We start from the raw sequence: 66596 nt of genomic DNA on the forward strand, positions 1-66596 counted from the left end.
AACTGGTAGATCCAAGTTACAACATACTTTTCTTGATCAAAACAGACAAAATTTTTTTTTTTCCCGATTTTTACTCCGATTTGAGTAAACTCGCGGTGGAGCTCTGCCGCTGACCGATTAATCGGTGCCTAAGCAGCCGCGGCGGCCGCGTTTTAAAACAGAGGTATTAGTTAACTAAGAGTAAAAAGGTACTTTACCTCTGTGTTATAACTTTTAACAAACAAAAAAAAGAGACATACTCAGTGCCGTGCACACACTTATGGAGGCCTAGGGCAATATTTTTTTTTTTGACTTTTGTTTTTTGTATATTTATTAGTAAATTATTTTAATATTAAATAAAAATAAAATGTTAATAACAAAACCAATAATATGAAAATAAAAATAAAAATCATTTTCTTAACTCACAATGTTCTATAGTAATTATCCACATGTATTACGTTTAGTTATTTTTGTTTAAATACTTTTTTTTACTTATGTTGTATTGGAATGTTTTGTTTGCTCTAGCTATATGGTGGGTTTGGAAGTGGCGTTGTGGAAATGTGTTTGGGGAAAACAGAGTATGGCGGGATCGAGTGAAGTTCATTAAGGAGACTGCAAAAGAGGTTGTTGCAGCTCGTCGGGTGAGTGTGGGAGCTCGTCGGGAGCGAAGGGAGATTCTAGTCAAATTGGTAGCTCCGCCAGAGCGGTGGTTTAAACTCAACACTGATGGTGCCTCTCGTGGGAATCCGGGTGTTGCAGCTGCAGGTGGAGTACTAAGGGATGCATATGGGGAGTGGTGTGACGGTTTTGCTTTACACATTGGACAGTGTTCAGCTCCCTTGGCAGAGTTATGGGGCGTCTACTACGGGTTTCTTATGGCTTGGGGACGAAGGACCATGAGAGTTGAATTGGAGGTTGACTCAGAAATGGTGGTGGTTTTTCTAATGACAGGGATCGGGGAGACTCATCCGCTGTCCTTCCTAGTGCGGTTGTGCCATGGCTTGTTATCAAGGGACTGGGTAGTCCGTGTGAAACATGTGTATAGGGAAGTTAATTGTCTTGCCGATGGATTAGCGAACTATGTTTTTACTTTGCGTTTAGGCTTTCATTCTTTTTGTACGATTCCGAGTGCTGTTGCGTTTCTTTTGCATAATGATGCTTTGGGACCTGCGTGTCCTCGTAATGTTCATATTGTAAACGATTGAAACTTGTTTTTTGAATTTGAATAATACTCTCGGAGAGATTTCTCCCCGCTGATTTACCAAAAAGAAGTAAGGAATTTATTGAAAATCTCAATACAACTTAAACTACATTTTAATATATACTATTTCTAATAAAAAGTTTCCATTATTAAAAACACATTATATTATGTTAACTAAATATAAGCTTCTTACTTTTTATATAAAATGTGGCCTAAAATTTTAGTGTTTTTTTTTGGTGGCCTAGGGTATTTGCCCTTTTTGTCCAAGGGTAAGCACGGCTGTGGACATACTAAAATTTAACCATTATAAAAACTTTTTGTATATCTAATAGATTGATGTTTTAATATTTTTACACATATTAAAAATTATAATTTTATTTATAAATTAATTTATAATTAAGTTTTGATAGAAAGAGAAAATATAAATCTTTTGGGATGTGGAAAGTGAACTGAAAAAAAAGTTTGCACGTAATTTAAGTATGACTCTATTCATATCATCCATATTTTATACACTAAATATATTAAACTTATATAAGAATTTGTCGTCACCATTCGTTTTATCTAGCATTTATACAGGCTTAACATTTTAAACTAGTGAAAGAATGATATAACGGGATAGAGTGACCGGAGCTTGATTGATGATATCATATTATTATTGGTTATAAAGGACACGTATGGAGAAGAGAGAAATGGTCAGGCCAGGGCTGTGAGTCTGTGACACTGTCCATCTTCTTTATTGCTCCCATCTGCCTCTCTTCTTTACCTGTTACCTCTTTTTATATAATCCTCACTTTTCCACATCTTCTTAAATATACGCGGTCATGTCAATTAATGTCTAATATCTCGTTTAATGCCTACAAGCTTGAACGAGGTCGGTTGGTAAGATATTTTTTTTTTTGCAAATCCGTTACAGGTAAAACATAATGCCAAAGTCTATTATATATTGTTACGGCGTGTGTTTTGATTAAAAAGGAATTATAGTGACGGTTTGTATACGATGCGCGATAGCCAAGTTTCGGGCTTGTATTGTTAGAGAACTAATTCAACAACTGTCTCAAGAATATGGCTAGACAATATCGGCCGAAAAAATAAAGATGAAAACATAGCGGAAACTAGATTTTGGAACACCAGGTTTGTTTTGTCAACCAAGGAAGACTCAACCACGATAGTAACTCCTAGGGAATAGTGTAACTAGATTTAAATATCTGTGCACTACTTCTTGCTAGTATTAAACAGGGACTAATGTATTACCACGACATATAACGGTCTTAATTATGATGCACCTTTTTTAGCACTCCCAAAGATTCTCTAGCTATAAGTATCGGTAGAAAATATATCATTAATGCAACAATTTGTTTGACCTAAGGTTAGATTCATTTCATAAGAATGTGTGTTCTTTATTAATTTTCAGCACTCACTAGTTATTTTCTTATTTGGGCATAGGATAGCATTTAGCTTTTTCGTACATAGAAAGTAGAAACTAGTTAATGTTAATAAATGGTGTTTGATCATTAATGACTTAGCAATAATTTGCTTTTATAACCAAAATTTGTTAACTTGTAAGTTGTAATGTATCTGTTTTTATCTCATGTACTAATTGTTTTATGTCTACTTGTATCTTTTTTGTTTTTTAATTTGATTCTCACATTTTATTGAGTAAATATTTCTTTTTAATTAAATTTGATTGTCTAAGACCTCATTACTAGTGGTTCTTTCCCCTCCAAATTCTCTTATTAAAAATTAATAAAAAAATATAAAAAGGAGAGAAATGTAAGAGAAAGTTGCTCAAAGTACTAGGAAAACAAGCCTTTTTTCAATTTTTTTTACACATGTCGATTTCTTATTAGTTAATATTAAAATATTATTATTTTTTTTTTGAGCAACAGTGAACCATTCTCCCGCTAATGATGCTCTAACTTATTTGTTGGGGCCTATTTTATAGGTACTTAATAAGTTATCAACATTCATGGTAAATTCAATTATTTTTTTGTTTTGTTTTATGTATATGAAGGGAACATTAATGTAGATCAAGACATAGCACAATGAAATGACGAAGACATATACGATACACACACCCGAACATAAATGTAGATGAAGACTTATGCTAGTATAGTTGAAGTGTAACCATTTAGACTTTTAACTCTGAAAGATAAGTGACCTATATCAAAAGGATACCGCACCACCACCAATATTATTTAGAGTTACCAAAGTTCTCTGTCATTTCAAAAAATCTTTAAACATAATTGTCATTAAATTAGACCGAATTAGTGACAAAAAGACAAGAGTAATTAAGCCCGTAGGGTAGCAACATTGGGCTCAAACCATATTCAGCCCATATAAGTAGAGAAGAAACAGAACCGGATTAAACCAGAAGATTCGTGAGTGACTCATCATCATCTCTGTCTCTGTCGCTGTGTTTCCTTTTCTTCTTCTCCTTTTCCAAAACTCTTTAATATCTTTGTTACTTCCATTATTATATTTTTTCTTTATCTTCATCGCTTAAGGTTCAACTCCGATCTCTTTGTGTAGTTACCATCACAACATCACAAGGTTAGTAGTTCTCTACTAAAATCTCGTATATTCATAGTGCTTATCTCACTGTCTGTATTTACGATTTCAAATCGAGTCTTTTGATTCTCCGGGTTAGCTTAATTCGTTTTAAAACGTAACGATTATAAGATTGAATTTGAGAATCTATAGCTGCACCTGCATGCTTGCGAGATCAATTTTGGATGAATTGGATTCACAGTTAGTGTTAAACCCTATGAATTTGATTTTGAAACTGAACAATTTCTGGGTTGTTTTTTTTCACAGTGAAGCAAAATCTAAGTTTAGGTTAACAGAATCTTCAAACGACTTGTACCTAACTAATTTTTCAATCTGGCAACCAAAAAAAAAAAAAAACTTAGATTTTTTAGATTTATTGGTTGAATTGATTAATGTTTATTTCTCAATGTCCCTTATGATTTATGTTCTGGTGGTTAGAGTAGCAGCTGAAGAAAACAGAACCAAAGCCAGGCTAGACCAGCAAGTAAATTATTGCTGGCTAGCAAAAGAAGATTTTTTTGGTCTGGTGGGTCTTTGATATATTGAATCACTCCCTTATGAGCCCTCAAAGCGTATCGAAGACGAGCAAAGCCCTTGAGGGTATCCATGGGGTTCGTGTTGTGTCTCATTCTCCTTTTGGATTTGAGAGTATTGGTCAAGTCTCTGGCTTTGAGTCCGCTGATGCACGAACTAAGCAGAGACTATTCATTGAGTAAGTTCAATGGTTCTTTTATATAGCTTTTTGATCATTGTATCTGGAAATTAAAAGGTGTTTGATTCAGTGTTCTTCTTTTATCTTTCTGTAGACGTGTCTGGCAACAAAGACCTCCGTGCTTAAGACCCATACATTGTTGCATCCACGGTAAATTCTGAGAAACGTTACTCAATTCCTTACATCTTGTTTTCGTCTTTTATCTCTTTGCATCTCTGTGTGTTGTATCTTGATCCTTTGGTTATTCATTATGATATCCGACTTTGTTGACAGGTGATCGGAGTATCTTAGAAACAGCTGCTAATGTGATCACATCGATCCCTTTCATTTTCCTCGGTATGCAGACACCGAGGTAATCATCCTTTCTTGTGTCTATCTGTATACAGTTTTATGTTCTTTGAAACGATAACTGAATATGCAAGGTATATGTGACTGTATAGGAAAAACCTGAACATGAAAGTGTATGCAAACTCCTTAATCGGAGTTGGAATCGCATCGAGTTTGTATCATTCTTCAAGAGGGAAGTTGAGGAAGTACCTTAGATGGGCTGATTACACAATGATAGCTACAGCCACAGTAGTAAGTCTTTAAATTTTTGCCTATACCAATATTGGTACTAGTAATGGTACCTCAAATCTTGGGGATGTTCTATTCTACTTACTATTTGTTGTATATTTGACAGTGTCTAACGAGGGCTCTTAGAGAAGAGAATCCAAAGTTCTTGATGGCTGCATCAGCTTTGGCTTTACCGTTCCAGCCTCTCGTGGTATCAGCTGTTCACACTGGAATGATGGAGGTGCTAAGAAATCTCAACTTTTTCACTCCATGTAACTAAAAATCTCAGTTGATGCAAATTATAACCAAATCTCTCTCAACTTTTGTTTGACTCAGGTAGCATTTGCGAAACGAGCCTTAGAGGATCCAGATTTGAAAATGGCTTATGATGTACACAAGATGTCCTCGTTGTTGGGCGGAGCATTGTTCATAGCTGATGATCTTTTCCCTGACACACCATTCATTCACGCTGGTTGGCATCTCGCTGCAGCCATTGGCGTTGGAACTTGCAACAAGCTTCTTCAGTAGTCCACATGTAGCAAATATATTATTGAGTGATTGTGGAACTGCCACATTCTTGGTTCAGAGACGCCACTCTAAATATGTGGTTTCACTGAGCTCTTAAATCAGCCGACATAACTAGTAATTATTGTAGTCATCTCTATCTTTAATCAGTTGTAACGAACCGAAACAAGTCACCTGTTGTAATATTAGGACAAAACAGTTTTTTTTTTTTTTTTTTCCCTCTCTCGAGCTTCAATCCTGGCACTTCAGATCACAGATGAGGATACAGCTCAAAAAAGACCTGAGCAACATTAGAAATCAAATGATGAACACTCTCTCAAACTCATTAACTCAATCTCCAAATTATTTATTTAGTTAATATATTAGTTAACGAGTTAAATCGAGTGGTAGCATAAATAATTTGGGTTCATATTTTCTCAACAGCTTTAAATAAACAGGAAACTATTATTTTCCAAAAAAGAAAGGAAATTTGAAATTAAGCAAAAAGAAAAACAAAAATGCGCATGAAAAGTTTATTATTATGTTAAGGAAAAAAGAAATATTAAACTTCAATTCCTTTTTTGTTTAGGTTTCTCTAAACACGTTTTCGTTTGCATACCCTAATATATATATATATAGACGAGACACTGAATCTGAATCCAGAGTTTTTTTTTGTTTGTCTTTGTATTCTCCACTAATTTCAAATAATGAGTGAGATTGAAGAACTCGTGTGTATTGATGCAAGGTTATCCGCAAATCTACATCGAACACGGTAGAGATCAGAGTAACGCGTAGAAACGTGATCACTTTAGGGTCAGACACTACTCCTCCTCGTCCGTTCCCAACTCCTCACCTCCTTTTGACCAACGTCGTTAGCTTTGATGAAGACTACATGAATCTTCTCCTCTATCCAACCCTCCCAGATCGCAACTTATGCAGTAATCTCTCCTTCGAGATTGCTTCCGAAGCCAAACGAGTTCCAGGGCCATTATACATCTCCTTTGACATCACGTTAAGGCCAGAGATATTCGAGGAACCCGACATGGAAACATGCGATATTTGTTTCGAGGAGTCACAAGACTTAGAAAATATGCCAAATTGTTCGCATGTGTTTCATGATTATTGTATGCATGAGTGGTTATGTAGGACTAACCATTGCCCTCTCTGCCGTGCTGTAATTATGGAAGACTAGCATCCCTACACTACTCCAAAACAACGTCACGAAGAAACGATATAGGGTTTATATATTACTAGATTATGCCCGCGTATTAACACAGATATAAGAAATATATAAACCCTATATCGTTTCATAATTATGCCCGCGTATTAACACCAGATACGTGAACTATTGTAATATATACAAAGAAATTGTATTGCAAAATGGAGTGTGGGTTTAAAAAATAAAATAAAATAAAATAAAATTAATGTCTTTATGTGATGACAATAGTTCATGTAGTTAACAAGACATTTATATTGTTTGTATGTGTGGCTATGTGTTGGCGTCTACTTCAAGTAGCTGGCAAATTATTTATATATATATATATATATATATATATGAATTATCTTTAATATTTCTTAATTTTAATTTTTTTTTAATTTCTTATCATTTAAAAATATGTTAAAATAAAGTTTTTGTATAACACATGACAAAATATTTAATTGTTAAAATTGACACTGTCACGATCACATGAGTTACTAACTTTGAAAACCAAGGTTTATATGATAACTAGATAAATACCCGCCCGATGTACGGGTTTTAAATTTTATAACTTAAATTAAATTTAACAAAATATACTAAAATTAGTTGTATGTTATTTATAATTTTTTTTATAATGCACTGATTTATATTCATTTATTAAATATTTTATGTATGTTACTATTAAAAATTTATTTTTAACACTTAAATATACTCTATGTTACAAATATATTCTTTATCACCACCTAAAAAATGTCAATATGAACACATTAAGCCAACTATTTTACTTTTACTTATGCATAATTTTTTTATTACAAAAATTGTGGCTCAAAAAACATTTTGAATAAAAAATATATTACATAATATACTAATCAATGATGTATCACCACAATAATGTATGACCACCATGGAGAAAATCTCGGCTCCGCCCTCATCCCTTATTGAGAGAACCTTGGATCCAACCTCCTCCACCATGGAGAGAACATTGGCTCCACCTTCCTCCCTTGGGGAGATAACCTTGCGTCCAACCTCCTCCACCTTCCTCTCTTGGGGAGATAACCTTGTATCCAACCTTCTCCACCATAGAGAGAACCTCGGCTCTGCCCTCCTCCTATGTGGAGAAAACATGTTCACATCTTTTTGCTATCTCAAAATGGATTGCTCCGACAACCTATGAAAGTAAAAACCTTTTTCTAAGGTCACAATATCTTTTGATAGTAACTAATGTTAAATTTCCCAATGTATTCGTGGAAGTGTCTTTGACACACCATGATGTAGCTTCTGTCTTTGTAACGCCTAAACCGCCACCTTGCTTAGTGAGCCGATGTTCACTCTCATTCTATGTGCCCACCTTTCTAAGTGGGCTCTACATCTATTCCAGGCATATGGATCCATCCATATTCGATGGCCAGTTTGTTACGTCTACCCTACAAATCAACAAATGATCTTTTCCGTTTTTTTTGTTAACCATTGGGCCATAACAGGCCAGCCCATTAGCCAAATCCCTACATTCGTAGGGAGCAGGACTCGATCTATGGTGTGATGGTGCCATGTGCATTAAGGACTTATCATTGGCCACTGCACTGAGGTCACTTCACAAAAAAAAACAAAAAAGTACATTTGTGTGACATATGTGGCGGAATCAATTCTTTTAAACCTTTGCACAAACCAGGGTGTCAGAGTCTTTGAGGTCCTATGGATCTATCAACAACGATTTATGTTTTTCCAATCTATCTATCTATGTTTGTTGTAATCTTGTGTTTGATTAGCCTATTTTATCCATCCATTAGGTTTATGACCAATCAATCAAGGTTGAGAAATTAGAAAAAAAATAATTTGGCATAATTAAAGAAACAACAGAAAATTATAAGCAAGGTAATATATGAATCACAAATAATTCATAGATGAAAATATATATTAAATAAAATAATCTAAAATTACTACAATAATTTTAAGATACAGTATTAGGAAAAGAAGACGCATATAATAATATTTTTTGTTGGGTCAACATATTATTCTTACCTATTCCCAACTGAAAAAGAATAAAGTAGGAGAAAATTTGGTTTAAAAAAATAAGAAAAATTTACCTTACCATTAAAAATAATTTCCCAATTAAACAAAGTTGTAAGCAATATTTTGTTTGAATAAAATATTTAAATATGAGACGATCTATGTTTATATAGAAGTGAGTATTTACACAATTTAGAATTAATAGTTAACTGTATATTTTCCATAATAATTTTTTCTATATTTTTTTGTAGAATTAATAACTTAAAATTAAAAATAAGTAAATAATATTATAATTTTGAATTTTATGAAATATATATATATAATCTCCTTATATCTTATTTTAAAAAATGTATTTTTTAAAAAATTCTGCAAGTTTTGATAATTATCTTTTTACATTATTAATATTTTAAAACAAAATATTTTATTTTTGCTGTAATCAAATTCCTTATATTAAATATTAAATTTTACACATGTCAAAATCTGAGATTGATAATTGTACACATGTCAAAATCTTGTTAATGACTAACTTTTAAAATCCAACTTTATATAATAAGACTAGATAAAGGCCCGCACGATGTGAGAGTTTAAAGATTGTTGAAGAAAATAAATCCTAAACCTTCAACAATTTTTTGAAAATATATAAAAAAAATTTATTTCCTAAAATAAATATGTAAATAATTTAACTTAGAGAATATTTGTATCTACCTTCATACATTTATTTATATTTATATTTTTTTATATATTATAACAATTATTACAATAATCTAAAGCCAAATTATGTCCCATTAAAACTTTTGCCAAATACTCATCATTAAAATTTTATTATTGTTCAAATTTCAAAAAAGTTTCACAACTTATTCACAAAATATTTTACATGCAAAAAATTCATCAAAGCAACATCTAATAAGTAACCACGTACAATTTACTCTATATTTTACCATTAAAAATGTTCTTACACCCAAAATTATTTTATTGTTAAAGTATGCTCTTTATCATCACCTATAAAATGTCTTTTAAACAAATCAAACAAATTTTATGTTGTTTTACTTTCATTTGGCATAATTATAGCTCTTATAATTACTAAAATTGTTACGTGACATAATTTCTTTAACCATGAAGTTTTTTTTACTCCAAAAATATTTTAGATGAACAACTCGTGAAAGTTATCTACTCGAATACAATTATTTTATGACTAACCCAATAAAAGTTGAGAAACTGAAAGAAAGTTAATATAATATAATAAAAATAAAAATTTGAAAATTATAATCAGGATGGTATATATAAAGTCTTAGATAATTCAGATATACAAAATAGAAACTTTATATACAATCCGAAACATGACATATATCATAATCACGTTAAGGATCAACGACCTATTTACTCTTCAGAATTATCCAATTGTACCAAAACAACTTGATACTAAGATTTTTGTGTATCCTAGCAAGTTCAATTAACATTATGCGTTGTAGTACTTAAGGTGTCAATCCAAATGGGATGTTGCTAGCAATCAGGATGCAATCAAGATTTCACAAGTTAAGCCAATTCAAAAGAGTATTTTTATCTAACATTCCTAGAATGATCAGAATGCAAAACGGAAATGTGTTCTAGAACTAGAAGCGAGAATGTATGACAAGAAGCGAAAATGAATGAAAACAAAAACGAGTCTAAGCATGAACTAAAAAGCAAGAAACGAAACAGTCTCAAAAATGTAATAAAAATCAGAAAGAAAGAGGTCCTAAGGATAGGAGTAATTGATGTCGGTGGAGTATCCTAGTCTATAGAGTGTTTAACATGTCACAAGCAAACAATCCCTAAACAATGAACATCTCTTCTTAGGTAATCCAATCTCTTGACAGAAGCTACTCAAACTCAACCACTTCCAAACCTAGCTCTCGCTAGAGAAACATGATCAAGCATGGCATGACAAACAAGTTCATTCACGTCAACAAACATCCTAGACAACTAATCTCTTAGGCTAGGAACGTAAGTCTCTGGCACTAGTTGGTCAGACATTTCATCAAACACCTTTTGGGTGTGGAAATGTCTCGAACCTAGTTCCAATTGATCAGAGAGAAACTAACAATTCTAACTCTAGTCTAGAAGGGAATCATACAATCAAAGCTTATACACTTTACATCCTAAGATCCTCCACCTAATCTATCCCATCCTCAAGAACTACTACACTACTCAGATCCGAAAATCATCATCAACAATACAAATCCAGAAAACATTGAACAAAGCATAGTAGATAAATAGAAATGAGAAGAACAAGTTTGTACAAGAAATTAAATGAAAATACTAAATAAACTCCAAGGTGTCGGATTACAAGTCTTAGAACGTATATGGTGGCTAGGTAAAACCTCTAGGAAAAGAACAAAACGAAAACGAGATAAAAGATAGGATGTCTCAGCAAAGACTTAACAAAATGTATATATAGTAGTCCAACATGGAAAACCCTAAAACTGAAAACGACAAGGTAAAGCGTCGGTTCGGTAATCTCCTGAAGCATGTGAAACCAAACGTCTTTCTTCCCGACATGTCTGATCGAGTCCGTGCGCGTCGAATGGAATGCAATGTCATCATGGCTCGGATGGACGCGCTGGGGAGCGTGGCGGGGGAGAATGGCTCGATCAGACAAGATGGAGTGCATGGCGGGAGAGCATGGCTCGATCAGAAAAGCTGGAGTGTGTGGCGGGGGAGCATGGCTCGATCAGACAAGCTGGAGTGCGTGGCGGGGGAGCATGTATCGATCAGACAAGCTGGAGTACGTCGCGGGGGAGAGTGGCTCGGACGAGAATGGCTTCCAAAGTCTCCTAAACACCTGAAATACTCCAAAATGCACAATGTATGCAAGGATGATGCAAGAACTACATAGACATGCAAAATGCAAAGAAAAGACTAGAAAATGATGCAAACCAATGAGATATCTTAACTAAATGAATGATAAATATATGGTAAGGAGAGACAAAATATAGACATATCAACTCCCCCAAACTTATTATGTGTTTGCCCTCAAGCAAACAATCAAGAATAGAGTATGGAAGAGAGGTGTGAAGATGGGGTCTCAGAACCTAAAACATGCTAAATAAAATAGTTAGAGTCAAAGTCCTTGTTTTTAGTTCTATGATCTACACATGCAATCCTATCAACCACTCCCTAGCATTGTGAAGGAACTTTATTTCTCTGATCTACACATGCAATCCTATCAACCACTCCCTTTAACATTCATTAACAAAGAACCGTGAATCAAGCTAAGCAACGTCATTGAACTCATTTGGCTAGGGTAAAAGGTCAGAGGCAAAGATGGTCTCCCTCTCAAAAGGTTTTATCAATACAGAACAAGGTTCTCTCACGAAAGGGAGTTGAGCTTAGGAGAAGGCTAAAGGTTGAAACCAACTGATACCCAAAGAACATTCCAAACCGAAGTTGGTCCTATCTCTACCCTTCATCAGAAACTTCATCTCAAACCCATTCTTTCATTCTTTACACTTGGTCTTACGAGGAGTCCACTTCTTATCATTCTAGCGGATTGGGAAATCTTTATTATCAGTAAGGTTCTTTTTCTTTTCTTCTAAGGACTCTAGACATCTTAAACATTTTACATTCTTTTCTTTGTCTAATCTTTTCATTTTATGCCCAGAACCAATAACTCATTATTTTGCTCAATCCAAATCCTTTACTAGACTTGTAAACCTTAAAAACGCATCCCCTCCTAAAGAATTTCTACCCTTTACTTTCTTTTTACTCTTCACTTTTCTGCACAAATCCATACCCAAGACCCAAAATCGAGTTCTCACCTAGTCCTACTAGTCCGGATAACGCGAACTAGAACTACACAAGATCCTACTCTTGTCGGTTAGAACCTAACACTTTCGAACAAGCTCAACTCGGAAAAGGCCTGACACTCAAGAATACAATTGGCTTGAAAGAACGGTTGGTTAATGGTGCGGGGAACTGTTCCAAGTATGTATATGGTATCCATGAGTTCAACTTCAATGCATAACAAGATAATTGCAAGTCAGGATCAGGTTCAGATAGATAGGGAATGACGTCAATTCAAAACATGCTTCAATCTTACATTTTCAAATTCAATCAACATGCATTAAAGAACTAATAACAAGGGCTTTGATCTTATCCTATTGAATCCAGCATGCTACCAATGTTACAATCATCATCAACCCCTATGCTAAATGTAACAATCCTATATAAATAACACTAGACTCAATCCTAATATGCAAGTGTAAACTACATGAACACTCTGTTTTTTTGTGGAAATGGAAAATTTCGAAATTTTTCAAATTTTTATGGTTTTTCTATGCAAATATATGGATGCATACTCAAACATGATATGATGCAAAAATTTGAAATAAGAATCACAAGACACAACATTAGATACATCATCTGAAACCCTCCCCAAACTTAAATTACACAGTCTCCTGTGTAAGAAAAAATTGCAGGAGGATTTAAGAAACACAACAGAAACAATGCAGGAATGAAATGGTATATACAAGGGAAGGTAGGAGTACCTCAATAGTATAAAAAAGAGTCGGTGCTCGCCTAAGGAGGAGCGTTATATTGACTTTGTCCTTCACCTTGTTCCGGATCCGCAGGAGTGGCCTCAGCTGGTTGGTCGATGTGCTGCTCAACCACTTGCGTGTTCTGATACATGTTCGGCTGCTCGTCACACTGCATGTCATTGACTATGGACTCACCATGGTCCGATACCAACAAAACCACCTCGGTAGGCTGATAATCACCTTGATGTTCGATCTGCTGCTCAACCCCGGGCATGCTCTGATAATCACCCTGAGCTTCATCTCGCTGCTCAACCTCAACCTCATGCTCATCTCGAGCTGCAGAACGACGCACTGATCGACGACTTGAGGAGGCTCTGGAACCTCGCGAACCGTGTCTCTGTCTCTCCCTAGACTCGTGTGACGAGTGGTGTGAAGGAGCAGGTGAAGGCTGACACTCCTATGACACATATGAAGATTGACGTGCTGAGGAGGTAACTGGAGAGAGTGTTCTCTGACGAGTTGGCTCGATGGAGACTTCGTGTGTGGCTCGAGAGAGAGGCTTGATCGGGTGTTGGCGTGAGTGGCTCGAGCGTGGTAGTTGGAGCATGTGCGGAGTGAGATTGGCTCGAGCGTGACAGCGAAGGCGTGGCTCGAACGAGTGCAGAGTGATGAAACTCTCAGGATGGTTCGAGTCTGATTCCACGCTGTCGGTTGAACCTTGCTCGAGTCGACGATGGTTGAGAACGCACGGTGGTGGTTGAACTCTCTAGGTTGCGTCGCAGCGTCTTCTTTTGACTTATAATTTCACCTTCTTTTTTTTTTGCCCATACTCCATTCTGCAGATTCCTGAACACCAGAAAACTAAAAACAAAAATCAAAAACACAAAGATCCTAACAAATATTTACAGTGATAACTTTGGGACTTCCTCCCAAGTGAGCTTTTTTAAAGTCCCTAGCTTGACTTTTCAGCTTTTTATGCTTGTGGAGGTTTCTTGACTCTCTGGCCATTTACAGTGAATTCGCTACCATCCTTGTTCAGAAGAGTGATGACTCTGAATGGCAGAACTTCCTTGACGTCAAAAGGTCCAGACCACCTAGAGTTAAGTTTTCCAGGAAATAACTTAAGTTTGGAGTTGAAAAGCAAAACTTGATCCTCAGCCTTGAGCTCCTTGACAATAATCTTCTTGTCATGAAAATTCTTTGTCCTTTCCTTGTAGATCCTTGAACTCTCACAAGCATCAAGTCTTATTTCTTCCAACTCATGGATGTCAAGAGTTCTTTTAGCCTGAGCTGTGTCAATATCCAAGTTCAGCAACTTAATAGCCAGAGCGCCTTGTACTCAACCTCAACAGGGAGGTGACATGCTTTACCATAGACCAACTGAAATGGTGTTCTTCCTATCGGCATTTTGTAAGTTGTTCTGTACGCCCAGAGAGTCTCGTCCAGCTTGACAAACCAATCTTCCTTCAAAACCCCAACAATCCTTGACAAGATACCTTTGATCTGCTTATTTGAGACTTCAACCTGTCTGCTGGTCTGAGGGTGATACGCAGTAGATACCTTGTGCTTGACCCCATACTTTCTCAGCATACTCTCAAACACTTTGTTGATGAAATGAGTTCCACCATCGCTGATCACTGCTCTAGGTATCCTATACCTTGGAAATATTATGCTCTTGAATAGCTTCAGAACTACCTTGTGATCATCGGTAGGATTGACAATGGCTTCAACCCACTTAGAAATGTAATCAACTGCCATCGGAATATAGACATTCCCATTAGATGGGGGTTGAATGGTCCCATGAAGTCTATCCCCCAAACATCAAATATCTTCACTTCCAGGATCGGATTCTGGGGCATCTCGTTTCTCCTTGTGATGTTGCCCATCCTCTGACAAGCGTCACACTTGGTGATGAAGTTGTGAGCGTCTTTGAACAAGGTTGGCCACCAAAGACCTGCTTGAAGAACTTTCTGAGCTGTCTTGAATGTGGCGAAGTGACCTCCATAGACGGAACCGTGACAATGCTCAAGCACTCCCTGCACTTCCCATTCTGCTATGCATCTTCTAAATAGACCGTCAGAACCTCTTTTGTACAGATAGGGCTCATCCCAGAAGTAGTGATTGACCTCTCTGAAAAGCTTCTTCTTCCTGTAGGGATCCATGTCATCAGGAACCTCTCCACAAATCTTGTAATTCACGACATCTGCATACCATGGTGTAGTCTCAGAAGTGATCGCCATGCATCTGATTCTGAGGTTGTCAAGCTCTGTGTCATGCATCTGCTCACAAACCTGGGCGACCAGAAGTTGTTCCTCAGGCATTGAATCATCTATGGGAATCGCATCTTCAATCCTCATTCTTGACAGGTGGTCCGCGACTCCATTTTCTATACCTTTCTTGTCAACAATCTCCATGTCAAACTCCTAAAGTAGCAGAATCCACCTCAAAAGTCTCGACTTGGTATCCTTCTTCGAATAGATATGTCTCAGAGCAGCATGATCGGTATACACAATGACCTTCGAACCCACAAGATAACCCCTGAATTTTTCGAATGCAAACACAACTGCTAAGAGTTTCTTCTCTGTGGTCGCATACCTTCCTTGGGTCTCGTCTAAGGTGCGACTTGCATAGTTGATGACATGAAGCTTCTTGTCAGTACGCTGTCCCAGAACTGCTACAACTGCGAAGTCTGAAGCATCACACATAATCTCACACGGATGATCCTTGTTCGGAGCTTGTACTATGGGTGCGGAAACCAAGGCCTCCTTGATCTTGCTGAAAGCTTCCAAACATGCTGCATCAAATTCGAACTCAACCTCCTTGCACAGCAACCTTGTCAATGGTCTTGCAATTTTTGAGAAGTTTTTGATGAATCTCCTGTAAAACCCAGCATGTCCCAGAAAGCTTCTGATGTCCTTCAATGTCTTAGGTGGTTGAAGCTTAACCATGAACTCAATCTTAGCTTTGTCAACCTCAATTCCTTTCTCAGAAAACTTGTGTCCCAGAACGATCCCTTCTTCTACCATGAAGTGGCATTTCTCCCAGTTCAGCACTAGGTTCGTCTCCTCACATCACGTCAATACCCTGCAAAGATTTAACAAACAAGAGGAGAAAGTGGAACCGTATACAGAGAAATCATCTATAAACACTTCCACTGACTCCTCAATCAAATATGAGAAAATCGAAGTCATACACCTCTGAAAGGTGGCTGGAGCATTGCACAAACCAAATGGCATGCGTCTGTAGGCAAAAGTGCCATAAAGACAAGTAAAGATTGTCTTTTCCTGATCATTTGGGTGGATAGGGATTTGGAAGAATCCACTATACCCATCAAGGAAACAGTAGTAGGGATGACTGGCTAATCTTTCTAACATTTGATCAATGAAAGGCAAAGGGAAATGATCTTTCCTAGAAACAACATTCAACTTCCTATAATCAATGCACATCCTATGTCCTGTGATGGTCCTAGTTGGGATTAGCTCATTTTTTTCATTTTTGATGACAGTGATTCCTCCCTTTTTAGGTACACAGTCCACTGGAGATACCCATGTACTATCAGAGATAGGATAGATAACTCCAGCATTAAGCAGTTTTAGAATTTCTTTCTTTACTACTTCCTTCAGGTTAGCATTCAATCTCCTTTGGGGTTCAATGCTAGCATAAGACTCATTTTCAAGATTGATCCTATGTGTGGAAAGACTAGGTGAGATTCCCTTGATATCATCTAAAGAATAACCTATAGCCTTTCTATATTTCTTAAGCTCAGTTACTAGCATCCTCAATTCATCATCACTCAACCTAGCATTCACTTTGACAGGATAAGTAGAATTGGTTCCCAGAAAAACGTACCTGAGTCCGGAAGGGAGAGTTTTGAGTTCTACCTTCGGAGCTTTCAGTTCCGACCAGTCGTCAGCATGGGCGTCAGGAGCGGTCACGGTCGAGTGCGGTTTGACCGGTGGTGCGAGTCGGGTCTTGACGTCGGTCGAGTGGAAGGTTTCACGTTCTAAACTCTCTGTCTCAACTACACATACCTCCTCTGCGTCAGATATGTCTGATTCGTCTGATTCGACCGAACTCCTCTGATTCGTCTGTCTCTCTGTGGGAGTATAGCATATTCTTGTAACAAGTGGTCTCCCCATGCAGGAACCCTTCTTCTCCATCCTTGGTTAGAGTAGTTTTGAGATGGTCCTCTTCAGCTAGTTCCTCCAACAACTCAACAGCCAACTTATCCATCTCTTCAATGTAGAAGACTTGTCCTCCTATTGTCGGCTTCTTCAAAGTATCCTTGATGTCAAACTTCATGGTGAAGTCGTCGCCCATATTAAGATCAATCTTGCCATTTCTGACATCAATGATGGCTCCAGCAGTCGCCAGGAACGGTCTTCCTAAGATCAGCGGATCTTTTGGTTCTTCATCCATCTCCAGAACCACAAAGTCGGTTGGTACTTCCACGTCTCGGATCCTAACGGGTAAGTCTTCTAAAATACCATTTAGAAGTCTCATTGATCTGTCTGCAAGGATGAGAGAGATGTCGCAAACCTTGAACTTTGTAAAACCCAACCTCGTAGCAACAGAGAGTGGCATCAGATTAACTGAAGCGCCAATATCACATAGGCACCTGTCAAAAGAAATAGGTCCAAGGGAGCAAGGTAGAGTGAATGATCCAGGATCTTTGAGCTTCTTGGGTACAATCTTTTTCTGGATGATTGCACTGCACTCAAGACTTAGTACCACCATGCCTTGAACCTCTTGTGATCTCTCCATCACTAAGTCCTTAAGGAATTTCTGGTAGTGAGGAACAAGTGCGAATGTATCCAGCAATGACATCCTCAACTCAATCTCCTTGACTTGTTTTTCGAAAAAGGCTTTGTACTTCTCAGTAAGCTGCTTCTTGAACCTCACTGGGAATGGTAGAGGAGGCTTGTATAGTGGAGGGATGAATCTCACAGGTTTGTCTTCAGAAACAACCTGTTCCTTAACAACTTCAGGTTCGGACTGCTTCACTGGCTCGATTGGATCTTTGACTGCTTCAACTGGGTTCTCCATCTGAGCGTCTTTCTGAACAAAATCCTCCCCATCTAATTCTTCATTGTCCTCAATCACGTCTGGAACTCCTTGTCTGGGAGGCAATGTTTTCCCACTTCTCAGCGTAATTGCATTTGCAAACTCCTTGGGGTTCTGAACAGCTTTCCTTGGGAATTGGCCAGACTTTGGTGCAGAAGTAGAGGCAGATTGGCCTTCCATATAGCTTATCTTCGAGTTCAGAGCTTCAAATTTGACGTTCAGGTCATTGTAAGAACATTCCATTCTCTGACTAAGGTCAGCAAAATTCTTAGCAGTATCCATAGAACTGCTAGCTTGACCCTGAAGAAGTTGTTGCATCATTTGCTTCATTTCTTGATCTGGGGCTGGAGTAGGCTAAACTGGTTGAGGGCGGAATCCTAGCGGTGGTCCTGAGAGAGTTTGGTAACCCTGTTGGAACCATTGCTTGGGCGCGAATCCCTGATTGTAAGGCACGAAAGGCTTTTGTTGACCTTGCTGTTGTTGTTGAGGCGGGTACACCTGATCTTTTGGATTAGCAACATTCTTACTTTGGTAAGACAAATTGGGGTTTGCCTTGTATTGGTTGTAACCTTTATTGTACCCACCCTGATTCTGGACATAGCTGATCTCCTCAGTCTGCTCACCCTCCCCATCTGGAACCTTGAAATGGTCATCCTCAGATACAAAGTGGACACTCCTCTGCTGACTTAGCAGGATACGGTCGAGCTTCTCATTGACGTTGTTGAGGTCTTTCTTGTACTTCTCCTCAGAACTGGCGTCACCTCTAACTGTGCGGTCATAATCTTTGTTGTAGTTGCATTCAGACTGGACGAGATTCTCAACCAGTTGCCAACCTTCATCTACGTCCTTGTTCAGGAAGTTACCGTAAGAAGCAGTGTCAAGCAGCATGCGTATCTTTGGAAGGACACCACGGTAAAGAGTGCTCAGCAGTGACTCGTTGCTGAATCCATGGTGCGGACACTGGCTGTGGTAACCCTTGAAGCGCTCCCAAGCTTCGCATAATGATTCTGAGCTCTTCTGAATAAAGCTAGAAATCTCATTCCTGAGACGGGCTGTTCTGGAGTTGGAGAAGAACTTGGCCAAGAATGCTTTCTTGCAACCTTCCCAGGTGGTGATTGATCCTTTGGGAAGGTTTTTCTCCCATTGATGAGCTTTGTCTCCCAACAAGAATGGGAAGAGGCGCAACTTGTAACCATCCTCACTCACGCCGTTGATCTTGGTGAGACTGCACAGACGGTCGAACTCGTCTAAGTGGTCGAGTGGATCCTCCATAGGCAACCCGTGAAATTTGTTTCCTTGGATCATGGAGATCAGACCACTCTTGATTTCGAAGTTGTTGTTCTGCATGGCGGGAGGGACGATTCCAGCACGCTGAGTATGAGTGTTCGATGCATCCCCAACACCAATGTTTTGCGGTCCCAGATGTTTTCCATTCGGCTGTTCCATTGTGACGGGTAAGGGATGATCAGTAAGTTGACGAGTTTGTCGTGGTCTTTGTAACCGGTTGATGTCGTCGATAACAGGAAGGAGATTCTGATGCTCTCTTGATCTGGTGTGCATGCAACAATCAACAGGTTCCTGAGATGCAAAACAAACAAGCAGACAACCAAAACAAGTCAGTACTCAGAATGATGAGTGTAAAAGACCTTAATCTTGCAAAACTTGAAATCATAAATGTAGCAAAACGAATCCCAAATGGCAACGACGCCAAATTGATAATAAGATTTTTGTGTATCCTAGCAGGTTCAATTAACCTTATGTGTTGTAGTACTTAAGGTGTCAATCCAAATGGGATGTTGCTAGCAATCAAGATGCAATCAAGATTTCACAAGTCAAGCCAATTCAAAAGAGTGTTTTTATCTAACAATCCTAGAATGATCAGAATGCAAAACGGAAATGTGTTCTAGAACTAGAAGCGAAAATGTATGACAAGAAGCGAAAATGAATGAAAACAAAAACGAGTCTAAGCATGAACTAAAAAGCAAGAAACGAAACAGTCTCAGGAATGTAATAAAAATCAGAAAGAAAGAGGTCCTAAGGATGGGAGTAATTGATGTCGGTGGAGTATCCTAGTCTATAGGGTGTTTAACATGTCACAAGCAAACAATCCCTAAACAATGAACATCTCTTCTTAGCTAATCCAATCTCTTGACAAAAGCTACTCAAACTCAACCACTTCGAAACCTAGCTCTCGCTAGAGAAACATGATCAAGCATGGCATGACAAACAAGTTCATTCACGTCAATAAACATCCTAGACAACTAATCTCTTAGGCTAGGAACGTAAGTCTCTGGCACTAGTTGCTCAGACGTTTCATCGAACACCTTTTGGGTGCGGAAATGTCTAAAACCTAGTTCCAATTGATCAGAGAAAAATTAGTAATTCTAACACTAGTCCAGAAGGGAATCATACAAATCAAAGCTTAAACACCCTACATCCTAAGATCCTCCACCTAATCTATCCCATCCTCAAGAACTACTACCCTACTCAGATCCGAAAATCATCATCAACAATACAAATCCAGAAAACATTGAACAAAGCATAGTAGATAGATAGAAATGAGAAGAACAAGTTTGTACAAGAAATCAAATGAAAATACTGAATAAACTCCAAGGTGTCGGATTACAAGTCTCAGAACGTATATGGTGGCTAGGTAAAACCTGTAGGAAAAGAAGAAAACGAAAACGAGATAAAAGATAGGATGTCTCAGCAAAGACTTAACAAAATGTATATATAGTAGTCCAACATGGAAAGCCATAAAACTTAAAACGACAAGGTAAGCGTCGGTTCGGTAATCTCCTGAAGCGTGTGAAACCAAACGTCTTTCTTCCCGACATGTCTGATCGAGTCCGTGCGCGTCGAATGGAATGCAATGTCATCATGGCTCGGATGGACGCGCTGGGGAGCGTGGCTCGATCAGACAAGCTGGAGTGTGTGGCGGGGGAGCATGGCTCGATCAGACAAGCTGGAGTGCGTGGCGGGGGAGCATGGCTCGATCAGACAAGCTGGAGTGCGTGGCGGGGGAGCATGGCTCGATCAAACAAGTTGGAGTGCGTGGCGGGGGAGAGTGGCTCATACGAGAATGGCTTCCAACGTCTCCTAAATAACTGAAATACTCCAAAATGCACAATGTATGCAAGGATGATGCAAGATCTACCTTGACATGCAAAATGCAAAGAAAAGACTAGAAAATGATGCAAACCAATGAGTTATCCTAGCTAAATGAATGATAAAAAAATATATGCTAAGGAGAGACAAAATATAGACATATCACAACTGAAAGCTATGACCTCATCTCAAATATTCTCGAATCATAAGTTTTCAACTTATTTTTACCTGAATCAAATCAAAAGTTCTTATATATTTTTCCATATACCTAGTTTAAACGGTTTACAAACCTAATCCGATCGAAAACTACATAAATCCAGTTTGAAACCAATTTTAAAATGGTATATCGTTCCAACTTCCCAAATTTGAAACCGCTTCTCAATTAATCGATCAAACAGCTCTTGTTTCATTACCAGAATCATCAACATTATTTAGAAAAGACAACTCTAAAGTTTGACCAGAAACATCTACCACCGACTTATCTTCCAAACTAACTATAGAATCAGTTTTGGAACCTCCATCAGTGTCTCCATCCTCGATTAAATTAGCGGGCATTATATACTTCAATTTCATTTCATTGCATCTGATAGCTTCCATTGAAAAACCTGCACAAATTAAAGACCCACACAATAGATCGGCAAAATTATATATATAAAAAAAAAAATCAAAGATCAAAGCTTTTGATATAAACATGTAATGTTATGTAAATATAATGTTACTTTCTTAATTAGCTGTCCTATTATGTTTCAAAAAAAAAAAAAATTTGACATAACTTATGTTGTTCTTTTTAAATTTGTTATTCACTATTTATTTATTAATAATAATATACATGCTTAGTGAATTACTTTTTTGTTTGTACATGTCAAAATTTTATTGAAAAAACACGTATAATATAAGTAACATACAATGGAAAATAAATTAGTTTTGTTAATTTTCCTTTTTGATTTAGAAATTTTGTTTAGATATAAAGATGTAAATTTTATCTAGATTTAATGTTATTTTCTTAATTAATTGTTTTGAGAAATAATCATTTTTGACACGTGTCAACATCTCATCAATGTATTTGACACGTGTCATGATCATGTTAATGACTAATTTGAAAATCTAACTTTATATAATAAGATTTTTGATATAATAAAAATATTAGTTCAAACTTCAATTAAAGCTTTTTTCCTAAGACTGCCTTCACAAATCTTGATGCAATACTCAGTGTCCGAAATTGGTTAACCATAGAGACATATATTTTTTTTTTTTGTGCAAACAAAGACATAAAATTTAATGTTTTAGGTTATATAGTATAATTATACGACCATATATGGATGACACATAGTATATTTATCTTAGTGTTTTTTTTAAATATAATAAGATTACAATTATCTTTTGCTTTGTTTTCCCAAACTTGAAAACTATAATTTCTGATCGTTAAAATTGACATGTGTCACGATCTAATGAGTTACTAACTAATTGTTAAAATTGACATGTGTCACGATCTGGTGAGTTTTTAACTTTGATTTGTAATCGTTAAAACTAACACGTGTCACGATCAGGTGAGTTACTAACTTTGATAACCAAGGTTTATATAATAAGATATACTATTGAATATGTTATCAAATCATTCACCGATTGAAAAACTTAAGGAAATTACATTATTTTATGATTTTGATTATCTTATTTTTCTTATATTATGTTAATAACTAATTTTAACACTTTTTTTCAGCATTACTAATTTTACCACACTAAACCTTTTTATACTTTAATCACTTTTCTGTATAAATTTCTTTTTACTACATGAGTATAATAAATAATAATTGCAATTAAGTTGCAAATATTTTCCTTATGAATTGCACATATGTTTCTTATTAATTGCATATATTTTTCTATTGAAATTAGTAATTTAATAGATAACTTTCCTATTAAAATTAGTGATATAATAGATTACTTTTGCTTTTATATAATTATATACTTTTGGTTTTATAATTTAATTCTAATCCTTTTACTTTTAGGATTTTTTAATATTTCTAATAATTATTAAATAAAAATTCTTTTTACACATGTCAAAATATAATCGATATACTTGACACATGTTGCGACTATATAAATAACTAACTTTCAAAACTAAGGTTTATATAATAAAATATGTCAAGCCTAACGTTTATATAATAAGATATGCCAAGCCTTTGTTTTTTAGCCGAATTACAATACTGTATAATCAAGTTGAGATTCATCGCCGATCTCTTTTCTTTTGTACAATTATGGAATTTGAATTTTCATTTATACTAAAATTTCAAATATCTCGATTTAAATTAGCTCGGTTTAAGTTTGCTATAGCCTCTTGTGCGTACCTTTTACGAATCAACAACACACAACTCTAAAGAAGGTGATCGCTTTAGGATCACTAGCTTAGAGTCACAAGACTTAGACGAGATGCCAAATTGTTCGCATGTGTTTCATGATTATTGTATCAGTGAGTAGTTATGTTGGAGTAATCATTGCCCTCTCTGCCGTGCTGAAATTATGGAAGACGAGTGACGACCATCCCCCTACAAGACTCCGAAACACAGTAAGGATAGGTTTCTTAGCCGACTTATAATATAACAAGTTGAGATTCAATTGCCAATCTCTTTTCTTATGTACAATTACAGAATTGGAATTTTCATATATAGAGATCATCTAATAATGTAGTCTGGTTGATGATTTCATTGGAATTGTTATAGAAGCATGCCATCCTCTACACTAAAAAAATAATAAATCTGGTTTTAACGTTATGAAGAAATATAGTTTCAGCTGAAGAAATCGATTCTCTTAAAGATTGATGAGTATTTTAATTTGAATGTGTGGAACAAATCGATTCTATCTATAAGATTGAGTATCTTGACATCATAAACCTATATAAGCTTTTATTAGACTACATTTTTTTTTTGACAGCAGGTACAAATGAGCCAATTGATAGGAAAAAACGTTTACAAAGGTAATTTGATGTGGCTCGGTTCTATCACGCCGTGCCAGCTTGTCTGCATTACTATTCTGTGTTCGGGGGACTTGGGTTAGTGCAAAGGATAGGAACTCCTCCTTGTCTGCCTCAATCTCGTCCAAATATGTCTTGAAAGCAGGCCACTCGGATAGCGAAGACACCATCTTCACCAAATCAGAACAGTCTGTGAAAAAAAACAACATTTTCAATGTTCGCACCAATCATACAGCGCATTGCCCAGATTAGAGCTTCCGCTTCTGCATGGAGGGGCGACAAGCTACAGCGAAGGTTAGATGCACCCATAGTGGGAGATTCCCCCTAAGGGGAAATGCAATACCATCCTCGACCTGTATACTGGTCAGTCACCTTCCAAGACCCGTCCACATAGCATCGGGAACTGTTCCCGTATCTGTTGGCTGGAGCCATTTCCGTAAGCATAGGACCAGTAGTGGGATGAGACCCATTCTGATGAGAGATTTCTACTGTATCCGCTTGTGCCGAGAACCAAAGTTTTGCTTCCTCTTCAGCTAGCGGTAAAATTGCTAGCGGGTTGGAGTCCAAATTGCTAAAAAAATTATCATTCCTGGCCTTCCAAATATACCATAGAATCCATGGGAAGATATCCGCTGAAGGATTCTGCTGGGATCTCCAAAATAAATAGTCCATGTTTGCATAGACATATTATGAAGGAAAGCAGTCTGGGGATGTCGGGAAGGAGAACAGAGCCCAGACCTGCCAAACTGGAGGGCATAAAAATAGAGCATGATTGATTGTTTCCTCAGATCCACCACAACGGCCACAGTCAAGATCACAGGTCATGCCGCGTCGCCGCAGATTAGCTGTAGTCGCCATACAACCTGTAATTGCTTGCCATAAAAAAATGTCTAATTTTTGGTGGACACCGAATCTGCCAGACAAACGCCTGTAAAGGAATAATGTTAGGGCCAAAAGCAGATGCAGAGACTGCCTGGTTCTGACGTAAAGCATTATACCCAGATTTAACTGTGTATAGACCAGTCTTTTTCAAATGCCAACCCAACCTATCCGGTGAATCTGGTTTGCCAATAGGTAAAGCAGACATAATGGCAAATCTTCCGGCTTGAAAGTGGACAATAAAGTCAGATTCCATTAATGTGAACTCCTGTCAATAAAGTTTACAACTCTAAGCATGGGATCAATGGGCAATCCCGAACGTAATGCTGGTCTCGGGGGTTGAGCAGGGATCCAGGGATCTAACCATACTAAAATGGAGTCACCGGATCCTACTCGTTTAATGAGTCCTTTGTTTACCAGAGAGCAAGCAGACACCATACTTAGCCATCCATAAGATGGCGAATAAGATTTGATTAGATCCAAAGGGTTGGAATGCCTATAGTACCGACCTTTTAAAACCTGAGAAAATAATGAATCTGGAGCTGTGATCAACCGCCAAAGTTGTTTAGCTAACAAAGCGGTGTTAAAATAATCCAAACACCGGAAACCCAAACCTCCACCCAGCTTATCAGCACATAACTTATCCCAGGCTAACCAGTGTAGCCCTCGTGTGTCTCCGGAAGCACTCCATCAAAAATTGGAAACCGCGCTAGTGAGTTTCCGTGTGACCGTTTTTGGGAGACGAAAGCATGACATGACAAAGGTAGGGACGGCAGTCTCTACTGATTTGATCATTACCTCTTTTCCCCCCCTAGACAACAACCGGGCAGGCCATCCACCTGTTCGTTTTTGCAATCGATCCTGGACAAATGAAAAAACTTTTGTTTTTGAGCCTCCTAGGCTCTCAGGGATGCCCAAATAAGAGCTCATACCACCCAAATTGGTGATCCCTAGTATTCATTTTAGTTCCTCTCGTAAGTCCACATCAACTGTATGCCCAAATTGAACCGAAGATTTCTGAAAGTTTATTCGAGGGCAAGCTTCTACATATGGAGAAACAGAGAGAAAACAGGATTGGTACAGTCCCTGGAGTTGAAGTTGGGGATGCATTCAAATACAAATTAGAGCTCAAAATGATAGGTCTCCACTTCAACGTCTCAGGAGGGATTGATTTTATGATTGTCGATGGTTTATACATGGCTACAAGTGTGGTTATTTCAGATGGTGCTCCCTTCAAGGATTCATTTAGTTCTGATCTTGTTGTTACTTACTGTGGTCAAGGTGATTACTTGAAATAAAAATATTTGCAAGCAAGAGACCAGAAAATGGAAAGAGGCAACCTTGCCTTAGCTAACAGTATGAGAGAACAACAACCTGTCAGACTGATCATTGGTTCCAAGATTCAAGGAGAAAAGGAATATTCATACAGAGGCTTATATAGAGTTCAGAAGTATTGGCCCGAGAAAGGACCCCTAGGTAATAAGGTTTTCAAGTTTGAGCTTCATAAACTTCCGGGTTAACCTTCTATCCATTAGGCTTTTATAAACAAAGTTACATACTCTAGGAAATAAGGTCTTTTATGATTTTATGATTGGTTTTCATATAAATATGGACACACTCTCATCGTTTATTATTATCTTTAGGTCTATCACGTTTTCTTTTTGTACTCTCCACAAATTCCAAAAAAAAAAAATGAGTGAGATTTAAGAACTCGTGTGTATTGATGAATGTGTTACACGCAAATCTTCATCTAACACTGTGGAGATCAGAGTAATGCGTAAAAACATGGTCACTTTAGATTCAAGCACTCCTCTGCCTCCGTTCCCAACCCCTCACCTCCTTTTGAACAACATCCTTAGCTTTGATCACCACAAACTGTATCCTCTCCTCTATCCAACCCTCCCAGATCCCGACTTATGCAGAATTCTCTTACGAGATTGCTTCCTAAGCAGAGAAAGTTCCAGGACCATTGTACATCTCCCTTGACGTCACATTATCCCCAAAAATATTCGAGGAACAGAGATGGAAACATGCGCTATTTGCTTGGAGGAGGCACAAAACTTATTCTTAATGCCAAATTATGACGACACCATCCTTATGCTACTCCGAAACAAAGTCATGAAAAACGATAGGGTTTATCTTGTCACACCTTTTTTATTTTTCTTGGCTGACTTGTAGTAATATAACCAATCTATTTGCTTATAGTACTACTGTTGAATTGGAATTTTCATATACACTAGATTTTCAGAATTCATGATCGTTCCTGACTAGCTCTGTTTAAGTTTTCCCTAGCTCCGGTTGAGTTAATTACTCGGTTTTCTTGGATTATTTTTTGTTTAAAAAAGTTTTTTTTCTTCTTTATCACATTTCACAATTGTTGAATCTAGGATTCACACAATGAATTTGTTTGAAAAGGGAAACAAATTCTCTTAACATTCTCTCTTGAAAACTTGATCAAAGCTCAAATTACAATAGGAGATTAGGATCTCTCGAGGAACAAGTTAGGTTTCTCTTGTATTAATTGCTCGTTGTTTTATATGGAGGAGGAATTCCTCTATTTATATGAATGTCTAATTTACAAGATAAGTATATTTTCTTTAAATCTCGTACTAAATATAAGTTAAATTTCCCTTTTTGATGATCAGATCAGACTCGGATACGGTTTCAGAGGTTGGTCGGTTGGCTTCTTCGGGCTTCCGCTTATAAACCCGTTTAACTGGCCCAAAAGAAAAATCCCTAATTTAATTGTTCTTCAGAATTAATCAGTTTATTTTTGGTTTAGGTTGATTTGTGGGTGCTAAATCCTCCACCAACAACAATTATTCTTGCATCACCGTATCTCTTACACAACTAACTCTAAAGTTGGTTGATAGATTATCAGGTTTGGTCCTGGGGTAAAGTTAAGGCTCACGTGGCAATCAGTGTCTAGAATTATCTATATTAGGATTAGAAATGATTTGATACAATTTCACATATTATCTAGATGATTACCACGTGATTCATTAAATTTTAAAATTTATAAATGTATTTTGGTTGATTATTTCGGTGGAATTGTAATAAAAGCATGACATTATCTACAATGAAAATTAAATAATATGGTTTTAACATTATGAGCTAATATTTCTCTCAAAGATTAGTATTTTCTATTAGTTTAATTATATGTAGAACTTCTACAGTAGAAGATGTGGAACAAATCGATTCCCTTTATAAGATTGAGCATCTTGACATCAGAAAACCTATAAGCTTTTTATTATACTATATACATACATATATTGTATGCTGTTAACGGGAGAGCTAGGAAATTCTACAAAGAGTATTTTATTAGTTAACTAATTTCAAAAAATTGTGTTGTATTTTTCCGATCCATTTGCCTGAATAACTATGTTGAGAAGAGAAACTCTTAACTCACTATAATTGCCAAGATTTTAATCTCGCTGTGGTCAAAGTTACATATGAATATTGAAAATTTGCCATGGCACTAGTCTGTCATCGATGCCCACATAAGTACAACTTCGTTCTGTAGTCTTTGCAAGGGATTTGAAACTTCTAGGGCAGATGATGTATGTCAGATCTGAAACATGCATGGTTCAATAATTTCATATTCATAAACGCTTTACTGTCTAGCTCTCAGTCTCTTTGTGTACCTCTCGCTCGCACTGACTCGTTTGTTTAAAAGAAGCATAGCGTAAGCGACAAAATGTTTTTTTAATCCGGTTCAACCCTGAGAAACAAGAGAAATAAAATTATGATCGATCTAACTCTCGTACTCCAACAAGCTAGAAAGAAGCAGCTACGTTCTTATACTTGTGCAGCACGTAACCTTTCTCCATATAAAGAAGATTTAAAATTCAGCTAAAAATAGAATATAATAAAAAGCGAAAAAAAAATGTCGCATGGATAATTATTATCAAAATAACAGAAAAGAAGTATAAAACTTCTATGTGCACAACAAAATAAAAGGAAATATAAAATTTCCTCTCTGCTTTAGGTTTTGTTTTTCTTAACACGTTTTTGGTTTTGGTATAAATATGGACACACTCTCATCGTTTATTATTATTAAATCCTTCTTATTTCCTTTAGGTCTATCAAGTTTTCTTTTTGTACTCTCCACAAATTCCAAAAAAAAAAAATGAGTGAGATTGAAGAACTCGTGTGTATTGATGAATGTGTTACACGTAAATCTTCATCTAACACTGTGGAGATCAGAGTAATGCGTAAAAACATGGTCACTTTAGATTCAAGCACTCCTCTGCCTCCGTTCCCAACCCCTCACCTCCTTTTGAACAATATCCTTAGCTTTGATGACCATAAAATTTATCCTCTCCTCTTTCCAACCCTTCCAGATCCCGACTTATGCAGATTTCTCTCTTACAAGATTGCTTCCGAAGCCGAGAAAGTTCCAGGGCCATTGTACATCTCCCTTGACGTCACATTATCCCCACAAATAGTCGAGGAACCAGAGATGGAAACATGCGCTATTTGCTTGGAGGAGGAACAATACTTATTCTTAATGCCAAATTGTTCGCATGTGTTTCATAGTCATTGCATCAATGAGTGGTTATGTTGGAGTAATCAGTGCCCTCTTTGCCGTGCTGAACTTATGGAAGACGAAGACTGGTAGACGTTTGACGCTACTCCAAAACAAAAAGTCATGGAAAAACGATGGGGTTTTTAATTGCCTTTGTTTTGTTTTTTTTTTCTAGGCCGAGTTGTAATATAAGCCTATCTATTTTCTTTTAGTACAATTGAACTGAAATTTTTATATATACTAGATATTCAGATCTCTTGATTGTTCCTATTGATTGTGATTGAGGTTGAATTGATTACTCGTTTCTTGGATGATTGCATCAATGAGTGGTTATGTTGGAGTAATAATTGCCCTCTCTGCCGTGCTGAAATTTTGGAAGACGAGACAAGTGACGATTGACACAATCATGAAATCCGATAGGGTTTATTTCTGTCACGCCTTTTTTATTTTTCTTGGCTGACTTGTACTAACATAACCATGCTGTAAAACGAGAGGATTCAAAGTGTAGAATCTCTTCTTATTCTTATTCATGAATGACTTGAGGTTACATATATATAGTGTAGGGTACAAAACCGACTAGGAAAAAGAATAGGGCCAATGGGCCTATGGCCGATGGGCCGTAAACACTAAACGCATATGGACCATACATGGCCGGTTATGGAGTCTACTATCCAGTGCTTTATAACACTCCCCCTTGGATATCATAACTGTGCCGATGCTAAGGGATCGATGCAATACGCTTGGGGGTGCTGCCTCATTAAAACCTTACCAGGAAAACCCAATGGGACAAAACCACGGTGAAGGAAAAAGAGTACAGCACGCATTGCTCCCCCTGTTCCAAGCATCACTCTAAGTCCTTAAGCCTCCGCATTCCAATCTGGTGCATGAGCTTCTTGAACGTTGTTGTCGGTAATGCCTTAGTGAAGAGATTGGCTGAGTTGTCGCATGATTGCACTTGCACCACTCGAACTTCTCTGGCCTTTTGTAGTTCGTGTGTGAAGAAGAACTTCGGTATGATGTGCTTCGTCCGATCTCCCTTGATGTAACCTTCCTTGAGCTGTGCGATGCAGGCCGTATTGTCTTCATAGATTACGGTTGGTTCCTTGTCCTCGACCATACCGCAATTCGCCATGATGTGTTGAGTCATCAACCTCAACCATACACTCTCTCTTCCGGCTTCATGAATTGCTAGGATTTCCGCGTGGTTAGACGAAGTGGCCACAATACTTTGCTTCACAGAACGCCACGAGATCGCCGTACCACCGTGTGTAAATACGTAACCTGTTTGAGACTTACCATTATGTGGATCGGATAGATAACCTGCATCAGCAAAACCAACTAAACCTTCTTTGTTATAGTTAGTATAATATAAACCAAAATCTACCGTCCCTTGTAGGTAACGCAACACATGTTTAATACCGTTCCAGTGCCTTTTAGTTGGACAAGAACTAAATATTGCTAGGAGGTTCACGGCAAAACATATGTCCGGTCTAGTGTGGCTAGCTAAGAACATTAACGCTCCTATAGCACTGAGGTATGGCACTTCAGGTCCGAGAACTTCTTCATCGGCCTTCTTTGGACCAAATGGATCTTTATCCAAGTCTAAGCTTCTAACAACCATTGGGCTGGTCAATGGGTGAGCTTGGTCCATTTTAAACCTCTTGAGTACCTTTTCTGTGTATGCCTTTTGATGCACAAGAATTCCATTACCAATGTACGCAAACTGTAATCCCAAACAGAATTTTGTCTTGCCTAGGTCTTTCATTTCAAATTCTTTCTTTAGATATTGACTGTTTGGGCGATTTCCCCAGAGGTCCCAAGGATGTTTAAATCATCCACATAAACTGCTATAATTACAAACCCTTTGTTTGCAAACTTCTTTATAAATATACATGGACTGATTGGGTCATTCTTATAGCCTTCTTTAGCTAATTATTCACTTAACCGGTTATACCACATTCGACCACTCTGTTTCAGTCCATAAAGAGATTTGTTCAGCCTAATGCAGTACTGTTGTCAAGAACCACTCTTATCTTTGAGCTCAAAACCCTCTGGTAATCTCATATATATTTCATTATCCAGTGGACCATATAAGTATGCGGTTACAACATCCATTAACCGCAAATCCAGTTTTTCTCTTATAGCCAAACTTATTAAGTACCGAAATGTTGTTGCATCCATCACAGGGGAGTATGTCTCCTCATAATCTATGCCTGGTCTTTGAGAGAATCCTTGTGCTACAAGCCGTGCTTTGTATCTCACGATTTCATTCTTCTCATTTCTCTTTCTTACAAAGACCCACTTATGTCCAACTGGCTTTATTTCAGGTGTTGTCCTTAAGATCGGACCAAACACATTCCTCTTCTTTAAAGAGTTTAACTCCACGTCAATGGCTTCTTTCCACTTTAGCCAATCTTTACTTTGAGTGCACTCTAATATAGACGTGGGTTCATGATCCTCATTTATCTCAAGTGCTACCTTGTATGCAAATATTTCATCGATGTCGACATCTTTACGATTCCATTGAATTCCAGACATGATATAATTTATTGAGATCTAATTATTATCAATACCTTCAGGACCTTGAGGTTCAGCGTCCCAAACCTCATTCGGTACCTTAGGCTTTGCCGCGGCTATGTCTGTATTTTCTGTAATTCCCTTAACCTCGGTCTGTTTTGCACCTTTAGACTTCCGAGGGTTCTTATCTTTGGAACCTAATGGTCTACCTCGTTTCAAACGTGGCTTAGACTCTGTAGCAACTTGATTATTGTGTTCCTTCTGAACATCAATACGTACTGGTGCATTACAAGCTGGTATGTACGATTTTGTTACTCTCTTTGGGTCAGCAAAGGAATCTGACAATTGTATAGCTAGCTTTTGCAAATGTATAATTTTCTGGACCTCTGCATCGCAGGCTAGAGTCTGAGGATCTTGCCAATTCAAGGATGTTTGATTCCATGTTATTTCTTTAACCAGCTTGCTAGTCTCTCCACCCAACATAGGGAATTCGGATTCTGTAAATTGACAGTCCGCGTATCTGGCCTTAAATAAATCTCATGTGGTTGGCTCAAGATACTTTATAATGGTGGGAGACTCATATCCAACATATATTCTCATCCTCCTTTGAGGTCCCATCTTAGTTCTCTGTGGTGGAGCAATAGGTACATAAACGGCACAACCAAATGTTTTGAGATAGGATATGTCTGGCTCATGACCCGTTAATAATTGGGATGGTGAATATTTGTGTTCACTAGATGGCCTGATTCGTATAAGTTCTGCTGCATGTAAAACTGTGTGTCCCCAAGCTGACACAGGAAGCTTCGATCTCATTAGCAATGGTCGAGCAATTAATTGTATTTGTTTAATGAAGGATTCAGCTAATCCTTTTTGTGTATGGAAATGTGCCACAGGATGTTCCACACTCACCCCATGAACATACAGTAATCATTAAACGTGTGGGATGTAAATTCACCAGCATTGTCTAGACGTATAGTCTTAAGTGGAAAATCTGGAAAATGTGCTCTTAGCCTTATAATTTGGGCTAACATCCTAGCAAATGCTAGGTTCCTTGTGGATAACAAGCAAATGTGTGACCATCTGGTTGATGCATCGATCATAACCATAAAATATCTAAACGTCCCACAAGGTGGGTGTATTGGTCCACATATATCACCTTGTATCCTTTCCAGAAAGTTTAAAGTATCTTTATGGACTTTGGCTGGTGATGGCCGTACAATAAGTGTCCCTTGTGCACATGCTACACACGTGAGATTTTTAGGGATAACTTTTCTCTCTTTAAGGTTGTGCCCATTTGAACTATTAATCAGTTTACGCATCATGTTCGTACCCGGATGGCCAAGCCGGTCATGCCATAGAGTGAACTGTTCATTGAACATTTTGTGCTTTGCCAAGTTAGCTTCTATCATGTTAATCTTAGCATGGTATAAACCAGTGGCTAGTGCAGGTATAGTCTCTAGGACCTTCTTATGTCCATTTACAATTTCGGTAATGTATAGAAATTCTTTGCTACCTTCACCCTTTGTTTCAATATGATAACCATTCAACCGAATGTCTTTAAAGCTCAATAAGCTTCTCTTAGAGCTGGGTGAGTACAAGNACATCACTTAGTTCAATATGTGTGCCATTAAGTAATAATATATGAGCTTGGCCGTAGCCTTCTATTAAGCTTGTTGTACCCGAAATTGTACTAACATTGGCATTTTTCATTATGAGGTCTATGAAATATCTTTTATCCTTCAATATTGTGTGGCTGGATCCACTGTCCACCACTAGTACATTCATATCCTCCGCCATTTCTTAACACCAATAGGGGTCTGACCGGTTTTGATCTGGGAGCTAAAGACCTCAGATATCTCTCACGAACCTCGAACAGAAACCGCAAATAGCTTTTCCCACGAACAGATCTCGAACCGCTCCTTGTACCGCTCACGTACTGCACTCTCCCCGGAACCGAGAACCAACCTCGAACTGGTTTTGGATAGAACTTGATCACGAGCACAGGTTTGCTCGTGAATAGGAGTTTGTTTCGAACAAAGAGGAGAAAGATGGCGGTTTAGGGTTTTTGGTGGAAGAAGAAGGATGAACGACGGCGGTTAGGGTTTTAGGGTTTTACTCAGCTGGATCTTTAGAAACGATCGTGCTGATAACGTGTTGTAAAACGAGAGGATTCAAAGTGTAGAATCTCTTCTTATTCTTATTCATGAATGACTTGAGGTTACATATATATAGTGTAGGGTACAAAACCGACTAGGAAATAGAATAGGGCCTATGGTCGATGGACCGTAAACACTAAACGCATATAGACCATACATGACCGGTTATGGAGTCCACTATTCAGTGCTTTACAACAAACCAATCAATTTTCTTTTAGTTCTACAGTTGAATTGGAATTTTCATATACACTAGATTTTCAGATTTCTTGATCGTTCCTAACTAGCTCTGTTTAAGTTTTGCCTAGTTCCGGTTGAGTTAATTACTCGATTTTCTTGAATTATTTTTGGTTTAGAAGTTTTATTTTTTGTTTATCGTGTTTCAGAATGATTCTGCATTATCGTATCTCTTACACAACTAACTCTAAGTCGGTTGATAGATTATCGGGTTAGGTGCTGGTGGTAAGGTTAAGACTCACGTGGCATTCATTGTCTAGAATTATCCATATTAGGATTATAAGTGATTTAATATAATTTTTAGATTTTATCTAAAAATTACCACGTGATTAATTAAATTTTAAAAATTATAAATGTAGTTTGGTTGATAATTTCGTTGGAATTGTAATAAAAGCATGACATTATCTACAATGAAAAATAAATATTATAATATGGTTTTAACATTATGAGCTAATATTTCTCTCAAAGATTAGTATATTTTATTTTAATTATATGAACTGTGGAACAAATCGATTCCCTTTATAAGGTTGAGTATCTTGACATCAGAAAACCTATAAGCTTCTTATTATACTACTAGGTTTTACCCCATGGTATACCACATATCTATTATTTTGTTGATATGATACTGTAATTGTTTAGAAGTGCTTGTAATCGATGGTGAATTGCATCTATATATACTGTTAACGGTTGTAGGTAGGGTTTTGTAGAAACTCTTGATTTGCAAGTTGAGAATATACATTTTACGATTTGGTTAGTTATGATTTAGGAATGAATGGTATGACATATTCTTATTATGATTCTCAATTGATATTATTGGATTAATAGTGTACATTTAAAACTAATAAGATCTTACCAAATATGTAATTGTTTATTAAACGCAAATTAGATATTTTCTAAAATATATTCATCTTGAATGAGTTGCTATATTATAAGGATGTGATTACATAATTTGTGTTATCAATTTTTTTTTGTCAAACTCGGCCCTAGAAATTCGGCATGCAAATTAGATATTTCCTAAGATATAATGGGCATTAATTGGCAATAATTAGCATTAATTGGATGTAAATAAGTACGCTATGGATTAAAAACGAGCCCAAAATATTCGGCAATCTTAAGGAGGATTTGGATAATTGAATCGGTTATAATTTTAGTTAAAAACCCGACCCGAAATTGGCAAAAAGTGATGGCACCCTATTGTATTCCAAAAATGTATTATGAGCTCTATATATACTTGTTTGGTTACAAATATAGTAAGACAATTTTTAAAATATATATCCGTTTATAAAAATTCAAATCAGATCAAATGCTGAAAAAATTATAATTTTTTTTAAATTTATGTATTAAATAGTAATTAAAATAATAAAATATAAGATTAAATAAAAGGGAAAGAAGAATTATATTTAAATCTAACATACTGATTTAAATTAGGTAGACAGATTTTAGGTAATTAATATTATCAAATAAGGAAATAATTGTGTTTAGTTGTAAGAATTGTAAAAAATTTAGTTGAGACTTGTTTGGATACAAAGATAAAAGAGGATGACACAAAAATGTAATACAAAAATGTTTAAGATAGATATACATACATATATTGTATGTTGTTAACGGGAGAGCTAGGAAATTCTATAGAGAGTATTTTCTTACTTGACTAATTTCAAAAAATTGTGTTGTATTCTTCCGATCCATTTGCCTGAATAACTATGTTAAGAAGAGAAACTCTTAACTCACTATATTTGTCAAGATTTTAATCTCGCTGTGGTCAAAGTTACAAATGAATATTGAAAATTTGCCATGGCACTAGTCTGTCATCGATGCCCACATAAGTACAACTTCGTTCTCTAGTCTTTAGGATTTGAAACTTCTAGGGCAGATGATGTATGTCAGANTATGGTCGATGGACCGTAAACACTAAACGCATATAGACCATACATGACCGGTTATGGAGTCCACTATTCAGTGCTTTACAACAAACCAATCAATTTTCTTTTAGTTCTACAGTTGAATTGGAATTTTCATATACACTAGATTTTCAGATTTCTTGATCGTTCCTAACTAGCTCTGTTTAAGTTTTGCCTAGTTCCGGTTGAGTTAATTACTCGATTTTCTTGAATTATTTTTGGTTTAGAAGTTTTATTTTTTGTTTATCGTGTTTCAGAATGATTCTGCATTATCGTATCTCTTACACAACTAACTCTAAGTCGGTTGATAGATTATCGGGTTAGGTGCTGGTGGTAAGGTTAAGACTCACGTGGCATTCATTGTCTAGAATTATCCATATTAGGATTATAAGTGATTTAATATAATTTTTAGATTTTATCTAAAAATTACCACGTGATTAATTAAATTTTAAAAATTATAAATGTAGTTTGGTTGATAATTTCGTTGGAATTGTAATAAAAGCATGACATTATCTACAATGAAAAATAAATATTATAATATGGTTTTAACATTATGAGCTAATATTTCTCTCAAAGATTAGTATATTTTATTTTAATTATATGAACTGTGGAACAAATCGATTCCCTTTATAAGGTTGAGTATCTTGACATCAGAAAACCTATAAGCTTCTTATTATACTACTAGGTTTTACCCCATGGTATACCACATATCTATTATTTTGTTGATATGATACTGTAATTGTTTAGAAGTGCTTGTAATCGATGGTGAATTGCATCTATATATACTGTTAACGGTTGTAGGTAGGGTTTTGTAGAAACTCTTGATTTGCAAGTTGAGAATATACATTTTACGATTTGGTTAGTTATGATTTAGGAATGAATGGTATGACATATTCTTATTATGATTCTCAATTGATATTATTGGATTAATAGTGTACATTTAAAACTAATAAGATCTTACCAAATATGTAATTGTTTATTAAACGCAAATTAGATATTTTCTAAAATATATTCATCTTGAATGAGTTGCTATATTATAAGGATGTGATTACATAATTTGTGTTATCAATTTTTTTTTGTCAAACTCGGCCCTAGAAATTCGGCATGCAAATTAGATATTTCCTAAGATATAATGGGCATTAATTGGCAATAATTAGCATTAATTGGATGTAAATAAGTACGCTATGGATTAAAAACGAGCCCAAAATATTCGGCAATCTTAAGGAGGATTTGGATAATTGAATCGGTTATAATTTTAGTTAAAAACCCGACCCGAAATTGGCAAAAAGTGATGGCACCCTATTGTATTCCAAAAATGTATTATGAGCTCTATATATACTTGTTTGGTTACAAATATAGTAAGACAATTTTTAAAATATATATCCGTTTATAAAAATTCAAATCAGATCAAATGCTGAAAAAATTATAATTTTTTTTAAATTTATGTATTAAATAGTAATTAAAATAATAAAATATAAGATTAAATAAAAGGGAAAGAAGAATTATATTTAAATCTAACATACTGATTTAAATTAGGTAGACAGATTTTAGGTAATTAATATTATCAAATAAGGAAATAATTGTGTTTAGTTGTAAGAATTGTAAAAAATTTAGTTGAGACTTGTTTGGATACAAAGATAAAAGAGGATGACACAAAAATGTAATACAAAAATGTTTAAGATAGATATACATACATATATTGTATGTTGTTAACGGGAGAGCTAGGAAATTCTATAGAGAGTATTTTCTTACTTGACTAATTTCAAAAAATTGTGTTGTATTCTTCCGATCCATTTGCCTGAATAACTATGTTAAGAAGAGAAACTCTTAACTCACTATATTTGTCAAGATTTTAATCTCGCTGTGGTCAAAGTTACAAATGAATATTGAAAATTTGCCATGGCACTAGTCTGTCATCGATGCCCACATAAGTACAACTTCGTTCTCTAGTCTTTAGGATTTGAAACTTCTAGGGCAGATGATGTATGTCAGATCTGAAACATGGTTCGATAGTTCAATAATTTCATATTCGTAAACGCTTTACTGTCTAGCTCTCAGTCTCTCTGTGTACCTCTCGCACTTACTCGTTTGTTTAAAAGAATCATAGCGTAATTAGCGACAAAGTGTTTTTTTTTTAACCCGGTTCAACCCTAAGAAACAAGAGAAATCAAATGATGACCAATCTCTCAAAATCTCATACTCCAACAAGCTAGGAAGAAGAAATTCTGTTTTTATACTTGTGCAGCACGTAACCTTTCTCTAAATAAAGAAAAATTAAAATTCAGCTAAAAATAGAATATAACAAAAAACAAAAAAAATGTCGCATGGATTTTTATTATTAAAATAACAGAAAAGAAATATAAACACAACAAAATAAATGAAAATATATAATTTCCTCTCGGCTTTAGATTTTGTTTTTCTAAACACGTTTTTGGTTTTGATATAAATATGGACACACTCTCATCGTTTATTATTATTAAACCCTTCTTATTTCCTTTAGGTCTATCACGTTTTCTTTATGTAATCTCCACAAATTCCAAGGAATGAATGAGATTCAAGAACACGTGAGCATTGATAAAGTAGTCACTCACAAATCTACATCTAACACCGTGGAGATCAGAGTAACGCGTAAAAACGTGGTCACTTGCACTCCTCCTCCGTTCCCAACCCCTCACCTCCTTTTGAACAACATCCTAAGCTTTGATCACCATAAGATGTATCCTCTCCTCTATCCAACCCTCCCAGATCCCGCCTTATGCAGAATTCTCTCTTACAAGATTGCTTCCGAAGCCGAGAAAGTTCCAGGGCCATTGTACATCTCCCTTGACGTCACATTATCCCCAGTAATATTCGAGGAACCAAAGATGGAAACATGCGCTATTTGCTTGGAGGAGGAACAATGCTTATTCTTAATGCCAAATTGTTCGCATGTGTTTCATAATCATTGCATCTATGAGTGGTTATGTCGGAGTAATCAGTGCCCTCTTTGCCGTGCTGAACTTATCGAAGACGAAGACTGGTAGACGTTTGACGCTACTCCAAAACAAAAAGTCATGGAAAAACGATGGGGTTTTCAATTGCATTTGTTTTTTTTTGTTGAAACTTCTAGGGCAGGTGATGTATCTCAGATCTGAAACATGGTTCAATAGTTTTCATAATCATAAACGCTTTACTGTCTAGCTCTCAGTCTCTTTGTGTACCTCTCGCACTTACTCGTTTGATTAAATCAAACATGGCATAAGCATAAATGACGAAAAAAAAAAAAAAAAAAAATACCCGGTTCAACCTNGGTTCAACCTTGAGAAACAAGAGAAATCAAGTGATGACCAATCTCTCAAAATCTCATACTCCAACAAGCTAGGAAGAAGAAGCTCTGTTTTTATACTTGTGCAGCACGTAACCTTAGTCCAAATAAAGGAAATTTGAAATTCAGCTAAAAAAAGAATATAACACAAAAAAAAAAGGTTAGTCTCTTTTCTTTTCTTTTCTTTGAGTACAGTTGAATTGATATTCAGATCTCTTGATTGTTCCTAGCTAATTTTCCCTTACTCGTGATTAAGTTTGAGTTGATTACTTGTTTCTTGGATTATTCATAAAATTGCCTGCAATTTTCTTTGATAATTTACTAATTGTGGATTATGTGATTCAATTTTACTTTTGCGTTGAATTTTTCATCGACGTATGTGGAACTCAGGTGTCTTTTCTTTTACTCGCAGTTCCATCCCGATTCATTAGTCTCCTGAAACTATATTTTAAAACAAGAAAAACAAAAAAAATAAAGAGATACGGTATGTCTTGTGTTTTGGATACTCAAGAAATTGCATAAAAAACAAAGAGATTATTTACCTTCTGAATTTTCTTTTGAGTCCATTGCTAGATGAACCATCGTTCGTCAAGAAATTGAAAAGATATCGATAATAACCTTCACACTGTGTGTACAAACTTGTGTCCAAATCCGAAATTGTGTTTAGTTCCTTCTTATGATTCCTTTCATTTTTATCGTTTGACGCTACTCCAAAACAAAGTCACGTAAAAATGATTTAAAAGTTTTTGTACTAGTTTAAGTTTTCCCTAGCTCCGGTTGAGTTAATTATTCGGTTTTTTTGGATTATTTTTTGTTAATTTTTTTTTTGTTTATCAGGTTTCACAATTGTTGAATGTAGGATTGAAACAATGAATTTGTTTAAAGGGGGAAACAAATTCACTAAACAATCTCTCTTGTAAACTGGATCAAAGCTCAAATTAAAAGAAGGGGTTAAAATCTCTTGAGAAAAAACTAGATTTACTTCATGAACAATTGAAAAATTAGGGTTTTTGTATTAATTGTTTGATGCTTTACATGAGAAATCCCTCTATTTATATGAATGTTTAAGTTACAAGATAAGTCTATTTTTATTAATCTCGTATTGAAAATAAGTTAAATTTCCCCTTTTGATGATCAGATTGGACTCGGAGGCGGTATTAGAGGTCGGTCGGTTGGCTTCGTCGGGCTTATATGCCCTTTTAACTGGCCCAAAAAGGAGATCTCCGGTTTAATTGTTATTCAGAATTAATGGGTTTATTTTTGGTTTAGGTTGGTATGTCGTGGGTGCTAAATCCCGTACCAATAATAATGATTCTCCATCACTGTATCTCTTACACAACTAACTTTAAAATTGGTTGATAGATTATCAGGTTTGGTGCTGGTGGTAAGGTTAAGACTCAATGGCAATCAGTGTCTAGAATTATCTATATTAAAATTAGAAGTGGTTTAATATAATTTTTAGATTTTATCTAGATTCATTAAATTTTTAAAAATTATAAATGTAGTTTGGTTGATTATTTCGTTGGAATTGTAATTAAAGCATGACCTTATCTACAATGAAAAATATATACTAATGTTCTTTTACATTATGAGCTAATATTTCTCCAAAATTTTTATTTTGTAACCAATAAAGTTGTGCGTGAGGAATTTCGTTCAACTCGGAAGACAACATATTTAGTAGTAAACCGGATCAAGGTCGGCTAGATAAAACAAAAGCAGGTAATGGGGGCCCAGAACCACTCCATTTCGGATACAAAAGCCTAAAAGCATGGATGTATTGGAGGAAATGACCACTAAATATAAGACTAAGCCTAAGCCTAAGACATTTGGGAAATTTTGGTCATGCATGCCCCATCCTAACCAATGATAACGTTCAGTATCACACAATCCGTGGACAATATGTGTATGTATACCAATTTAAACTATATATCATAAGAAAATAAATTTAATCATCGAACTATAAGAATGGTTATTTATTTGTAATGACCTTCTCTTAACCGACAGAGTTCAAGGGTAGCTACCCTCTCGAGCCAGTCTAGATCTTCATAACTGAAATATGCCTATATATAGGATGTTTTTTAGTAATATGAACCAAATTTAATTTTCTATATAATACAATCACCTATAAATTTTAAGCTTATTTATAAATTTTTAAGATGGTACGTGAATTAATTTCAGTTATTAACAGAACACTCTATACTTCATCTAGAAAGAAAGGAATGACACGCGACATGGCAACCAACTCTCGTCGACATAGAAGCTGGTCAAATTAATCGACAAAAACGTTTGAAATAGGCTGAGTACTATCGGGAATGAGGAGGACACCACCATTCAGATTAGGCCTGGCAAATAAACCGAACCCGAGGAACCGATCCGAACCCGACCCGAACCAATTCTGTCTAAATAACCAATATGTTTTCGTTTTCAAATAACCACAGGTATCGGGTATTATCCGAACCGAACCCGAGGAACCGAATCCGAGGAACCGAAGATACCTGTTTATACCCAAGAACAATTATACACGATATCACATATGAATTGTTTTGCGAGATATGGTATGCTCAGTTTCATTTGTTTAAGATTTCATGATATGCTCAGTTTCATTTGTTTAAGATTTAGTTCACTGTTTTTTGTTGAATTTGTTAGATTATACAACTGTTTGTACAGTTATATTTCATGTTTTTTGAGTTTTGTGGGTACATTTCATGTTTTTGTGGGTACTTTGGATATGTTCGAGTAGGTACTATTTATAACCGAATATATTTTGGATACATTACAGGTTTCTTAAAGTCAATACCCAAATAACCCGAACCCGATAGGAACCAAACCTGAACCCGACCCAAAATTATATAAACACTTGTTCGGATCCTATATTAGTAAACCCGAAAAACCCGAACCCGAATTATCCGAACCTGAACTCGACCCGGACACCCAAATGCCCAAACCTAATTCAAATTTGGTTTGCGACAAGATCCTATTAAGCACATAATACATTTATTATAAAAATGTTTTAAAGAAAAAAGTTTTGCATATTACAATGTAAAGTGTTTATTTTTTTTTTGAATATAATTTAATATTAAATTCAAAAAAAAAAATTCAGTTATTAAAGATCTTGTTACTTCTTTACCATATACTATACTAACACGGTATTAATCTATTTTTATATACTGTTTTAGCATTTAATAATAGATCCATTTAAGTTTTAGACCATTCTCATATTCCTAAGATTTATTATTGCATTTCATTGTAACGCTCAACGCATAAACAACTTTGACTACCCGTTATTGTCCCCACACCACGGCCAGAAATGAATTTACTAAACTCCAAATATAAAAATTGGTATTATTATTTGATTATTATACGAATCTGATTTGACTTAATAATATTTAGTCAAACCCCTTCTTTCTCTCCAAATCCACCAATCACACTTACACACACCTCTTTAATTAATTCTAATTCTATGCTACTTTTTTTTTTATATATATTCCATCAACTTACCACTGGCCATTTCTCTGTTTTTTCTCCCTCAATTTTTGTTCCTTTCATTTGACCCTGCTTGATACTTTTTTTTTCTCCTGTTTTTAAATATATTTTGTCGTGTTTCATACTTTAAATATTTTACATAATTTGGATATTTCTCTTAAGCTTAATTCCTTATTCCATATTCCACGCTTATCACAAAATCTTTCTCCTTTGTCTCGCTTTTTTCTTTTGTTCTTTCACATGTGTATATACACACAGAACACACACTTACATTTCTATTATCATATAAAACTTCAACTTTACTTTTTCTCTTCCGAAAAAAACACTATCTAACTATCTTCTTAATTCTATTGATTCTGTTTTCCCTCATCCTCCTCCATGGCCATCTCACCTAATTCAAGCTCTTTAGAATTAACAATATCAATTCCAAGCTTCTCTCCATCTCCTTCATCGCCTGGTAAGATCATATCCAAAGATTAATTAAATCATATTTATTATATAGTTTTAATAGTGCGTCTTTGAAAGATATCCAATTAAAATAAAAATAATTTTGGTAGGTGGTGATCATCACGGGATGAGAGATTTTGACATTAACCAAACTCCAAAGACGGAAGCAGATCATATGATCGGTGCAACGCAACATGCCAACGAAGAGGATAGTAACTCCGGGGGCCGGCGGCGCAAAAAGCTCCGTCTAACCAAAGAGCAATCACATCTTCTTGAAGAGAGTTTCATACAAAACCATACCTTAACCCCTGTAAGTATATATAATTGTACAATAATTAATGGTTCCGTCTACGTTTTGCTTATGTTGAAATAAGAAAGATGAAAGAGAAAACAGTTAATCTTTTTTTTTTCTGATGATCATGTCGGCTGATTATGTTTTAATTTGGGTGGCTGATTATGAAACCACAGAAGCAAAAAAAAGATTTGGCCACCTTTTTGAAGCTTAGTCAAAGGCAAGTTGAGGTGTGGTTTCAAAACCGAAGAGCTCGGTACGTATCTATGTACTGTACATCCTCATATATTGCATCATCCATATATACAACATACGTATAAACCGTATACGGTGAGGCATGTTATGTGTATATATATGGTTTTTGCAAATATGCTTTTAGTGGTTGAGAATATATTAAATAATGAGAGTGCGTTGACAGAATATTTATATATAAAGATCGTGTGCGATCGAACATAGATTCTCTATACATAATTCACCATATATACTACAATTGTAGTTTAGAAATATGTAGTAAAGTGGAAGTGATCCTTTTTTTATCCAAGTGTTTCACGTTGATTCCCACATACATAGTTATCATCCATTTTATGCGACACATGAAAAGCCCGTAATCTTATTTTTGTGTCTACGTGTCTATATATAAATGTCCATGATTCAAAATCAAAATATAGAATGAAATAAATGCATCAACAAGAAAAAAAGCGATAGGGAACATGAGGGACAAAGTTAGAGACAGTAAATGATGTGTTTTATATTTTCAGCTCATCTCTGGCCAGTCCACAATTATGATGTTTGTCCCATATAGTATACATATTACTTTAATGAAACTTAAACACACACATACACTTTTTGTGAATGTTTTCTCTGTATTGTCTATAATATTCGACATAGACATGAATGTGTACATGCANACTATCTTCTTAATTCTATTGATTCTGTTTTCCCTCATCCTCCTCCATGGCCATCTCACCTAATTCAAGCTCTTTAGAATTAACAATATCAATTCCAAGCTTCTCTCCATCTCCTTCATCGCCTGGTAAGATCATATCCAAAGATTAATTAAATCATATTTATTATATAGTTTTAATAGTGCGTCTTTGAAAGATATCCAATTAAAATAAAAATAATTTTGGTAGGTGGTGATCATCACGGGATGAGAGATTTTGACATTAACCAAACTCCAAAGACGGAAGCAGATCATATGATCGGTGCAACGCAACATGCCAACGAAGAGGATAGTAACTCCGGGGGCCGGCGGCGCAAAAAGCTCCGTCTAACCAAAGAGCAATCACATCTTCTTGAAGAGAGTTTCATACAAAGCCATACCTTAACCCCTGTAAGTATAAATAATTAGTGGTTCCGTCTATGTTTTGCTTACGTTGAAATAGAGGAAGAAGAAAGAGAAAAGAGTTAAATCTTTTTTTTTTTTTTCTGATGATCATGTCGGCTGATTATGTTTTAATTTGGGTGGCTGATTATGAAACCACAGAAGCAAAAAAAAGATTTGGCCACCTTTTTGAAGCTTAGTCAAAGGCAAGTTGAGGTGTGGTTTCAAAACCGAAGAGCTCGGTACGTATCTATCTACATCTTCATATATTGCATCATCCATATATACAAGATAAGTATTAAACCGAGGAAAATAAGAATTATAAATCGTATAGAATTGGGTATACGACTATACGGTGAGGCATGATATGTATATATAGGGTTTTTGGAAATATGCTTTTAGTGGTTGAGAATATATTAAATAATGAGAGTGCGTTGACAGAATATTTATATATAAAGATCGTGTGCGATCGAACATAGATTCTCTATACATAATTCACCATATATACTACAATTGTAGTTTAGAAATATGTAGTAAAGTGGAAGTGATCCTTTTTTTATCCAAGTGTTTCACGTTGATTCCCACATACATAGTTATCATCCATTTTATGCGACACATGAAAAGCCCGTAATCTTATTTTTGTGTCTACGTGTCTATATATAAATGTCCATGATTCAAAATCAAAATATAGAATGAAATAAATGCATCAACAAGAAAAAAAGCGATAGGGAACATGAGGGACAAAGTTAGAGACAGTAAATGATGTGTTTTATATTTTCAGCTCATCTCTGGCCAGTCCACAATTATGATGTTTGTCCCATATAGTATACATATTACTTTAATGAAACTTAAACACACACATACACTTTTTGTGAATGTTTTCTCTGTATTGTCTATAATATTCGACATAGACATGAATGTGTACATGCATGTATAGTCTATAGATACATGTTACGCGTGGTAGGTTAGTTCATGAAGTCCATAAAGAAGGAAATTAATTAAATACATTACATAGCCCAAACGTTATAAATTTGATGATTAATGAAGAGCCTAAAAGTATATAATCCTTCATCGTAATTACCATTTACTTCAAAATAATAAATTTTTAACTTTAATTCATTGTTTAAATTTAGTCTAGAAAAATATGATACTAGATGCAAGATGATCTTCTTCTAACGTATGGGCATTCCGGGTCAATTAAGCAATCACTTACATATATAGTATCACATGTGAACACATAGTACAAAACATGTTTATGGTTAGAATAGTTATATGCAAAGGTCGGTAGAATAGTCTTTTAAAAGTATAAATTTCTCAAACACCAACATCGTTAATTAAATATATTAATAAATTCAGCTTATGGGATAATGGTATATATAGGATAAAACCTAGAAACTACGTATGATGTAAGCATATTTAATAGTACGCATGGCCACAACAGCAAAATTAATATGGATGGTTACACAAAATTTGATGTATAGGAGTAAGCTAAAGCACACGGAGATGGAATGCGAGTACCTAAAGAGATGGTTCGGGTCGTTGAAGGAGCAAAACCGACGGCTACAAATAGAAGTTGAAGAGCTACGAGCTCTAAAGCCATCATCGACCACGGCTTTAACCATGTGTCCTCGGTGTGAACGTGTGAGTGAGGCAGCAGATAATGACTCTAATGCCGTTCAGGAGGGGGCAGCTGTGAGCAGCAGCCGGTCACGGATGACAATTTCCTCTTCCTCTTCCCTCTGTTGACTGGTTTGGTTGAAAGTCAAAAGTCAAAAAGATTGAAACGCCTGTTTCGGGTGTAAAAAGCAAAGATTTGATGATGATTAGAAGGATTTTGTGTATAGTCCGCTAATTATTTATTACACCTATGAGGATAAATAGTTTAATCGTCCTTTTATAGCTTTTTCGTGTTTTTTTTTTTAAAAAATATTTAATTTCGTGTTTAACCAAAAACAAACAAACAAATATTGCTTTTCGTCTCTTTGGATTGGAGTTATTGACTTGAATTGAGAGATGTTTTATTTTGTGTACGACGAAGAAATGAGAATACCGAACGGAGAAATTATATATCAAAAAAAATTGTACTAATAGATAGTAGCAAGTAGCAACTAAGAAAATGTAGCATAGATGATAGATTTCATGGGCAAGGAGAGATTGTTAAAACATCAATTAATTAACGTCATTGTTATTTTGACTTCTACAAGTCTCAAATAAGGCTGCTATATTTATCCCTGGACCACAAAAACGGTTTTAAATATTCAATTCTGGTGGAGATTTTCACCTACAATTCACCTGATGTCTCATTCCAAAACATATTGTGTTAATTATAGTTTCAAAATAAATGTTGTTATTTCTTTCTATGTTTTTCTAGTGGTATTTGGTAATCGGTTATTTTGAAAAAGAATTTGAGGTTGTAATACAAATTAACCCTTATTGTTCATTCGTGTAAATATATTTTCACAGGATGTTAATAGGTTAAGATGATACTGTTTTAGATTACGTTATATATAGATATTTAAAATCAATTACTAACAATAATATATATATATATATATATATATATATAAACATACTGTATTTTTTTGACATCGTATATATTGTATATGGAGTGTATGTAATAAATAAACTACGTATGACCAAGAAAATGTCTCTCTCCCTCACCAATGACACGATTTAATTCGGATTTGGGTTTTCTTAACCCAACTCGTAATTTAAGAGTTTGAAAGGAAGCCCAATGGGCTACCAGCTCTATAGCCGTGTGTCAGTTCTAGCAAACTTGAAATGAAAATCTTCACAATCCAATCCTTCTCAACATGAATATTGGATAGGCAATATGATAGTATATGGTCGCTCTTACATTCGTTATAGAAGAAATTAAACGAGTTTATGTATCCGAGGTCCTTAAGGACCTTAACACTCTTGGATATGTGATGTGAGATAAGTATTTCATACCTTCGATAGAGATAAAATTTTAGTGAGAAAAAAATATATGATAAAGTGGAGACAAAGACAGAGTAACAGAGGAATGTGTGTTACTACAACTACTGAATTAGGAAGATGTATGTATGGATTATGCGACTCTGGCATGCCCATGTGCTTGTCACGTGCTTTCTTTATGGATAGGACGCGTGCATGTCAAATGTCCCGCGCTTTTCCTCGTCTTATTGGTCAGAGAGATTCATTATTGGTTGATGTGGTGAACCGAACTATAGCAATATTAAGTGAAAATAAAGAGACCTCATTAGTCATTAACTTGAAACATACAAATGCATTACATAACATACAATCATGAAATCAGGTCTCTTATTTAAAACATACAATTGGCTTGTAGCAAAGGGAGAAACATATGAAATCTTCTTGAAATGTATTCTATAAAAATGGTATGTTTGAGGACAACAAATAAAAACAGTTACTTATATTTGATAGATAAATCTTGTTTGTTTTTTTAATCAGAAACAAAAAGCATATATACATCTAAGAATTTCAAAAAGAATTAAAAGTGAATAAGACAGTAAATTGATTTCATGTATTTATTGGTTTTTACAAAAGGTTTATATATTGTGTTACCGTCATTATAAAGTCAATATATTTTGCAATATAATAACTATACGGAAAAAGTTTTATCACATCACCAAGATGATTACAAAGATGATTCAACCGTGTACGTTATAACATGTCGAATTCATTGTTCACCACTCTCACCCATCTGTCATTCTCTTTTTTATTTGACTTGCTAGTGAACTTTTAGTCTTTGTCCAGATTATTATTATTATTCAATAATTGACAATCGATACTTCTAACTATTCATTATTTAAGAAAATTTTACGAAAATTTCACCTTCTTTAATTAATCACGTGTTTAAGTCACCAGTACCCATCATTGTTCACTTTCAAGATTGTCTAAATCGCTTAATTAGACGTACCTCTTTTTTTTTTTTTCAGAATTGGGGATCAATATTGATCGATCAGTAAGTTTTGAAAAACGAGATCAATAACTTGTTACACATAATAAAAAAAAACTCTAAAGACAATTTACTCTAGTCTAACTGAGCAGTTGAACACCAGTAATAAACACCAATTAAGCTATAGGTCCGAATTGAATATCAATGCATTGGCTTTGATTGTCCAACATTTAGGTTGTCAAAGTCCACCATTTAGTATGTGTCAAAGAAAAATGGTCCACCATCTAATCAATATTCAAAACATATTATCATGAAGAGAATAGTTTTAATATGATCGCTATGTTACACCAACGCCGTTCTTCTTCTTTTTTTTTTCTTTTTCTTTTCCCAACGTGTGTGGTTGTTTGTGAGAATGTCGTTTATCTTTCTATTCGGTACGATTGATAAGTATATATCTCAGAGATTATTGGAAGCATCAGTCGTATATTAATCTAAAATTTCGTTATCGTTCCTACAATTCCGTATATCAAAGGCGTGAAAACTATGTTAAGGTTTGACTTGGACTTTGATTATTCAACCACAAACATAATTTTATTACGCATACAGTGTGATTATTGAATGACACTGTACTTTACTTTCGCTCTTTTTTTTTTTTAATTATCATCAAATTTCTTTTGTCGTTATAAGAATCTTTTACTCTATTAAATTCAACTCTAACCTAATTTTTAGATGATATTTATATTAATTGATTTTCTTAAAAATTAAAAGAGACCACAATTTTAAACTGTACCATGGTTACGCTGACATATGAAGTGCTTCCAAAAGTTCCCTAAATCTTGTGCCGATATCTAGGATTATTTATTTGGTTAATTGAACGTCAATTGCATGAAAATATATATTAAGATATATACGTTGATTCCATTAGGATAAATAACTAGTTAAATAAAGTGTTTAACAAAAAGAAAAAAAAATTTGTATAATTTGGTTTTGTATAAGGACGGCAAATTTTATCTAACATGCATAAATCGCAATTAATCATTCGAGTTTGGACTTGCCTGAGGAAGTTGTGTCAAGTAATACTTTTATGCAATCAGAAAGATACAGCAACACTAAGTCACAAGAAGGTCACGACATTCTCTGTCTCAACCATTTACTCATGTGGAACTTTGGTTGTGTACTAAAAAGGTAGTATTACCCATATCGGGAAAAAAGCTTATAAGAAAAAAAATAGAATATATATTTTTCTACATATAAAAGTGAATTAAATGATATACTGTATTAACAAAATTTAAAATTGAGCTGTTTAATTTTGATACACTCAAAAACACAGCGATTTCCATGACATGTTAAATAAACAAAACTGTGATGTTTGATATTGTAAAATTCCGTTAACCAAAAAAAAGATATTGTAAAATTCCATTCGTTTCGTTATTCTATACTAGCTTGTGTATTCCAATTTCTGACCATCATCTACTAAGTTAAGACTTGAGTGAGCTTATCTGAACAAATAATTCAGAAGCAACGTTATAACTAATATCATGGAGGGGAGTTAGACAGTAGCTTAATGATGAGAATATAGGCTAAACATTTATGTCGTCTAATGAGTAATTGAGTGTTGCCTACTTCACGGGACAAATGAGTAAACCTAACAATAACATATAGACACACTCGACGCCATTAGCCAAATTCCATTTGAGCCATCCAATTTCTTAGTGGATCTTCTTTGTCTCCAGCCCATCTTGTCTCCTTATTTTTATAATCATTACTTTTTCTAAAAAAAATGATTTATCAAACATCACAAAATATAAAGGGTATTTCCAATTTTTTTTCTTTTTCCTTTTTGAGATATTGAAACTATTGCTTCTTCCATTTTTTTCTTTCTAATTTTAGAGTTAGTAATGCAGATAATTTTGTACATTTGATATCGGTATTGATTTATTCATATTACGAAAAAAATGGATTAGTTAAGAGAATGTGAAAGAAAGGTAAAGTTAAAATACTAAAAGCAAAGAAGAGAGGGGGACAGAAGAGAAAAGGTATGTCTGCGATGCCCATCCCCAAAAGTAGAGTGCCACATGTAGACCTTCTTCTTAAGATCTAACTCAGATGCTATTTTTGTACATGTAAAATTCTGTTCGCAGACTCAATTTTTATATATATTTTTTCCTATTTTACTTTAATCTTCATGGAACACATTTGCATACAAAATAAAAAATGAATGGCATGTGTATGTCATATATATTATATTAAACTAGAATGAAAACTGCAAAATATGATTTAATAGTATCCTTATTCTTACTTTTTTTTAATCATTTTACTACTTATGTGTATTTTGTTATCTAGTCGAACCAAAACGACTAGATTTTAGTTATGTGGTATATTATACAAAATGTTGAGAAATATTGTTATCAAAACACACGATATTTTACATTACAAGATTATAGATAATAAAACTAAAAGTAATACATATCAATTCTTGAACTAATATCTTTAAGAGAAAAAACTATATTATTATTATGTTATGATAATATCGATGAAAAAAATAACAAACAAAAGAATAAAATAAAAATAGTAAAAAGGAACTTGGGTGGTCACGTATTTGCTGTATAAAGAGGTGTAAAGTGGTATCCCCTCCTTAAATTATATCCTCAAAACCCAAACTTGCTCACTCCTTCACAGTTCACACAAACACACTGCTCCCAAGTCCTCTCTCACTTCTTCTTCTTCCCTCAGACACCGTTGTTTAACGGTTCTCCTTTTTTTGTTTTTCCTTTTTTTCTTTCTCTCTTGTTTCCACTTTTGCCCCTTCAAGATGATCTCGTGGCACGACCTCTACACGGTTCTCACCGCCGTGATCCCTCTCTACGTAGCTATGATCCTCGCCTACGGCTCTGTCCAGTGGTGGAAAATCTTTTCTCCAGACCAATGCTCCGGAATCAACCGTTTCGTCGCCATCTTCGCCGTCCCTCTCCTCTCTTTCCACTTCATCTCCACCAACAACCCTTACGCCATGAATCTCCGCTTCATCGCCGCCGACACTCTCCAAAAAATCATCATGTTGTCTCTCTTGGTCCTCTGGGCTAATCTCACCCGTTCCGGTAGTCTCGAGTGGAGCATCACAATCTTTTCCCTCTCCACGCTTCCCAACACTCTCGTCATGGGGATTCCTCTCTTGATCGCCATGTACGGCGAGTACTCTGGTTCCCTCATGGTCCAAATCGTCGTCCTCCAGTGTATCATCTGGTACACGCTTCTTCTTTTCCTCTTCGAGTTTCGCGGCGCCAAGATGCTCATCATGGAGCAGTTCCCTGAGACGGCTGCCTCAATCGTTTCGTTCAAAGTTGAATCCGATGTCGTTTCACTCGACGGCCATGATTTTCTTGAAACCGACGCAGAGATCGGCGACGACGGGAAGCTTCACGTCACCGTGAGAAAATCAAACGCTTCCCGTCGCTCTTTCTGCGGGCCGAACATGACTCCACGGCCGTCAAACCTCACCGGAGCTGAGATTTACAGCCTTAGCACAACTCCTAGAGGCTCCAATTTCAACCACTCTGATTTTTACTCGATGATGGGTTTCCCTGGTGGCCGTCTCTCCAATTTTGGTCCGGCAGATATGTACTCTGTACAGTCTTCTAGAGGTCCCACTCCTCGACCTTCGAACTTCGAGGAGAACTGCGCCATGGCGTCCTCTCCGAGATTCGGGTATTACCCCGGAGGCGGTGGAGGTGGAGCCGGGTCTTATCCGGCTCCGAATCCAGAATTCTCCTCAACTACCACATCTACCGCCAATAAAGGCGTTAATAAAAACCCGAAAGACATCAATACGAATCAGCAAACTACTCTTCCAACCAGCGGTAAGTCAAACAGCCATGACGCCAAGGAGCTTCACATGTTCGTATGGAGCTCCAACGGTTCACCCGTTTCAGACCGGGCGGGTCTTAACGTTTTCGGCGGAGCGCCAGACAATGAACAAGGTGGAAGATCTGATCAAGGTGCTAAAGAGATTCGTATGTTAGTCCCTGATCAATCTCACAACGGAGAGAGTAAAGGTTAGTTAGTACATATTTTAAATAACTTTCTTGATAAGTAATTGCAAAAGTTCTCAAATTAGGTTTTTGTGTGTGGTGACTATAGCTCTAGCTCATCCAGGGAGTGGAGATTTTGGAGGAGAGCCACAATTTAGTTTCGCCGAGAAAGAAGAAGCAGGAGAAAGAGCCAAAGACGCCGAGAATGGACTTAACAAACTCGCTCCAAATTCCTCGGTGGAGCTACAATCAAAGACAGGTCTAGGAGCAGCCGCCGGAGGAGGAGAAAGTCAACGAAAAAACATGCCGCCGGCGAGTGTGATGACAAGGCTGATACTGATAATGGTGTGGAGGAAACTCATCAGAAACCCAAACACTTACTCTAGTCTCATTGGCCTTATTTGGGCTCTCGTCGCTTTCCGGTTAGTAAAAACTTCAAAATTTTTAAAATTGCTTTTTTCTCTTGAGTCGAACCGACCGGTTCTCAAGAAGTTTACATTCCGGTATTGAATATGAAGGTGGCACGTGGAAATGCCAAAAATCATACAGCAATCTATCTCCATTTTATCTGATGCTGGTCTTGGAATGGCAATGTTCAGTTTGGGTAAGTTTATTCTTCGTACTGTGTTTTTATTCCTTTCGAATTTTTTAGATTTTAAGCCATTTAAATGAATAAATCTGGTTCATACCAAACGTGTTATTTATTACAGAGATTGTCTAAATTTTGCATATTTCGTTGACATATCAAACTCATTTACATAATAATAGAATTAAATTAGGTACTCCATAAATTTGATTAAGAAACAAAAATTTTGGGGATGGACCATCCGACAGGTGGGACAGTGTTGTGAGTGTCTTATTAGATAAATGGTAATGGTGGACGACATGGTCTCGTGTTGTTGATAGTCGTCATGGTCCCCATTTTTACGGGACTTGATTGGAACATTTTTTATAGATGTATAGAAATATATATTCATGGCCGGATTTTGAAACTAAACTGTTTGTGTAAAATCGTGTAGGGTTGTTCATGGCGTTACAACCCAAATTAATTGCTTGTGGGAACTCTGTGGCAACATTTGCTATGGCGGTTAGGTTCCTCACGGGCCCGGCTGTGATGGCGGTTGCTGCCATAGCCATTGGATTGCGTGGTGATTTACTGCGTGTTGCTATAGTTCAGGTAATTTATTTTAATCGTTAAGTTCAGCTCTAATAATTTAACGCAGTAAAAAATGTGATTTGTTGTTAAGTATTTTTTTTATGGTTTTATAGGCCGCATTACCTCAAGGAATTGTGCCGTTTGTGTTTGCTAAGGAGTACAATGTTCATCCTGCTATTTTAAGTACAGGGTAAGTCAGAGATTATATGATTCGTAATCTATTAGACTATAGATTACTAATGATATCCTTTTTTAACATGTAACATTGCAAACCATATGATTTTGGCAGGGTAATATTCGGAATGCTCATAGCGCTTCCGATCACGCTGGTTTACTACATTCTACTCGGGTTATAAGCTTTTGATTACAAAAACCTCGAAAAAGGATCAAATTGTAGAGGGAGAAGGGAAACAAAGGATTGTCTTATGGAACAAACTAAAAGCTTAGAGTATATAAGTAAAACTAGGGAGTAGCATGATTTAAGGAATGATGATGCCTACATTACAAGCCAAGAAACACTTTCTTCTCCCATATTTTACAGATAGAATATTGGGAGATAATTTGAGTGAGACAATGGGACGCAGATAAGGAGGAGCAAAACATGGGGCAACGAGACAAAAAAAAGATAAATAAAAGATTGGAGGAAGAAGACAACTTATTATTTTTTGTAACTTTTATATTTTTTTGCACCAGTCTGTTTTGTTTTTAATGTGTTCTTTGATTAGGTTTGGGGTAACTACTAGTTGATTACTGTGTAGATTTTGTTTTAGCCAAGAAAAAGTGTGGTTTTTGATTTTGAATCTCCCCTCGTTCCAAGTTTCACATGAGCATATAAACGCTATTAAAGTAAAAAGTTTCTACTAAAAACTTAAAAGAATATATGTTATTATTCTTCTTATATTACTGAGATTTGTAATCAGATTTGGTAGATTTACTGATTCTTTTCTGCAGTTGTAAATGATGAGAGTGGTAGTGGGAGAATTGGGTTAGGCGCTTTGGCATTGAAAGCATTTTGTTTCATCATTAATTTAAGCTGGTAGTGATGTAATTAATAGTCCATGTACTGAGTAGGGATGATGAACAATTATTTTAAAAAGATCAAGAAAAGGCAGAACGATAATTAAAAGTCAAAAGCTTATATAAAAGTTTTATAAAAAGGTGCTTTATCTTTTCTTTATTTGTTTTCTCTAATTTCTTTCGATCTTTTTTTTTTTTTAATAAAGTAGAGTATATGTTTCTTTTTTGTCAACAAAGTAGAAAATGGATATAAACATAAATTGGCTGAAAATGACCGTTTTTAGCTCTAATAATTATAGTTTAATTAGAGAGTTCGGCCTAACAGGGGTTCTGATCATCGTCCGGTCTTGGTAAATTTGGTCTCTTCTCAAGAATCTTACAAAAAATCTTTCAGATTTAATAAGAGATTTCTTCATAAGCCATTGGTCAAAGAGGCAATAGTCAATGCTTGGAACTATATGGATAACAGCTTTGATGCTTCAGTCTCCCTGCGCATCAGGAATTGTAGGAAAGCTGTTAGTAAGTGGAAAAAAGGAAATGAATTCAATGCAAAAGAAAAGATCACTAAGCTCCAGGACGAATTGGAAGTGGTTCAATCGTCCATGTCTCCGTCAGCAGTAAGAATGGGATTGTTGAAAGGAAAATTGGTTGAGCCTTATAGAGAAGAAGAAAGTCATTGGCAACAAAAAAAGCAGAGCTAAATGGATGGTTGAGGGTGACAAAAATTCCAAATTCTTCCATGCCTCAGTAAAGAATGCAAGGAATAAGAATGGGTTAGAAAAGTTGGTTGATGTAAATGGGATTATCCACAGAGCAGAGGCTTCTAAAGGTGAAATTGCGGCTGCCTACTTTACCAAGCTTTTCTCTACGTCTTCCCCATTCAATCCTCAAAGTATGCTTGATGGCCTTCTTCCCAGAGTTACTGATGGGATGAATCAGACTTTACTAGCTTCGGTTTCAAAGGAGGAAGTTAAGCTTGCAGTATTCTCTATCAAACCTGCCAGTTCTCCAAGGGCTGATGGAATGTCTGCTCTTTTTTTTCAACAATACTGGGAAGTGGTTGGTGAACAGGTTACCAAAGAGGTTCTTCACTTTTTCCAGAATAGTGTGTTCCCAGTTGAATGGAATTTCACTCAACTTTGTCTGCTGCCAAAGAAACTCAATTCTCCTCATATGTGTGATCTTTGGCCTATCAGTCTTTGCTCTGTTCTTTATAAGGTTGTGGCAAAGATACTGATGAACAGACTCCAACCGATGCTACCGGAGATTATATCGCCAAATCAATCAGCTTTTATCCCAGAAAGGTTGATCTCGGACAACATTTTAATAGCTCATGAAGTTGTTCATGGACTTCGCACTCACAAAGATATTTCTAAAAGTTTTATGGCGGTGAAGACTGATATGTCCAAGGCATACGACAGAATGGAATGGAGTTTTCTCGAAGGGGTACTCATTGCTTTAGGCTTCAAAAGAAAATGGGTGGACATGATTATGTTCTGTATTTCCACAGTTTCTTATACGGTTTTGATCAATGGTTAACCATTTGGTTTAATCAAACTGCAAAGAGGATTAAGACAGGGTGACCCTCTCTCTCCGGCTTTATTTGTACTCTATGAAGAGGGTTTGACTCATATGCTAAACAAAGCTGAATCAGATGGTCTTCTTAATGGAATATAGTTTTCTCCACATGGTCCTGCGATTCATCATCTTCTATTTGCAGATGACAGCCTTTTTTTGATTAAAGCATATGTAGATCAGGCATCAAAGCTTCAAGATATACTCGCGGAATATGGTGAAGTTACAGGTCAGTTGATCAATCTTGATAAATCCTCGATCACTTTTGGTATCAAAGTGGACAATGTTGTCAGGATTCAGATTCAAGGAAAGTTGGGAATTGTCAAAGAAGGAGGAGGAGGAGTCTATCTGGGCTTACCAGAATGTTTTAGCAGCTCTAAGGCAGATATGTTAGCCTACATTCATGACAAGATCAAAAGCAGAATGTCTGGTTGGTATGCTCGCACTCTGTCTTATGGGGGGAAAGAAATTTTGCTCAAATCTGTGGCAATGGCAATGCCAGTCTTTGCAATGTCTTGTTTCAAGCTACCAAAAAAGACCTGTGAGAATGTGACCTCGGCTATGTCTGCTTTCTGGTGGGATTCAGTAGAGGATAAAAGGAAAATGCATTGGCTTGCATGGGATAAACTCTGTCTACCAAAACATTTAAGTGTTCTTGGATTTAAAGATATTCAAATCTTCAATCAGGCTCTGTTGGCTAAACAAGCATGGAGGATTATTTAAGAAGAAAACAGTTTGTTCGCTGCTTTTTTCAAAAGTAGATATTTTGATGAATCAGATTTTCTATCTGCTGAACTTGGAGGAAGACCTTCTTTCGCTTGGAGAAGTATCCTGCATGGTAGGGACCTACTAAAAAGAGGTTTGAGACAAATGATTGGAGATGGTGAGTCCACCTTTGTTTGGTCTTCTCGGTGGCTTTTGGATGGGGTTATGAGAGCTCCCTTAATGAAGAACATAATCTTTGATCTGGATATGAAGGTTAATGAGTTGATAGACGATTCGACTTTGACTTGGGATTTGACTAAGCTGAATCATCATTTCTATCCAAGGGATGTGGAGTTGATACAAAAAATCAAACATGTCTCTCTGTCAAAAGATTATCTTATCTGGGAACATACAAAGAGTGGAGCTTATACGGTGAAATCCGGTTACTGGGCAGCCTACCAAAGAGAAAAGATAGAGTTAGTAACCGAAGCTTTGATGCAGCCTTCTATACTCCACATAAAAGATCTGATATGGAAATGTGATACTTTATTAAAGATTAAATCGTTTATGTGGAAAGTTGTGTCTGGTGGAATTCCAGTTGCTGACAAAATGGTAGCCAGAGGTTTGAAAGTGGACACACGATGCCAAAGATGTGGCAATGAAGGAGAATCCTCAAATCATGTCCTCTTCTCGTGTACGGTAGCAAGACAAATTTGGGCTCTATTCAATTTCCCATGTCCTGAAAATGGGTTTGATTCTCAGTCACTATACTAGAACATGTACTACTTGCTATTGGTTAGCAAAAATCCAAAAGTACAGGTAGAAACCCGGAAAGCCTTCCCTTGGATTCTCTGGCAAATTTGGAAAAACATAAATCTTTTTTGTATTGAAGGGAAAAGCTTCAGTCTTCCTGTCACGATCATCAAAATTAGAGAAAATGTGCAGGAATGGATTTATGCTCAAGCTTTGAATGAAGTTACGGCTGAGCGGGTAAAACAACAATGTTCCCAAATAAAAAGGCGTTGGTATCCTCCATTAGTTGGTTGGTTAAAATGCAATCTCGCTTGGTCATGGGACAATGCTTCAAATGTCAGTGGAGCAGCGTGGGTTCTGAGAAACGATGCAGGAACTGTTTTATTGCATAGTAGAATGTCTTTTGGCTCTGTGATTTCAAAGCAGGATGTGAAACTTCAAGCCTGACTTTGGACCATTGAAAGTATGCTAAGTCTCAACTACAACAAAGTTATTTTTGCTTCAGAGGACAAAGATTTCGTTGAAGCTGTACTTAGACCAAAAGCATGGCCATCTCTTAAATTTCAGTCCCATATGCTGGGAGTAAGTTTGGAAAAAATTTTGGATTGGAATCTGGTGTTGGAAGACAGAAACTCAAATCTTGGAGCTCACTTTATAGCTAAGAGCGTCACAAGAGAGAATCGGCGTCAATCGTATGTAGCAACCAGATATCCTTTTGATTACAAGACCTTTTTTTGGAGGATATGGCTAGTTTATAGTTTAAATCTTCAGCCAGACTTTTTTGCTGGAATGATTGTTGTTGATCCGTCTTGTATCTTTGGTCTCCAACAAATCAATCAATATATAAACTATTTAGTGAAAAAAAAAAAAAAGAGAGTTCGGCCATTTTTTCTCGTTTTGCGTGCCGATTTTTCCATCCTATTTAAAATTAAGTAAATACATAGACATGCGTTTGGTGGAGATAAAAGTATAACAATTAACTGATTTTGTATTTCAGACGACTGAATCTTAATTTTCTATCATATTTTGCACATTTTGTTTGTAATTAATAAATCATATCATCTTAAAAACTCCATCTATGATAATTAAAAAGTTAAAATCTATATATACTACCAATAATCTTACATTATATATATAACACTTACTTACGGTATTAGTTAATATATATATATATATATATATAGGTATGCACTAAACCAAATTCTATTTTATATTTACTAAAACAACGGTAAGAAAATATATGCTTTCATTTCTGTTTTTCAAATAACATAGATTTAGCATGTGTTTTTAGCAGTTACCATGTTATATTATTCAATAAGACCCTAATTAATATATAATTATATAATGTATTTTAAATTAATCACATAGTAAAATACATTAATTTTATGATTTGATTGTTATAGCTGTTTTCTTGGCAATTTTTTTTGTAATTTTTAGCTATCTTATGAGTAAATAATAAACTGTATCTGGTTTGAAGTTTAAACTGATATCTACGTGTTCGGATTCAACACAAAGAAATTTGTTTGCTTGTAACTATTTAGAAAAGTTTATATTTTCAACTTCATATAATTGTGCTTCGTATAAGTATATATTTTTAAATAATTTCACTCATATAATTAATATTTGTTTTCTTACTATATGTATTGTCATTATAATTAATTAGACATACATTTTTTTATGCCAAAACATTTCCCAATAATATATTATGAACCGCTAGTAATTCGGTTTATTTAATATTGCCCATTCACATACTTTTTGAAGTTCAAATTTTTTGACCTAAACTAATATAGAGTACTTAAAACACGTTAAAAATCAATCTTTATAGAAGAAAAAACTAAAACTAGAAAAGTCAAGAATCATCAACGGAAGAAATAAACATAGTGTTTGCTGTTTTATGAACTTGATCACCTAATCCAGACGTAAAACGATAAGAGTAATCACTAATCAGAGATTAAGTAAGTTATTAGTGGGGAAAACGTTGATTGGGCTCCGAGTAGGCGAATACCAATTGAATGTGTTGTCGCATTGGATGGGAACATAAGGGGACGCATATCGAAAGAAGTCTTAAAACAGTTAATCCACCGTCAATGACTTAAAAATCTGGTCGGCTAATCTATAATTAAATTAATTATTCAAGATTAGCAAGTGTGTCTCTCTATTTAAGAGGTCTCATTAGACCAACATGCGTCGCACAAAAAGTTGTAACGGGCTCTGTGCACCTCCATTTCAGTCAATTATAATAATACTCCTCCACAAATCTATTTGTTTCTAGCCAATGGTATTTTGTTATCATCGAAAATTCGTCATGGAATCAGAAACATTTATCGGTAATATCGTCACGTATTTTGGAATCTGCATAGAATGGGATTGTCTCGATGATAAAAGATTAACATGACAAAAATCGATGCATGATTAATTGACTCTCCTAAAAAAAATGGTAACAATAAACAAATTTCTTGAGGAGAGCGAGGTATATGTTATGTGTAGTTTATGGACTATATATATCGTGATGTGCTAACTTCTAAAGAACAACTAAAAATACTTGAATACAGTATAAATTTTAGAAAAGTAATATGTATAATGCAAACAGAAAAACCACTGTCAATTTTCACATATCACAATCAAAGTATGGTATTGGTATCACTCGACTATATAATGACATATAAAAAATATGTAAACAAATAAATTAAAAGAGCACATGATGTTGAAGAATCACATATAAACTTTTGATGTGGAAAGAAAAAGTTGTCATGTTCGAGCAAGAAACATACATGGACCAAGGTCCGTTTATAGTACGTGCGAGATGTGTATTATAGGAGAGCAAGTTCCGAAATTTTTTATGTACACTAAATTAAAGCGCTAATGGTTTTTCAAATATTTTATGCTTATTCTTTAACATGTTTGCTACAAATTATAATATATTATTGAGAAAATTAACAGTCTCGTTATAACGTATATGACGTACGTAACTATAACTATGAACATTTCACTTTAGTACAGGTTGGACTAATTTTAACACTCAGATTTCGACGAATCCAAACACGACACACATCCGTCAATCAGTTAGGCTTAACGAATACTCCGACAGATGCTTACACTTAACCACGTAATTCTTCGATCAAAGCTCTCGATTTCTTTCTGTTGTTCATCTCTTGACTTTCTGATGTTCTTAAAGATCATATTGAGTTGTGGTCAAAACCCTACCCGTTAATCCATTTCTGTGTCATAGCTCTTTTGATTAGTCAAGTGATTTACTTCTGACTAAACGTTGGATTATCTCGGACAAACACCACAATAGTTGTCAAAACATTATACTGTTGTACGTCTTCGTTTTTGTCGCATGTTTCCATTTGATCTTTGTAAGTCATCCAAATCTTTTAGATTGTCCGACATCTTGAAGAATTTTGAACAGAACAAAATACACCTACAGCCTAATAAATTTTGTTTTTTCTGTTATAAATCCAAATTTTAAATTAAAATACTTGTGTGCATGTAATCAAAGTTTTTTGAAAAAATATTAAGTTTTTAAGTTTTAACTATCTTATTCCTTAATTTTTTAAACAGTAGTTTTGTTCCGCATGAGCTGGATGCCTTATAGTGTGCTAACCATACGATTTCTATTATTATCGAGCCGGTGCTAATATCCACATGTGCATACACTCTACGTAATAATAGATACTGTACATACTAGAAAATGGGAATAATTTTCTAAACATGAATGCTTCTTGCTTGTTTGCTTCTCCTCAACTCGCGCGGGATGTCTATAAATTTATTACTATCTATATGCCCACTCCTCTCATGTGCTCACAAATTCCCTTCATTGGCACCTTGTATTACGTTTATCTCCATTGGATTTTTCCCGTTATAACATTGCTTTCATTGTGATTTGATCAAATTGGGCCATGCATGTAAACGGCTTTCGCAAGACCGGAACGTCCACCCTACAACACGATGGGCAAAGCGTAGGGGTAGGGACGTCGAAAAACACGAATTCTTAATCCGTTTATTGAACGAACAAACCTTTGAAGATGATTAATGAAACTAGAATGAAAAGAAATGGACGTGGAACAGATAAGAGCTATATATTATCCAATTGAACTCAAAGACATTGAATTGAAGTAACAAAAGAATGGACCCAAAAGAAGAAGGAAAAGAACAACTGTGACTTAGTTGTCCCATATATGTTGAAGGCAATGGATCGCGAGTCACATTATACCTGTCGAAGAAAAAGAAAGAAAATATGTGGATCACAATTTGCTAGCGTAGATCCAAATAGTCTCTCTGTCCCTACACTTTTGAAACTAATCATCCCAAGTCCCAACCCCCCTTACCATAAATGTGCATTCTTTTTATTGTTACAAAATTGTGCATATTATTTAGAGTAGATTATGTAAATGAAAAAAGAACGAAGATTTACTAATGTGGATAAAAATATACTTAAGTTGCGATTTGAGTATATTTTCTAAATTGGCGAAAGGAACCTTTAAAATTATAGTGAAATCTTTAACACGTTATTTTAAAATATATTCATTTGGTAAAATATAGAATAATAGGATGACAGACCACATGGCTACAAGTCAATTTGATAAAATAAATTTATACAAAAAAAATGCATGAGACGGAGAAAATTAATGGATTTGATTGGTAACCTTCAATCGCCTGTTTTGCAAACGAACCGCCTTGAAGGTTACCAATTAACATGACGATTAGAAAAAATGGTTGGAATAGGTGGTTAGAGAAGATGGTTGAAGAGAGTGGTTGGAAGGGGGAAAACGGACGGTTGCCAACTGTCCCAAAAACAAGGCGGTTCGTTTGCAAACGAGGTGGTTGGATTTAAAAAAAAATTAATTAAATTTTTAAAAATAATATTTATATATACGATTTTCTAAAGGAATTTATAAAAATATAAATAAGAAAATATTTTCATATTTTAATTTATTTTATATTGTTTTTATAATAATTTGTTTACTATTCAACCACTTGTTACCAATCAAAACTATTAATTAACCACTCAATTTAAATTAACCACTTTTTTTCTTCCATCTTTTCTAGCCGCCTTCTTTTTAACCACCTTCTTTATAACTGTTGAAATTTTTTCAAGCGCCTTGTTTAAATGTTATTACCAATCGGAGCCAACGTGTGTTAGGCAACATTTAGATAACACGAGTAAAACCGTACAATAAGATGTCCACATAATAAATAATATATTACAAAAAAAATCTTGTAAAAGTCAAATGAAAAAGGAAAAAAAATCTTGTAATTTTCTTGAATAGTGATTTTTTTTTTTTTTTTTTTTTTTNTAGAGTGCAAAGAATTTATTGCTTGTGTAAAGAATAGGAGATCTATATACAGTGGTGGAGATATACATTATATTATCCTTTAATCTTACAAGCATATTTCATCATGATTACCAATGTACTATACATAAACTATAAGTTCGACAGGGGTTTTTGCGAGCATAAGGTAAATGAAAAATTGAAAGAAGATGATTGGGGAAAAGTTTGATGAGAGGATATGGTGGTGTCCTCGTGTGCGTGGCTGCATTCTCGTGGCATACCATCACCATACTAATAATTGAAATCCAATATATATAAAATTCATGAATCAACAAAAGCAAAATTAAAGAGAAAAGTAAACGTGAATAGATTGAGAGAGAGAAGGACAGGTGAAGGTGGGTGTCGGCCGAACCACGGACACCGGTCGGAGTCTCAAGACAAAGGAGGTTTTGCGTCTGGGGACCATTCACACTCTCTCAATATATACAACCATGCCAACTCCAACTCGATCCATCCTTCTTTTTAATTTTCAGTAACCATACCATCTAATACTCTCTCTGTTTCAAAATATAGAATGTTTGAGTTAAAATACGCATATTAAAAAATAGTTACTTTTAAAAAGTTAAACCAATCATAAACAACACTGCATAATATAAAATATAAAATTAATCTAAAAGTTACATAGAAAATTGGAAACATCCTATATTATGAAACAAAAATAATTCTCTAAACATCCTATATTATGAAACGGAGGGAGTATAATAAAATAGGCTTACACCCTCTAAGTAAGTTCTATCTATCTGTCACGTGGCATCTCTAAATCTTTTGGTTTTTTTTTTGTTTAGCTAATTATTAAGGGAATAAGCTGTATTGTGGGTTAGGAATGAGATATCAGGAAACTGGGGGAGAAAGATCGTTAAGATTCCTCAATGGCTAGAAACTGTTGAACATCACAAGTTCTTTTTCAATGGTACCATTGGAACAAGAGAACTTGTTTTCGCACCTTACTGTTGGTTAGAGGGACAAATCTTTGTGGTATATTATGATACAGACACAACAAACCTCAGAAGATTTGAGATTGAAGGAATGGTTGATGGATACTATTATGTTCGAACCTTTTTGGATCATGTTGATAGTACTTGGCTTATATGAAGAATAAGAGTTGGTTGTTCACTCTCTCAACTCTCATTGGGATTGTTGTTAGTCTTTATTTCTAAATTTCATTCTATTGTGGTTTATCTTTATTTTACGCTAATTAATAATGATGTCTAGCTCTCATGTACTCATGTACGGTGGTCTTACTGGGATTGTTAATTTTTATTTCTATTGTCGTTAACCTTTATTTTATGCTAAATAATAATGTTATCTCTCGACTATATCTTATTGCGATTGTTCGTTTTTTCTTACTGCCATTAATCTTTATTTTTTTGCCATATAATTAAAAAAATTAAAGCTTCCTAATAAGTGCAAAGAGAAAGGGAAATGTTCTTTAGTATAATAGTGTAATATTCTTTTCAAGTACAGAAAGTGACATTTGATTCGTAGAACAAAACGTTGCTAAAAGAAAATACACAAGATTTCTAGCTATAATTCTATCTTGTAAACGCCAAGAGAGTAGCAGCCACCGACCTCTTACTCTCAAATAACGATTTTTTCAGACCGAACCATCAACCATCTAAAGTCGCACTATCAGGACCATGACTCACGACCTCAGCCTCAATAGCAAACCGGGTCATGAGAGTTTCTCTTAGACAAGGCTTTGGAGTTTGGAGAACCTAAAATGGTTGGTGGTATAACATAAAACAAAGTGTAGCCAAAGATTTGGATTTGCAATTGTTACATTGCTTTTTGTTGTGATAATTGTATTGGAATTAGAACCAAATTACTACTAAAACGTGTAAGATGAAAGCAAATTTGTCACTTTTCATGCATGGTATCTAGTAATCTCTATGCTAATTGGCCAATAATTTTAGTAAGTTTTTAACGTGTGGAGCTAAACATTCTACTTTCGTTTATTTTTGAGATGTAAAGCATTTCATGATATGTAAAATAAAGATGTACGCGCTTTTACGACTCAACAAGTAATTATCACCCACACTCACAAGTTACACCGTTGGTAACAAACTATGAAACTACTCTGTTATAAATAGCACAGATGTGTGTTTAGTTTCTCTATATCTCAAAACACAAAATATCATTACAAATACAAAGAAAGAAGAAACAAAAATGGAGAAATCAAATTTCGAGTCACTTAATGAAGATAATCAAATGAATATTCTGCCACGGTTGCCTCTGAAGTCCTTGGTGAAGTTCCTCCTCGTCTCGAAGAAATGGGCATCCATGATCCGCTCTACAAAATTCAATGTTGATTACTTGAGCCGATCAATGACAAGGCCTCGAGTGATGTTCATGGTCCAACAATATACATCACAGCCACCCGAACCTACGATGTTGTGGTTTGACACTGTTTATTAAGAGCAAACCTTAACAATCGAACCATCTTACACTGAGGTGTTGTTTTACTCTGTTTACCAAGAGGAGGAACCACTGTTGTCTTCTGGACAACAACAGTTGTGTATTTCTCTACATTCAAGATATGATGTTTCTCAACCCATCCGAGGTTTGATCTGTCTTAGGTTACAAACTACGCTTGCGATTTGCAATCTGGGTACGAGAATGTTTCATACTTTACCGGAGATCCCAACGCCTGAAGATTCTTACATAACAAGTTTTCTCGATACAATGTGATGTAGCGTGGCTCTGTTT

At 35.5% G+C, this 66596-nt stretch overlaps 5 protein-coding genes and 1 pseudogene across 6 annotated transcripts; all 6 read left to right on the plus strand.

Annotated features, from left to right (window-relative positions):
• LOC104701745 lies at positions 3571-5733 on the plus strand. Its single transcript, XM_010417485.2, has 7 exons — positions 3571-3730; positions 4166-4439; positions 4534-4589; positions 4713-4791; positions 4880-5018; positions 5122-5235; positions 5331-5733. Exons 2-7 carry the CDS (start codon positions 4285-4287, stop codon positions 5520-5522), a joined length of 735 nt encoding a protein of 244 aa, XP_010415787.1. The 5' UTR covers positions 3571-3730; positions 4166-4284; the 3' UTR covers positions 5523-5733.
• Positions 6206-6690, plus strand: LOC104701746 (annotated as a pseudogene).
• LOC104704813 (RING-H2 finger protein ATL48-like) lies at positions 29366-29857 on the plus strand. The gene has a single exon (XM_010420843.1). The coding sequence runs from the start codon at positions 29366-29368 to the stop codon at positions 29855-29857; it is 492 nt and encodes a 163-aa protein (XP_010419145.1).
• Positions 39113-39703, plus strand: LOC104704814 (RING-H2 finger protein ATL48-like). Its single transcript, XM_010420844.1, has 2 exons — positions 39113-39588; positions 39679-39703. The coding sequence occupies exons 1-2, from the start codon at positions 39113-39115 to the stop codon at positions 39701-39703; spliced, it is 501 nt and encodes a 166-aa protein (XP_010419146.1).
• On the plus strand, positions 43434-47321 carry LOC104701747 (homeobox-leucine zipper protein ATHB-X). 2 transcript variants are annotated; one of them, XM_010417486.2, is made up of 5 exons: positions 43436-43688; positions 45004-45128; positions 45229-45428; positions 45582-45661; positions 46901-47321. In XM_010417486.2, exons 2-5 carry the CDS (start codon positions 45050-45052, stop codon positions 47163-47165), a joined length of 624 nt encoding a protein of 207 aa, XP_010415788.1. In that variant the 5' UTR covers positions 43436-43688; positions 45004-45049; the 3' UTR covers positions 47166-47321. The 2 variants fall into 2 exon arrangements, with proteins under 2 accessions (XP_010415789.1, XP_010415788.1); XM_010417487.2 differs by lacking the exons at positions 45004-45128; positions 45229-45428; positions 45582-45661 and adding exons at positions 43914-44113; positions 44272-44351 and having other exon boundaries at positions 43434-43813.
• Positions 51961-55306, plus strand: LOC104701748 (auxin efflux carrier component 3). The gene is made up of 6 exons (XM_010417488.1): positions 51961-53372; positions 53458-53770; positions 53867-53952; positions 54368-54525; positions 54618-54694; positions 54794-55306. The coding sequence occupies exons 1-6, from the start codon at positions 52133-52135 to the stop codon at positions 54858-54860; spliced, it is 1941 nt and encodes a 646-aa protein (XP_010415790.1). The 5' UTR covers positions 51961-52132; the 3' UTR covers positions 54861-55306.

This window comes from Camelina sativa, chromosome 7 (assembly GCF_000633955.1).
Source record: "Camelina sativa cultivar DH55 chromosome 7, Cs, whole genome shotgun sequence".
NCBI classification, from domain to species: domain Eukaryota; kingdom Viridiplantae; phylum Streptophyta; class Magnoliopsida; order Brassicales; family Brassicaceae; genus Camelina; species Camelina sativa.

Excerpts from the sequence above, each read along its gene's own strand:
- LOC104704814 (XM_010420844.1), top strand. The coding sequence starts at position 39,113 with ATGAATGAGATTCAAGAACACGTGAGCATTGATAAAGTAGTCACTCAC. Across the intron at positions 39,589-39,678 it reads CTTATCGAAGACGAAGACTG|GGCAGGTGATGTATCTCAGA; the intron begins GTAGACGTTTGA and ends TGAAACTTCTAG.
- LOC104701747 (XM_010417487.2), top strand. The coding sequence starts at position 43,735 with ATGGCCATCTCACCTAATTCAAGCTCTTTAGAATTAACAATATCAATT. Across the intron at positions 43,814-43,913 it reads TCCATCTCCTTCATCGCCTG|GTGGTGATCATCACGGGATG; the intron begins GTAAGATCATAT and ends TAATTTTGGTAG. Across the intron at positions 44,352-46,900 it reads TTTCAAAACCGAAGAGCTCG|GAGTAAGCTAAAGCACACGG; the intron begins GTACGTATCTAT and ends TTTGATGTATAG.
- LOC104701745 (XM_010417485.2), top strand. The coding sequence starts at position 4,285 with ATGAGCCCTCAAAGCGTATCGAAGACGAGCAAAGCCCTTGAGGGTATC. Across the intron at positions 4,440-4,533 it reads AAGCAGAGACTATTCATTGA|ACGTGTCTGGCAACAAAGAC; the intron begins GTAAGTTCAATG and ends ATCTTTCTGTAG. Across the intron at positions 5,019-5,121 it reads TGATAGCTACAGCCACAGTA|TGTCTAACGAGGGCTCTTAG; the intron begins GTAAGTCTTTAA and ends TATATTTGACAG.
- LOC104701748 (XM_010417488.1), top strand. The coding sequence starts at position 52,133 with ATGATCTCGTGGCACGACCTCTACACGGTTCTCACCGCCGTGATCCCT. Across the intron at positions 53,373-53,457 it reads TCACAACGGAGAGAGTAAAG|CTCTAGCTCATCCAGGGAGT; the intron begins GTTAGTTAGTAC and ends TGGTGACTATAG. Across the intron at positions 54,526-54,617 it reads TGCGTGTTGCTATAGTTCAG|GCCGCATTACCTCAAGGAAT; the intron begins GTAATTTATTTT and ends ATGGTTTTATAG.
- LOC104704813 (XM_010420843.1), top strand. The coding sequence starts at position 29,366 with ATGAGTGAGATTGAAGAACTCGTGTGTATTGATGAATGTGTTACACGT.